General features: G+C 44.5%; 1 long non-coding RNA gene across 1 annotated transcript; it reads left to right on the forward strand.

The window, feature by feature from the left end:
- The first annotated feature begins 24,188 nt into the window (after window positions 1-24,188).
- LOC141074517 (uncharacterized) lies at window positions 24,189-33,539 on the forward strand. The gene is made up of 3 exons (XR_012227192.1): window positions 24,189-24,269; window positions 31,489-31,628; window positions 33,175-33,539. It is a non-coding gene; the product is annotated as an uncharacterized lncRNA (long non-coding RNA).
- Window positions 33,540-72,089: the final 38,550 nt, after the last annotated feature.

The following is a 72,089-nucleotide window of genomic DNA, read 5'->3' on the forward strand; positions in this document are numbered from 1 at the left end:
AAATTTCATAGCACTTGAACCAATGTTAATCTATGAGGCAGCTCCCATCACCCGTTTTTTCTCGCCCTTATTATACGTGAGAGAAAAATCACAGCATGCTGTGATTTCCACCGTATCTCGGCCTAGACTATACGGCGGACAGGTATGGGATATTGATGCTTTTTTATTTTGGATTTTTTTTTACAGGAGAACGATGTCTTCGAATGGATTGGGAGTGTAATAAAGATAGAAAAAATGTGTGTTTATTTCATTAAAAGTATTTTTTCTTAATGTGTGTGTGTTTTATAACCCCTTTCAGACTAGTGGATTAATAATGGATAGGTGTATTATTGACACCTCTCCACTATAAACCAGGGATTAATATCACTTTACAATGAACCAGGGATTGAAGTTTGAGGAAGATAATTTGCATATTCCAGGTGCCTTCTGGGAAAAGCGAAGAGTCTCCCTAAGCAAGAGGATCATTGGATACAGCCGGGACCAGCTGCTTGGAAAGCATCGCCGAACCAGGGATTGAGGAAGATAATTTGCATATTCCAGGTGCCTTCTGGGAAAAGCGAAGAGTCTCCCTAAGCAAGAGGATCGTTGGATATAGCTGGGAACAGCTGCTTGGAAAGCATCGCCGAACCAGGGATTGAGGAAGATAATTTGCATATTCCAGGTGCATTCTGGGAAAAGTAAAGAGTTTCCCTAAGCAAGAGGATCGTTAGATACAGCCGGTACCAGCTGCTTGGAAAGCATCGCCGAACCGCGCGCCGTAATTTTTGCCTCTAGGACATTGTTGCAAGAAAGCTTGCCTGATTGAGTAGATTACGCAAGAAGGAAGACATTCAGCAAGTCAGCAGGATCTAGGAGCAACATGGCAGATGTGACAACCTACATGGTGAGCTGCAACATGTGCTACATGTTCACAGATCGACCAGAAGAAGAATCCAACTTCACCTGCCAGAAGTGTAGATTAGTGGCCCTTTTAGAAGAAAAGGTGCGTGGTCTGGAAAAAAGAATTGCAACTTTGAAGCTCATCAAAGAAAATGAAGACTTCCTAGACAGAACAGAAGCATCTCTACTGAAGAAAGTGTCAAGAGAACCTCCAAAAGCAGACGAGTGGAAGCATGTGACCAAAAGAAGCAAGAAGACCATAGCGACATCACCAACCACACAACTGACAAACTGATACCAAGGCCTTGCTGAGGATGACGATGGTGCACCTAAGGATGAGGCACAACCAGCAAGCAAAGAAGAAAAGGGCACACAGCAACACCCAGAAGTGACAACAAAAAGTACAGCCAAGAAGGGAAGAAGAGTGGTAGTGGTGGGATACTCACTACTGAGAGGCACAGAAGCAGCCATCTGCAGACCGGATATAACCGCCAGAGAAGTATGCTGCCTCCCAGGTGCGAAGATCAAGGATGTGACCGAAGGGATATCAAAGCTCATCAGTTCCAAGGATGTCCATCCATTTCTTCTGATACATGTTGGCACCAATGACATGGCAAGGAAGGACCTACCGACAATCTGCAAGGACTTTGAAGAGTTGGGGAAGAAAGTAAAGGAACTGGATGCACAGGTAATTTTTTCTTCTATCCTTCCAGTAGACGGGCATGGCCCCAGGAGATGGAACAGGATCCTTGATGCGAACAACTGTCTAAGACGATAGTGCAGACAACAAGGATTTGGATTCCTGGACCACGGTGTGAATTACCTGTACGATGGACTCCTCGCCAGAGATGGACTACACCTCAACAAACCTGGGAAACACACATTAGCCAGAAGACTCGCTACACTCATCAGGAGAGCGTTAAACTAGAAGAAGAGGGGATGGGAAGAAAAACGTTAGACACGAACATGAAACCAGATATCATACTGATGAATGATATGAGGTGTGGCAAAGAAGATCCAAGACAACATACTCAGAAGGGAGGTAAGAAAATTTCTAAAACAATCAACAGGGAGGAGATTGGAACAAAGCAAAATTCTCTAAAATGCATGCTCACAAACGCCAGAAGCCTGACAAGCAAGATGGAAGAACTAGAAGCAGAAATATCTACAGGTAACTATGACATAGTGGGAATAACCGAGACATGGTTAGATGAAAGCTATGACTGGGCAGTTAACTTACAGGGTTACAGTCTGTTTAGAAAGGATCATAAAAATCGGAGTGGAGGAGGGGTTTATCTTTATGTAAAGTCTTGTCTAAAGTCCATTTTAAGAGAAGATATTAGCGAAGGGAATGAGGATGTCGAGTCCATATGGGTTGAAATACATGGAGGGAAAAATAGTAACAAAATTCTCTTTTGGGGTCTGTTGCAAACCCCCAAATATAACAGAAATCATGGAAAGTTTACTAATAAGGCAGATAGATGAAGCTGCAACCCATAATGAGGTCCTTGTTATGGGAGACTTTAACTACCCGGATATTAACTGGGAAACAGAGACCTGCGAAACCCATAAAGGCAACAGGTTTCTGCTAATAGCCAAGAATAATTATCTTTCACAATTGGTGCAGAATCCAAACAGAGGAGCAGCACTTTTAGACCTAATACTATCTAACAGACCTGACAGAATAACAAATCTGCAGGTTGTTGGGCATCTAGGAAATAGCGACCACAATATTGTACAGTTCCACTTGTCTTTCGCTAGGGGGACATGTCAGGGAGTCACAAAAACACTGAACTTTAGGAAGGCAAAGTTTGACCAGCTTAGAGATACCCTTAATCTGGTTGACTGGGACAATGTCCTCAGGAATAAGAGTACAGAAAATAAATGGGAAATGTTTAAGAACATCCTTAATAGGCACTGTAAGCGGTTTATACCTTGTGGGAATAAAAGGACAAGAAATAGGAAAAACCCAATGTGGCTAAACAAAAAAGTAAGAGGGGCAATTAACAGTAAAAAGAAAACATTTAAACTACTAAAGCAGGATGGCACCGTTGAAGCTCTAAAAAAATATAAGGAGAAAAATTCTTTATCTAAAAAAATAATTAAAGCTGCCAAAAAGGAAACAGAGAAGCACATTGCTAAGGAGAGTAAAACTAATCCCAAGCTGTTCTTCAACTATATCAATAGTAAAAGAATCAAAAGTGAAAGTGTAGGCCCATTAAAAAATTGTGAGGAAAGTATGGTTGTAGATGATGAGTAGAGATGAGCGACTTTGCCTTTTTTCGGGTCGAGTCGGGTTTCGCGAAACCCGACTTTCGCAAAAGTCGGGTCGAACGAAATCGGTCGACTATAGGGAAAAGTCGGGGGTCCGACTGAAACACGAAACCCAATGTAAGTCAATGGGGAATAAAAGTCGGCAGTGAGAGGAGGACAGGAAACACACCTACAGTGCCCATTTGAATGCCAAAAGCATAAATTCTTATTACTGAAGCTTGTCAACCTTAATTTACTTCATAATACTAGTTACGCACTGAAAACTGGGGGTTATTTGGCTAAAGTTGAGGGGGGGTAGGGCTGGCTCCAGGTTTTCGTGGGCCCTGGGCCAAAGAGCGCTCCTTTAACACATACGACAACTCATGATGCTCCGATACGGCAGAGAAAAAGCGGTATAGTACAATGAAAAATACTTCACTTTTTACATCTCATGACTGATATCCATTTTAAATTCTCCAATAGCTACAAAAACGGACAGTATGTTACTCCATACAGTATTATGGCCAGCGCATAGTGCGCTATACAGAGTAATGAGGCCCATATATTTCTCCATACAGAATCATTGGTCCTATATAATGTTTGAAACAGTATATGATGAGCTCCACATAATGCTATGTTGGTCCCCATGGATGAAGCTCCACTGTCTTATGGGCCTAAATAATGCTCCATATATAATGGACCCCAATTCTAATACTATAGTGTATAATGGGCCCTGTAAATGCTGCTCCAGTGTCTGATGTCCACCTTTGGAATGCTCCAGTGTATGGTGGGCCCCATATATCATTCTCCAGAGTATAGTGCTCCCTAAAAATTGCTGTCCCAACATTGAAAACAATTAAATAAGTCTCCTTGCTAGGGAATCCCTGTATTAGTCTGGACTCCTCGTCGTCCCCATCTTCCATCTCATTGCACTTGGCTGTTTAGGCAGAGGGCGCACTGACATGATGTCATTGTGCTCTCTGATCAGAATATCACTGTCAGGACACGCGGAAGACGTCATGGCGGTGGAGCAGGGAGTGGTAAGTATTTCAACTTTGCAAGTGTTGTGATCCTGAGCAAGCAGGGGGGGCCCGCTCGTTGGCAACAGCACTGGCACAGGGCCCCTCATAGTACGGCGGTGTGTGGCGGTGTGTCTGAAGGCGGGTGGGCCCCTCCCCTGGGCCCCTCCCCCTCCCACCGGCAAAGACACTTTTGCGTACTTGTGGGACAATGTTCCAGGTGTCAATGATACACTTAGAGTGTTGGTTGGAGGAGGACCAGATACCAGGTATATATAGCATAGTTTAAACATTAACAATGTACATCTATATATCAGGAGTAGTGTTGAGCCACCCCGCTAGTGTTTTGGTTCGTAGCACAGGAGGCAAGATCATAGAATGTTAGTCGAACGTTCGACGAACACCGTCGAACCCCATTGAAAACAATGGCAGGCAAACACAAACACATACAAACACATAGAAAACAATAACAAAACAACTTAAAAGGTGTCCCAAAGCACACAAAATGCTCAGAAGACAAAAATAACATATGGAAAAGGGCAACTACATTTTGAAAAGAGGTGGAGGAGTAAAAGGAGGAGGTGGAGGAGACACAGATATAGGCTTGTCATGTCCTTATGAAGTCAAGAAAGGCTGGAATAAAAATGTATAATACAAACACACAAAAAAAAAAATTCTGAAATCAAACACGATCAAATACCATCGTACTTCCCACCAATAAATTATGCCAACTGCTGATCGGGCGGCGTTATTTCCTCGAACCTCCAAACAGAGTCCATGAAGGCAAAGTGTTTGGTTTCCGGGGGCACTATGATTGCAAAGCAGAACCTTAAAGGAATGTCCAAAAGGGCACCACCAGGAGTGGAGCCTGTGGCTTAATTGGACTCCACCCGGGAAACCACAACCATGCCACCTAAAGAAAAGATGCACACATTGAAAGCTTTGTCGTTTCTGTGTGTGGGGTGGTATGTCCGTTTGCAGCTGTGCTAGCGATTTCTCAGATTTATTCCGTTAACGACCGAGACTCCGGCATGCCCCCGCGGTACGCGTCAAGCTTACTAGAGGGATACGCGAGGCTCTGGCACACGAGATCGAGCAATAACAGGTCTGTCATGCCCTTATATGTCCGGGGCTGCATGCGCGCTACACTGAAAGGACCAGCTTTTGTCGCTTACAGGTGCAGATAACCCGCTGAACACCGTTAGTGATGGGGATCTAGGATTCCAATTATTCCCCGCGAACGATGAATTCCCAGTAAGTGCAGGTCAACCGCAATTCTGGAATTAGGCCTAACCGTCATTCCTGAAAAAATGAAAAACTTACGCGTCCAAACCACAGGTGCTGTAGCTTGCTTAACAGCTCAGCAGCCGTTCTCAGGCCCAGTATGGATTCGACAACATTGTAGAAAGTTGATAAAGGGTACAGTTTCACCGGATAACATGTATATATGTAGCATAGTTTACACATTAAAAACCTATGTCTATATATCAGGAGGCAGGCTTAGATGGTCTCAGGCCCAGTATGGATTAGACGTGATTGGACAAAGGTGAGAAAGGGTAACGTATCACCGAATAACAGGTATGTATAGCATAGTTTACACATAAAAAATATATGTCTATTAGAGTTGAGCGACTTTTGGTTTTTTAGGGTCGCGTTTCGTTTCGTGAAACCCGACTTTTCCAAAAGTCGGGTCGAGCAAGATCGTCCGATTATAGGGAAAAGTCAGGGTCGTCCCGAAACACGAAACCCAATGTAAGTCAATGGGGAATAAAAGTCGGCAGTGAGAGGAGGACAGGAAACACACCAACAGTGCCCATTTGAATGCCAAAAGCATCAATTCTTCTTACTTAAGCTTGTCAACCTTAATTAACTTCATAATACAAGTAACGCACTGAAAAATGGGGGTTATTTGGCTACAGTTGTGGGGGGGGGAGGGCTGGCTCCAGGTTTTCATGTGCCCTGGGTGAAAGAGCGCCCCTTTAACACATACCACAACTCATCATGCTCCGATACGGCAGAGAAATAGCGGTATAGTACAATGAAAAATACTTCACTTTTTACAGCTCATGACAAGGCCCATCTATTTCTCCATACAGAATCATTGGTCCCATATAATGTTTGAAACAGTATATGATGAGCTCCACATAATGCTACAGTATATGTTGGTCCCCATGGATGAAGCTCCACTGTCTTATGGGCCCAAATAATGCTCCAAACATAATGGGCCCCATTTCTAATGCTCTAGTATATAATGGGCCCTGTAAATGCTGCTCCAGTGTCTGATGTTCACCTTTGGAATGTTCCAGTGTATGGTGGGCCCCATCTATCATTCTCCAGAGTATAGTGCTCCCCAAAAATTGCTGTCCCAACATTGAAAACAATCAAATAAGTCTCCTCGCTAGGGAATCCCTGTACTAGTCTGGACTCCTCGCCGTTCCCATCTTCCATCTCACTGCACAGTATTTCAACCTTGCAAGTGCTGTGATCCTGAGCAAGCAGGGGGGGCCCACTCGTTGGCGACGGCACTGGCACAGGGCCCCTGATAGTACGGTGGTGTGTCTGATGGCGGGTGGGCCGAACCTGCACTTTCATCTGCAGCTTCCTCTTTGTCACCGTGTAAGATGGAACTGTATATGGGAAGGGTAACCTGAGTTTCATCAGGGTCAGATTCAGGCCGTGTAGCGTGCGAGGGGAATGTAGTGGTCTGGGTCAATGTACCAGCAGATTCATCGAACAGTGGCTGGGCATCAGTGCACTTGTGTCGCCCCCAGGAGTACGGTCGCCACAGTGGCATTACCTTCCTCCTAGGGAGTGTGATGTCATGCTTGGGAGCAACGAAGGATCTCTCTAGCAGGTTAACTGATTGGGCGGCGTTATTCCCATGAGTCATGACCCTCCAAACAGCGTTCATGAAGGCAAAGTGTTTGTTTTACGTGGGCAGTATGGTTGCAAAGCTGAACCTTAAAGGAATGTCCAGAAGGGCACCACCAGGAGTGGAGCCTACGGTTTAATTCGACTCCACCTGGGAAACCTCAACCATGCAAGCTACAGAACAGATGCACACATTGCAAGCTTAATTCCGTTAACGAACGAGACTCCGTCATGCCCCGCGGTCCGAGTCCGGCTTACTAGAGGGACACGTGAGGCTCTGGCACATGAGATTGGCCAATAACTGGTGTGTCATGCCCTTACATGTCCGTGGCTGCATGTGCGCTACACTGAAAAGGCCAGCGTTTGTCGCTTACAGGTGCAGATAACCCGCTGAACAACGTTAGTGATGGGGATCTGTTATTACAATTATTACCCGCGAACGATGATTTCCCAGTAAGTGCAGGTCAACCACAGTTCCGGAATTAGGACTAACCGTCATTCCTGAAAAAATGAAAAACTTATGTGTGCAAACCACAGGTGCTGTAGCTTGCTTAACAGCTCGCCAGCCGTTCTCAGGCCCAGTATGGATTACACGTGATTGCACAAAGGTGAGAAAGGGTACCGTATCCCCGGATAACATGTATGGATAGCATAGTGTACACATTCAAAAGATATGTCTATACAACAGGAGGCAGGCTCAGACGGTGTTAGGCCCAGTATGGATTGCACGTGATTGCACAAAGGTGAGAAAGGGTTCTGTATCCCCAGATAACATGTATGGATAGCGTACACATTCAAAATATATGTCTATACATCAGGAGGCAGGCTCAGACGGTGTCAGGCCCAGTATGGATTGCACGTGATTGCACAAAGGTGAGAAAGGGTTCCGTATCCCCAGATAACATGTATGGATAGCGTACACATTCAAAATATATGTCTATACATCAGGAGGCAGGCTCAGACGGTGTCAGGCCCAGTATGGATTGCACGTGATTGCACAAAGGTGAGAAAGGGTTCCGTATCCCCAGATAACATGTATGGATAGCGTACACATTCAAAATATATGTCTATACATCAGGAGGCAGGCTCAGACGGTGTCAGGCCCAGTATGGATTGCACGTGATTGCACAAAGGTGAGAAAGGGTACCGTATCCCCAGATAACATGTATGGATAGCATACACATTCAAAATATATGTCTATACATCAGGAGGCAGGCTCAGACGGTGTTAGGCCCAGTATGGATTTGACGGCCCAGACTACACAGCGGAGGAGCAGGGAGAGGTAAAGATTGCAAATGCTGGGGCCCTGCCCAAGCAAGGGGGGCCCACTCGTGGGCGTCGGTACTGGCACTGGGCCCCTCATAGTACGGCGGTGTGTCTGACGGCGGGTGTGCACCACCACCGTCAGAGACACTTGATTGCACTATGAGGGACCCTGTGCCAGTACCCGCGCCCAAGAGTCGGCCTACCCACCTGTCCAGGGCAACGGCACTCGCACGGTGTCGTGCGCTAGGTGGTGACCCCGGCCATGGGGGGGGAGGCAGCACAGTTAGGGAGTTTTAGAAAGTGGCATATGTTGATGTTGGACATTCAGCTGATGCAAAAGGTGAAATAGGTCAAGTCCCAGGAAGATGTGGACCAAAGCAAGTGATTTTTCTGTCACCCTATGTGTCATCAGGGGAAGGTGGGACAAAATCCTTGGAAACCCATGCGTGGTTCATTTTAATGAAGGTTAGATCATCCACATTTTCGGTTGACAGACGGGTCCTTTTTCTGTCAGGATTGATCCATCTGCACTGAAGACTCTTTCCGATAGCACACTTGCAGCTGGGCAAGCGAGCTCCTGTAAGGCATATTGTGCCAATTCAGGCCAGGTGTCCAGTTTAGCGGCCCAATAGTCAAAGGGGAATGACCTGTGTGGGAGAACATCGATATGGGAGGAAAAGTAGTTTGTAACCATAGTTGACAACTGCTGTCTCCTGTCACTTTCCATCGATGCAGTATTACCAGTTGTGTGAGCGGTACTTGAAAAATCAGTCCACAACATTGTCATGAAACCCCTGTCTCCAACGCCACTTCTGCTGTGTGCACCACGAACACCTCTGCCAAGCTGACCCCGGCCCGTATGGCTCGTGTGAGAACCATCACCGCTGCTGTGTGCTGGGAATGCCTCAAGCAACCGATTTACCAGAGTTGCTTGTTTATTAGCTAATATTAGGTCAAGGTTCTCCTGTGGCATGATGTTTTGTAATTTGCCTTTATAGCATGGATCCAGGAGGCTGGCCAACCAGTAGTCGTCATCGTTCATCATTTTGGCAATGCGGGGGGTCCCTTTTTAGGATCTGCAAGGCATAATCTGACATGTGGGCCAATGTTCCCGGTGTCAATGATGCACTGCGAGTGCTGGTTGGAGGAGCACTTTCTGGCAAATCCACATCCCTCCAGTCACGCACAAACCCTGTACCAGACCTTGCCACGCCAACATTTTCACTTGCCCCACGAGATGCATCCTCCTCCCCTAAGTAATCATCCCCATCATCCTCCTCCTCCTCCTCCTTTTCTTCCTCCACCTCGTCCAGGAGAGGTCCCTGAGCAGACAATGGCTGAATGTCATCAAGGATTCCCTCCTCCTCTTCCTCCTCATCAACATTGGCTGCAGAAGCCTGCTCTTAAGGTGCGTCAAAGTTTGCATGAGCAGACGCATAAGTGGGATGCTCATGCTTAGGATGGCGTCGTCTGCGCTTACCAGCCGTGTGCATTCCTCAAAACCCTGAAGGACTTTACAGAGGTCTTTCAGCTTCGACCACTGCACACCTGTCAACTCCATGTCTGCTCTCAAAGTGCCTGGCCGTGTATCCTCCCACAAATGCATTATGGCCTGCCTCTGCTCGCACAGCCGCTCCACCATGTGCAGGGTGGAGTTCCACCTTGTTGCAATGTCGATAATAAGGCGGTGGTTGGGAAGGTGGAGCAATCGCAGCTTCTGCATACGAACGGAGTGTACAGGCGACCGGCGGATGTGCGCGCACAGTCTTCGCACCTTCTGGAGCAGGGCTGTTAACTCCGGATAATTTTTGAGGAAGCACTGCACCACCAGGTTCAAGGTGTGAGCCAAGCAAGGTATGTGGCTGAGTTTTAAAAGGGCTATGGCTGCCACAAAATTACGCCCGTTATCACTAACTACCTTGCCTGCCTCAAGATGTACACTGCCCAGCCATGACTCAGTTTGTCGCTGAAAGTACTCGGCCAGCACCTCGGCGGTGTGTCTGTCGCCCAAACACATCATCTGCAACACAGCCTGCTGATGCTTTCCACTAGCTGCTCGATAGGGGGACACCTCGTGTGCAACAGTGGCAGCTGCAGATGGAGTGCTCGTACGACTGCGCTCTGTGGACGAGCTTTCGCTTCTGGAGGAGGAGGAGGAGGGTCGAACGCCTACAGCCAACTGTTTCCTATACCGTGGGCTAGGCAGCACTGTCCCACCACCGCTGTCCCCTGTGGATCCTGCATCCACCACATTAACCCAGTGCGCAGTGATGGACACGTAACGGCCCTGGCTATGCCGACTGGACCATGCATCAGTTGTGAGGTGCACCTTTCCGCTCACTGACTGCTTGAGTGCATGGACAATGCGGTCTTTCACATGATGGTGGAGGGCTGGGATGGCTTTGCGAGAGAAGAAGTGGCGACTGGGTAGGTCATAGCGTGGTACTGCATAGGCCATGAGTTCGCGGAAAGCTGCGCTTTCCACCAACCGAAAGGGCATCATCTCAAACGAGATTAGTTTGGCAATGTGGGCGTTCAAACCCAGTGTACGCGGATGAGAGACTGAGTACTTTCTTGACCTACTCATAGTGTCTGGGAGGGTGAGCTGGACTTGAGAGCTGCATATGGTGGAAGTAGCGGTGGACAGGGCGGACTGAGAGAGGGTTGATGATGGTGATGGAGTTGGTGTTCTTTCTGATGGCCTAGAATCAGTCTTTCGTTGATATAACAGTGGGATTCCCTGACTGCTGTGGCCTTGCAACGACACCTCAACATTTGCTGCTGTGCTAATCGGTGGGCTTACAGTGGGGGAAACAATGTAGCGTTGCTGACTACCTTCGTTGTGATCAGTTGCACATGAGGTTTGGTGTTGTGTCCACGCTTGCAAGTGCATGGTGGTTAAATGTCTAAGCATGCAACTGGTATTCAAATTTTTCAGATTTTTCCCTCGGCTAAAGGTCTTTGCGCACTTCTTACAGATAACCTTGGCCTGATCATTAGGATTTTGTTCAAAAAAGTGCCACACTGCACTCTTTCTACTATGGAAGACATTTTGCGTCCTTGCACGCTGTGCAATTTTGACCGTCTGGCCAAGCAGTCCAGCAACTTTTCGGCTTTTTGTAACCCGTTTTTGGACTGCTCCGTGCCTGCCAGATAACAGCTGTTGCGATGTCGATGCCTGCGGCGGATGCTCCTCCTCTTCTTCTGAGCTATTGGCAGCGGCACCCTCTTCCCCCAATGGATGCCAATCTGGGTCAACACCTGGGTCATCCATCACCTCCTCTTCAATGTCATGTGCACCTTCCTCTGTGTCACCGTGTATGGTGGTATAGTGTGCGGGAAGGGGCACCTGAGTCTCATCAGGGTCAGAATCTGGCTCTGTACACTGCGAGGACAATGTAGTGCTCTGAGTGAATGTACCAGCAGAATCATCCATCAGCGGCTGTGCATCAGTGCACTCCATGTCAGATTCATCTTGGCCTGGGTAATTCACCATTTCACTTGATAATCCAGGCATGGTATGTGAAAACAGCTCCATGGAGTAATCAGTAGTATGGCCTGCGTCATCCTTCAATCTTGGTTGGGGTGAAGGACACAAGGAAAGGTGTGGTTCATGAACATGAGCCTCCAATGACGACTCAGTGCTTTTACTTTTTACAACTGAAGAAGAGGAGGCGATAGAGCTGGAGGCTGAGTCAGCAATGTAAGACAAAACTTTTTCCTGATGCTCTGGCTTTAAAAGCGGTTTGCCAACTCCTAGAAAACTAAGCCTTCGAAGCCTTATGGAGCCAGACGATGATGCAGGCTCAACACCTCCTGCATTTGGTCCTATTTTGCTCTTGCCACTACCATCAGATCCACCACCAACACCATCATTACCAGCTGCCAACCCCCGCCCAATTCCACGGCCTCTTCCACCAGCCTTCCTCATTTTTGGTAAAAATGTAGACAAAATCCAACAAACTATATAGTAATGTAAAACAAGGTACAATGTGTCTATAGGACAGGGGAGATTTTGAATTTCTGCTCACACTAGTGGACACTGGACACTTTTGGATTGTGTGAGGCCCAATGAATATCTGAGCGCTATGTGACAGGCTCGATGGCACAGCTGTGACCAAAGTGACTAGAGGATAAGTGAGATTTTGAATTTCAGCAGACACTTGTGGACACTGGACACTTTTGGATTGTGTGAGGCCCAATGAATATCTGAGCGCTATGTGACAGGCTCGATGGCACAGCTGTGACCAAAGTGACTAGAGGATAAGTGAGATTTTGAATTTCAGCAGACACTTGTGGACACTGGACACTTTTGGATTGTGTGAGACCCAATGAATATCTGAGCGCTATGTGACAGGCTCGATGGCACAGCTGTGACCAAAGTGACTAGAGGATAAGTGAGATTTTGAATTTCAGCAGACACTTGTGGACACTGGACACTTTTGGATTGTGTGAGGCCCAATGAATATCTGAGCACTATGTGACAGGCTCGATGGCACAGCTGTGACCAAAGTGACTAGAGGATAAGTGAGATTTTGAATTTCAGCAGACACTTGTGGACACTGGACACTTTTGGATTGTGTGAGGCCCAATGAATATCTGAGCGTTATGTGACAGGCTCGATGGCACAGCTGTGACCAAAGTGACTAGAGGATAAGTGAGATTTTGAATTTCAGCAGACACTTGTGGACACTGGACACTTTTGGATTGTGTGAGGCCCAATGAATATCTGAGCGCTATGTGACAGGCTCGATGGCACAGCTGTGACCAAAGTGACTAGAGGATAAGTGAGATTTTGAATTTCAGCAGACACTTGTGGACACTGGACACTTTTGGATTGTGTGAGGCCCAATGAATATCTGAGCGCTATGTCACAGGCTCGATCGCACAGCTGTGACAAAAGTGACGAGAGGATAAGGGAGATTTTGAATTTCTGCAGACACTTGTGGACACTGGACACTTTTGGATTGTGTGAGGCCCACTGATATCTGAGCGCTATGTCACAGGCTCGATGGCACAGCTGTGACAAAAGTGACGAGAGGATAAGGGAGATTTTGAATTTCTGCAGACACTTGTGGACACTGGACACTTTTGGATTGTGTGAGGCCCACTGATATCTGAGCGCTATGTCACAGGCTCGATGGCACAGCTGTGACAAAAGTGACGAGAGGATAAGGGAGATTTTGAATTTCTGCAGACACTTGTGGACACTGGACACTTTTGGATTGTGTGAGGCCCACTGAATATCTGAGCGCTATGTCACAGGCTCGATGGCACAGCTGTGACAAAAGTGACTAGAGGATAAGGGAGATTTTGAATTTCTGCAGACACTTGTGGACACTGGACACTTTTGGATTGTGTGAGGCCCACTGATATCTGAGCGCTATGTCACAGGCTCGATGGCACAGCTGTGACAAAAGTGACTATAGGATAAGGGAGATTGGATTGCTTTTAAAAAAGCAGTTTGCAGAGCAGTGGGTAAACAGCAATGCCAGCCTGTCAGGAAGCCTTAAAAGGCAGCCCAACAACCAACACCACTGGTACACCACAATATAGCCTCCCCTTGCACTGCACACACAGTGACTGGTGTGTTGTGCAGGCCAAATCGCTAGCAGCAGAAGCAGTTTTTTTGTCTTCTTCCCTGCCTAATGCTCTCCCTACAGAATCAGCAGCAACCTCTCCCTATACTGAGATCGGCAGAAGTAAGATGGCGGTCGGCGTGCACGCCCTTTTATACCCCCTGTGACGCCCACCAAAGCAAGCCAATCACTTGCATGCCCTTCTGAAAGATGGTGGTGACCCGTGCCTATGTCATCACGTTGCCCACAGTGTCCGTCGATCCTGATTGGCTGAAAAAGAGCGCAAAACAAACTTTGGCGTGGCCGACCTCATCCTAGGGTCGGGTTTCGTTTCATGAAACCCGACTTTGCCAAAAGTCGGCGACTTTTGAAATTTTTTGACCCGTTTCGCTCATCCCTAATGTCTATAGATCAGGAGGCAGACTCAGACGTTCTCAGGCCCATAATGGATTTGACCAGATGGTACAAAGTTGAGAAAGGGTACATTATCACTGGATAGCAGGAATATATAGCATAGTTTAAACATTTAAAATCTCTGTGTTCTCAGTATGGATTAGACTACAATCTAAATAGTAGAAAAAAGGAAATGTATTTGAAGCGTACACCAGTATTCACTTTTGGTGGCATTTTTAAATCTTCATATATATTTGTGTCTCAGTTACACAGTCCAGCCTCTCTGCAATAGGAAATGAAATGCATACAATTACTGATATAAAGTCGAGAGATTGCAGAAATCTAGGAATTACTAATAACGGGAAAAACTTCCGTCACAATTCTCATAGGCGCTGCTGACCCTCAATTAATTTGTGTGTTGAGACAGCAAAAACATTTATTTGTGAATAAAGTGTTGCTGTATCTCAGTACCGTTGATCCCATCACCGTTACTCATCTCCATCAAATTTTTATCACAGGGAACGATGTAAACATGGTTCTCACTGCCTATCATGATGTGTCACGTAACTTTGGAGTGCAAAAGACAGAAGCCACAGGCCGTAGGCGATTCTATCTGATTGGCATGATAGGGCACATTTAAAAATGTGCACTGGAATGTCACATGTCTGTGAGTAGGAAAGCTGTGAAAGCTGATATTAAACCACCACTGCATGTCATTGTGAGTCGACGTCCATAAGAAATGGAAGCCATTGATCATCTGAAGTTAGAGCCTGACCAGTGGGACAGGGCATAGCTACATCTTAACCATCATCTATCACTTCAACCAATTTGTAGTGGCAGTTCCAGTGAAGGATTTGACAGCCCAGACTACACAGCGGAAGAGCAGGGAGAGGTAAACATTGCAAATGCTGGGGCCCTGCCCAAGCAAGGGGGGCACACTCGTGGGCTTCGGTACTGGCACTGGGCCCCTCATAGTACGGCGGTGTGTCTGACGGCAGGTGTGCACCCCCACCATCAGAGACACTTGATTACACTATGAGGGACCCTGTGCCAGTGCCCGCGCCCAAGAGTCGGCCTACCCACCTGTCCAGGGCAACGGCACTCGCACAGTTGCGTGCGCTAGTTGGTGACCCCAGTCATGGGGGGGAGGCAGCCCAGTTAGGGAGGTTTACAAAATGGCATATGTTGAAGTGGGACATTCAGCTGATGCTAAAGGCGAAATTGGTCAAGTCCGAGGAAGAGGAGGACCAAAGCAAGCCATTTTTCTGGCAACATATGTGTCATCTGGGTAAGGTGGGACAAAATCCTTGGAAACCCATGCATGGTTCATTTTAATGAGGGTTAGATCATCCACATTTTGGGTCGACAGACGGGTCCTTTTTTCTGTCAGGATTGATCCAGCTGCACTGAAGACTCTTTCCGACAGCACACTTGCAGCTGGGCAAGAGAGCTCCTGTAAGGCATATTGTGCCAATTCAGGCCAGGTGTCCAGTTTAGCGGCCAAATAGTCAAAGGGGAATGACTTGTGAGGGAGAACATCAATATGGGAGGAAAAGTAGTTTGTAACCATAGTTGACAACGGCTGTCTCCTGTCACTTTCCATCGATGCAGTATTACCAGTCGTGTGAGATGGACTTGAAAAATCAGTCCACAACATTGTCATGAAACCCCTGTCTCCAACGCCACTTCTGATGTGTGCACCACGAACACCTCTTCCAAGCTGCCCCCGGCCCCTACGGCTCGTGTGAGAACCATCACTGCTGCTGTGTGCTGGGAATGCAATCAACAACCGGCGGTCTACCAGAGTTGCTTGTTTGTTAGCCAATATTAGGTCAAGGTTCTCCTGTGGCATGATATTTTGGAATTTGGCTTTACAGCGTGGATCCAGGATGCTTGCCAACCAGTAGTCGTCATCGTTCATCATTTTGGCAATGCGGGGGTCCCTTTTTAGGCTCTGCAAGGCATAATCTGACATGTGGGCCAATGTTCCCAGTGTCAATGATGCACTGCGAGTGCTGGGTGGAGGAGCACTTTCAGGCAAATCCACATCCCTCTAGTCACGAAGAAAGCCTGTACCAGACCTTGCCATGCCAACATTTTCTCTTGTCCCGCGAAAAGCATCCTCCTCCCCTAAATAATCATCCCCATCATCATCCTCTTCCTCTTCCTCTTCTTCCTCCACCTCATCCATGTGAGGTCCCGGAGCAGAAAATGACTGAATGTCATCAAGGCTTCCCTCCTCCTCATCCTCTGCTGCAGACGTCTGCTCCTTAATGTGCATCAAAGTTTGCATGAGCATACGCATAAGTGGGATGCTCATGCTTATGATGGCGTCGTCTGCGCTTACCCGCCATATGCATTCCTCAAAACGCTGAAGGACTTTACAAAGGTCTTTCAGCTTCGACCACTGCACACCTGTCAACTCCATGTCTGCCCTCAAAGTGCCTGCCCGTGTATCCTCCCACAAATGCATTACAGCTTGCCTCTGTTCGCACAGCCGCTCAACCATGTGCTGGATGCAGTTCCACCTTATTGCAATGTCGATAATTAGGCGGTGCTTGGGAAGGTTGAGCAATCGCTGCAGCTTCTGCATACGACTGAAATGTACAGGCGACTGGCGGATGTGCGAGCACAGTCTTCGCACCTTCTGGAGCATGGCTGTTAACTCCGGATAATTATTGGGGAAGCACTGCACCACCAGGTTCAAGGTGTGAGCCAAGCAAGGTATGTGTCTGAGTTTTGAAAGGGCTATGGCTGCCACAAAATTCCGGCCGTTATCACTAACTACCTTGCCTGCCTCAAGATGTAGACTGCCCAGCCATGACTCATTTTGTAGCTGAAAGTAGTCGGTCAGTACCTCCACGGAGTGTCTGTCGCCCAAACTCATCATCTTCAACACAGCCTGCTGACGCTTTCCACTAGCTGATCGATAGGGGGACACCTCGTGTGCAACACTGGCAGCTGCGGATGGAGTGCTCGTTCGACTGCGCTCTGTGGACGAGCTTTCGCTTCTGGAGGAGGAGGAGGAGGGTCGAACGCCTACAGCCAACTGTTTCCCAAACCGTGGGCTAGGCAGCACTGTCCCACCACCGCTGTCACCAGTGGACCCTGCATCCACCACATTAATCCAGTGCACAGTGATGGACACGTAACGGCCCTGGCCATGCTTACTGGACCATGCATCAGTTGTGAGGTGCACCTTTCCACTCACTGATTGTTTGAGTGCATGTACAATGCGGTCTTTCACATGAAGGTGGAGGGCTGGGATGGCTTTGCGAGAAAAGAAGTGGCGACTGCGTTGGTCATAGCGTGGTACTGCGTAGGCCATGAGTTCGCAGAAAGGTGCGCTTTCAACCAACCGATAGGGCATCATCTCTAATCAGATTACTTTGGCAATGTGGGCGTTCAAACCCAGTGTACGTGGATGAGAGGATGAGTACTTTCTTGTCCTACTCATAGTCTCTGGTAGAATAAGCTGGACTTGAGAGCTGCATATGGTCGAACTAGCGGTGGACATGGCGGACTGAGAGAGGGTTGATGATGGTGATGGAGTTGGTGTTCTTTCTGATGGCCTAGATTTAGCCTTTCGTTGCAATAACAGTGTGATTCACTGACTGATTTGCCCTTGCGACGACAACTCAACATATGCTGCTGGTGGTGTTCTAACCAGTGGGCTTACAGTGGGGGAAACAATGTAGTGTTCCTGACTACCTTCTTTGGGAGCAGTTGCACATGTGGTACATGAGTTTTGGTAGTCCGTCCACGCTTGAAAGTGCATGGTGGTTAAATGTCTTAGCATGCAACTGGTATTCAAATTTCTCAGATTTTTCCCTTGGCTAAAGGTCTTTGCGCACTTCTTACAGATAACCTTTGCTTGATCATTAGGATTTTGTTCAAAAAAGTGCCACACTGCACTCTTCCTACTATGGAAGACATTTTGAGGCCTTGCACGCTGTGATATTTTGACCGTCTGGCCAAGCTGTCCTGCAACTCTTTTGGACTGCTTCGGGCCTGCCAGATAACAGCTGTTGTGATGTCGATGCCCGCTGCGGATGCTCCTCCTCTTCTGAGCTATTAGCAGCGGCACCCTCTTCCCCCAATGGATGCCAATCTGGGTCAACAACTGGGTCATCCATCACCTCCTCTTCAATGTCATGTCCACCTTCCTCTGTGTCATCGTGTATGGTGGTATAGTATGCGGGAAGGGGCACCTGAGTTTCATCAGGGTCAGATTATGCCTCAGTACACTGCGAGGACAATGTAGTGCTCTGAGTGAATGTACCAGCAGAATCATCTATCAGTGGCTGTGCATCAGTGCACTACATGACAGATTCATCTTGGCCTGGGTAATTCACCTTTTGACTTGATAACCCAGGCATGGTATGTGAAAACAGCTCCATGGAGTAATCTGTAGTGTGGCCTGCCGCATCCTTCAATTTTGGTTGGGGTGAAGGACACAAGGAAAGGTGTGGTTCATGACCAGGAGCCTCCAATGAGGACTCAGTGCTTTTATTTTTTAAAACTTCAGAAGAGGAGGCGATAGAGCTGGAGGCTGAGTCAGCAATGTAAGCCAAAACTTGTTGCTGAAGCTCCGGCTTTAAAAGCGGTTTACCTACTCCCAGAAAAGGAAGCCTTCGAGGCCTTGTGGAGCCAGACGATGACGCAGGCTCAACACCTCCTGCATTAGGTGCTATTTTGCTTTTGCCACTACCAGCAGATCCACCACCAACACCATCATTACCAGCTGGCAACCCCCGCCCACTTCTATGGCCTTTTCCACCACACTTCCTCATTTTTTTGGAAAATGTACCCAAAATTCGACCAACTATATGGCACTGTAAAACAAGGTACAAGGTGTATATAGCAGTGGGGAGAATTTGAATCTCCTTACACACTTCTGGACACTGCTGTATTGTCTCAGGCCCAGTGTATATTACACCTCTATATAACAGGCTGATTTTGGATGGTGAAAAAAATGTGTATATAGGCCTGTGGAGAATTTGAATCTCCTTACACACTTCTAGACACTGTTGGATTGTCTCAGGCCCAGTGTATATTACACCTCTATATCACAGGCCGAATTTTGATGGTGTTAAGAATGTGTATATAAGCCTGGGGAGAATTGGAATCTCCTTACACACTTCTGAATACTTCTGTATTGTCTCAGGCCCACTGTACATTACACCTCTATATCACAGGCTGATTTTTGATGGTGTAAAAAATGTCTATATAGGACAGGGGAGAATTGGAATCTCCTTACACACTTCTGGACACTGTTGTGTTGTGTCAGGCCCAATGTATATTACACCACTATATCACAGAATGAATTTTACTGGAGTAAAAAATGTCTATAGAGGACTGGGGAGAATTGGAATCTCTGTACAGACTTGAGGACACTGAAGGATTCTCTCAGGCCCAGTGTATTTTACACCGCTATGTCACAGGCAGAAATTGGCTAGTGTATGACAAACTACAAGGTGTTTATAGAATTGGGCAGAATTGGAATCTCCCTAGAGTGTAGGTCTGTAAGAACGGACAAACTCCTTGGCTTTTCCTTAGAGTCACACACTTAGATAGCTTCCCTGTGGCCGTGGTAACAGCCGGTACACGGTAGTGTGTGATGAGCGTACACCGCTGTACGGTGTGTGAAAAAATGCACGCTCAGTACCTCACCAGGACAAAACAATTACATTTGGATTGGTTTTAAAAAGTTTGAGCACCAGTGTGCACACAGCAATGCAGCTATCAGGGAGCCTTATAAGGCAGCCTAATAACCAACAGAGCTGATGCACCAAAATATAGCCTCCCCTTGCACTGCACAATGACTGGTGTGTTGTGCAGGCAAAATCGCTAGCAGCAGAAGCAGTTTTTTTTTCTTCTTCCCTGCCTAACGCTCTTCCTACAGAATCAGCAGCAGCAGCTCTCCCTATTCTGAGATCAGCATAAGTAAGATGGCGGTCAGCATGCATGCCCTTTTATACCCCCTGTGATGCCCCCCAAAGCAAGCCAATCACTTGCATGCCCTTCTCAAAGATGGTGGGGACCGCTGCCTATGTCATCACGTTGCCCACAGTGTCCGTTGATCCTGATTGTCTGAAAAAGGGCTCTAAAGCATTTTTGAAACCCGACTTTGGCGCTAAAGTCGCCGACCTCGTGGTCGACCTCACCCTAGGGTCGGATTTCGTTTCATGATACCCGACTTTGGCAAAAGTCGGCGACTTTTGAATTTTTTCAACTGGTTTCGCTCATGTCTAATGATGAGGAAAAAGCTGATATATTAAACACATTCTTCTCCATGGTATTCACGATGGAAAATGAAATGCTAGGTGAAATGCCGAGAGACAAAGAAAACCCTATATTAAGGGTCACCAATCTAACCCAAGAAGAGGTGTAAAACCGGCTAAATAAGATTAAAATAGATAAATATCTGGGTCCAGATGGCATACACCCACGAGTACTTAGAGAACTAAGTAATGTAATAGACAAACCATTATTTCTTATATTTAGAGACTCTATAGTGACGGTGTCTGTTCCACAGGACTGGCGCATAGCAAATGTGGTACCAATATTCACAAAGGGCTCTAAATGTGAACCTTGAAATTATAGGCCAGTAAGTCTAACCTCTATTGTTGGTAAAATATTTGAAGGGTTTCTGAGGGATGTTATTCTGGATTATCTCAATGAGAATAACTTTTTAACCCCATATCAGCATGGGTTTATGAGGAGTTGCTCCTGTCAAACCAATCTAATCAGTTTTTAAGAAGGAGTAAGCTATAGACTGGACCAAGGTGAGTCATTGGATGTGGTACATCTTGATTTTTCCAAAGCGTTTGATACCGTGCCACACAAGAGGTTGGTACACAAAATGAGAATGCTGGGTCTGGGGGAAAATGTGTGTAAATGGGTAAGTAACTGGCTTAGTAATAGAAAGCAGAGTGTGGTTATAAATGGTATAATCTCCAACTGGGTTGCTGTGACCAGAGGGGTACCGCAGGGGTCGGTGTTGGGACCTATTCTCTTCAACATATTTATTAACGATCTGGTAGAAGGTTTGCACAGTAAAATATCGATATTTGCAGATAATACAAAACTATGTAAAGCAGTCAACACAAGAGAAGATAGTATTCTGCTACAGATGGATCTGGATAAGTTGGGAACTTGGGCCGAAAGGTGGCAGATGCAGTTTAACAATGATAAATGTAAGGTTATACACATGGGAGGAAGGAATCAATATCACCATTACACACTGAACGGTAAACCACTGGGTAAATCTGACATGGAGAAGGACTTGGGGATCCTAGATAATGATAAACTTACCTGGAGCAGCCAGTGCCAGGCAGCGGCTGCCAAGGCAAACAGGTTCATGGGGTGCATTAAAAGAGGTCTGGATACACATGATGAAAGCATTATACTGCCTCTGTACAAATCTCTGGTTAGACCGCACATGGAGTACTGTGTACAGCTTTGGGCATCGGTGCTCAGGAAGGATGTAATGGAACTAGAGCGGGTACAAAGGAGGGCAACAAAATTAATAAAGGGGATGGGTGAACTACAATACCCAGAGAGATTAGCAAAATTAGGATTATTTAGTCTAGAAAAAAGGCGACTGAGGGGTGATCTAATAACCATGTATAAGTATATAAGGGGACAATACAATTATCTCTCCGAGGATCTGTTTATACCAAGGAAGGTGATGGTCACAAGGGGGCATTCTCTGCGTCTGGAGGAGAAAAGGTTTCTCCACCAACATAGAAGAGGATTCTTTACTGTTAGGGCAGTGAGAATCTGGAATTCCCTGCCTGAGGAGGTGGTGATGGTGAACTCAGTCGAAGGGTTCAAGAGAGGCCTGGATGTCTTCCTGGAGCGAAACAATATTGTATCTTACAGTTAATGTTAGGTTCTTTAGAAGGACGTAGATCTGGGGATTTATTCTGACAGAATTTTACAGGCTGAACTGGATGGACTAATGTCTTTTTTCGGCCTTACTAACTATGTTACTATGTATGTTAAGAGCAAGGTGACATTCATCCACTCAATGCCGACTTTTATTCCCATTGATTTGCATTGGGGTCGGGTTTCGGACGAAACTCCGACTTTTTTTGCCCTAGTCGGACCAGTTTCATCTGAAACGAATTTTGTTTCATGAAACCCGATCCGACTAAAGTCGCTCAACTCTAATACGGATGTCACACGGATACTTTGATGTGAGGAAATCGCATCATCGCATTGCACACGGATGACATACGGATCATAGAATCATAGAATCATAGAATCGTAGAATTGTAGAGTTGGAAGGGACCTCCTGGGCCATCTGGTCCAACCCCCTGCTCAAAGCAGGATTCCCTAAATCATCCCAGTCAGATGTCTGTCCAGCCTCTGTTTGAAGACTTCCATTGAAGGACAACTCACCACTTCTCGTGGCAGCCTGTTCCACTCATTGATCACTCTAACCGTCAAAAAGTTTTTTCTAATATCTAATCTGTGTCTCCTCCCATTCAGTTTCATCCCATTGCTTCTAGTCTTTCCTTGTGCAAATGAGAATAAAGTTGATCCTTCTACAATGTGACAGCCCTTTAGATATTTGTAGACAGCTATTAAGTCTCCTCTCAGTCTTCTCTTTTGCAAACTAAACATTCCCAAATCCTGCAACCTTTCCTCATAAGACAGGGTTTGCAGACCGGTCACCATTCTGGTCGCTCTTTTCTGAACTTGCTCCAGTTTGTTGATGTCTTTTTTAAAATGTGGTGCCCAAAACTGGACACAATATTCCAGATGAGGTCTGACCAAAGAGGAGTAGAGGGAAATAATGACTTCACGTGATCTAGACTGTATGCTTCTGTTAATACATCCTAGAATTGCATTTGCTTTTTTTGCTGCTGCATCACACTGTTGATTCATATTCAGTCTGTGATCTATTAGTATACCCAAGTCTTTTTCACATGTGCTGTCACTTAACCCTATTCCTCCCATTCTGTATATGCTTTTTTCATTTTTATTGCCCAGATGTAGTACTTTGCATTTCTCCCTGTTAAAAACCATTCTGTTAGTTGCTGCCCACTTCTCCAGTTTATTTAAATCTTTTTGAATCCTCTCTCTCTCTTCTCTAGTATTAGCTATCCCTCCTAGCTTTGTGTCATCAGCAAATCACTCTTCATGAAACTTTTCTGCGAATCTCGTCCGGGAAAAACAAACCGATTTTTTTTTTTATACGTTGTGTGTGACACCAGCCTTTCACTGACACTTTGCCTGTTAGGCCATGCCATAAGCAGTGTCTAACAGGCCACCGTAGCTAGCACCCCACAATCAAGTGCCCATGGGGTTAAAGAGGGAGCTTCCTCTCACTGTTAACCATGTAGATGCTGCTGTTGCTAATGACATATGGCTGATGCATTTTCACCTTACATCGCGCACAAGAAAATTTTTCCTCAGTTGTGCTAAAACGAAAAAAGTTGCAATGGCGGTCATTAAAGGGGTAGTCCAGAACAAAAATAATATCTTGATTAAAATTGATTAAACTTATTAATGTACCTATATTATGATTTCAGGCCAGGTTTGTAGGTTTCACCACCGATCATACTTCACTTCTGGGTTAGTAGTAAGGGGGAGGTATGTTTCTTCAAAATACCGAAATAAATGCTGCAATACCATAATCCATCTTTCCTGATTCCAATCACTCTGTATCTCTCTATTACTGGTACAGTGTGTCCGCTGACTCCTTTCTCACCTTATTTCCTTGATTCTAAAACACAATTTGGCCTTATCTGTCCATGTGAATCAATCTCCTTTTGCATTTTCTCTTCTGACTTCTAATTAATCATCTCCTGTGTCTGTGTCCAGCCTTCCTGCTGCTCCTCCCTTGTGATCACACCTGGGCCTTTTCATGTGCTGTTAAGTTGTCATAAATTCAGAGGCACACGGCTGTCTAGACCTTGGGTTGTCTTTTGCAAGGATGACTTTTTTAAAGATAACAATAGAAATATGCCAGACATGAGCCAGAAGTGACCAGAAGGTATGCCTACCCTCTGTTAAAATATACAAAATTTATTTCTGCTAGCTCCACACTTACTCTTACCATGCCTAAATATGCTCTAATGGTTTTTCCTCCATTACTCCTGACTCTCCTTTGCTATCCACAGACCCCAGGACCTTCTAACCAAGTAATAATCTCTCCTTTCCTCTTGCCCCCCCCACCTGACCTCATCCACTGACCTGTTTCTCAACCTTAGGTCTCTCCTAATAACACACAAAACTAATCTCCCACTCTCCTCCTGCCACCTGATCTGCCTCTCTCTGCTTCTCCTAACTGCTGGCGACATATCTCCCAACCCTGGACCCCCACAGCTCATACCTCTCATTATTACCCTTTCTATAGTTCCCAAACCAACACAAACACCCGAAATCTTTCTCACCTCAAATCCATGCCCTTGACGCCCACCACCCTGCTCCCTCTCTCGGGATCACTCTGGAATGCCGACTCCATTTGCAATAAACAGCTGCTCCATTTGCAATAAACGCCATGTGATTCATGACCTCTTTACCACCCGCAATTTTTCCTTCCTTGGCCTCACTGAAACATGGCTGACACTCTACGACACCTCCTCCCCTGCTGCGCTATGCTATGGTGGCCTTCACTTCAACCACACTCCTCCTGACAACAGACATGGTGGAGGAGTGGGCCTTCTCCTTTCTTCCAATTGCACCTTCAACCCAATCCCACCTCTTCCCTCCCTTGCCCTCCCCTATTTTGAAGACTACTCTGTCCGCATTTACTTGCCCTACAACCTCCAAGTGGCTGTCATATACCAAACTCCAGGCCCAACCACTGCCTTCATTGACCAATTCTCTACCTGGCTCCTTCACTTTCTCTTTGTTGACATTCCCACCATCATCATGGGTGACTTCAACATCCCCATTGACATCCACCAGTCAGCAGCCGCAAAACTCCTGTCGCTCACTTCATTTTTTGGACTTACTCAGTGGTCCTCCTCAGCCACCCACACGGACGGACACACATTAGACCTGGTCTTCACCCGTCTCTGCTCTCTATCTAACTTCATGAAATAATCACTGACCTCAGGGAGTCCAGTTAAAGAAAACACTGCGGCAGCCGGTAAAGGCGCTCAATCAGTGAATTCCTAGGTGCATTGCTCCCTGGGAAATACAAAAATGCAAATAAAGTCTGTGGAGCCTCATTTAAGAGTCTTAACCACGGGACTAGCCAGATCTTCCTCCAGGGAAGGACCCAGCCAAGGAGTGGCTCCTTTCGGAAACCACCATTACCACCATATTAAGTGGCCCTTTAAGTCAATATCCAGCTCTTTACAAGTTTACAAATATGAGCTGGATATTGACTTAAAGGGTCACTTAATATGGTGGTAATGGTGGTTTCCGAAAGGAGCCACTCCTTGGCTGGGTCCTTCCCTGGAGGAAGATCTGGCTAGTCCCGTGTTTGAGACTCTTAAATGAGGCTCCATGGACTTTATTTGCATATTCACATTTCCCAGGGAGCAATGCACCTAGGAATTCACTGATTGAGCGCCTTTGCTGGCTGCCGCAGTGTTTTCTTTGACTGGTCTCCTTGAGGTCAGTGATTGTTTCATGATGTTGGTCTACTAGGCATTGCTCCCACCTAGCCAGAATCCTACTCCACACTGATGAGGGGCAACACCACGGAACAGCTGTCTGTCAATGGATACCTGTCCTTGGTATTTCCCTTGTCATATCTGTAAACTTGTAAAGAGCTGGATATTGACTTAAAGGGCCACTTAATATAGTGGTAATGGTGGTTTCCGAAAGGAGCCACTCCTTGGCTGGATCGTTCCCTGGAGGAAGATCTGGCTAGTCCCGTGTTTGAGACTCTTAAATGAGGCTCCATGGACTTTATTTGCATATTCGTATTTCCCAGGGAGCAATGCACCTAGGAATTCTCTGATTGAGTGACTTTGCTGGCTACCGCAGTGTTTTCTTTGACTGGTCTCCCTGAGGTCAGTGATTGTTTTGTGATGTTGGTCTACTAGGCATTGCTCCCACCTAGCCAGAATCCTACTCCACACTGATGAAGGGCAACACCCCGAAACAGCTGTCTGTGGATGGATAACTGCCCTTGGTATTTCCCTTGTCATATCTGTAAACTTGTAAAGAGCTGGATATTGACTTAAAGGGCCACTTAATATGGTGGTAATGATGGTTTCCGAAAGGAGCCAATCCTTGGCTGGGTCCTTCCCTGGATGAAGATCTTGCTAGTCCCGTTTTTGAGACTCTTAAATGAGGCTCCACGGACTTTATTTGCATATCCCTATCTAACTTCAAAACCTCCCCTCTACCTCTATCTGACCACCATCTACTCTCTTTCTCATCACTGTCCTCCTCACCTGTCACCCATGTCCAGCAACATGCGCACCCCTGCAGAAACCTTGCACATCTAGACACTGACATACTTTCTGACTCTATCCTACCACTGTCCTCCATATCTTCACTCCACGACGCAGACACTGCCTCTAGTTTCTACATTGCCACTCTCGCATCAGCCATTGACTCGGTCGCCCGTCATGCATAGCAGAATGCAAAGAATCAATAGACAACCCTGGCACAATAACACCACTAAAAATCTTCGGCAAGCATCCAGAATTGCTGAACGGCGCAGGAAGAAAACACATTCCCAAGATGACTTCACTGCACTCACACAAGCAACACACATTCAAATCTGCCCTCACCTCTGCTAAACAGGCCTACTTTACATCCCTTGTATCTACCTTATCCCACAACTCTAAACAGTTGTTCAATACTTTTAACTCTCTCCTCCACCCACCACAGCCCCCTCCAACTTCCCTAATCTCTGCTGAGGACTTCTTTGCACACTTCAAAAACAAGATAGACCAAACACAGCAAGTCTTTATTATTCAACCACCACAACCACTTTGTATAACAGACCAATGCCCAAACCCCATTACCTCCTTATCCGACATCACTGAAGGGGAGCTGGCTCATCTTCTCTCCAAATCACACCTAACAATTTGTGCACTCAACCCCATCTCATCCCACCTCCTCCCCAACCTCGCCACCACTCTTATCCCATCCCTAACCCACCTCTTCAACCTATCACTTACTTCCGGTACCTTCCCTTCTGCGTTCAAACATGCCACAATCACGCCTATCCTTAAAAAGCCAACTCTCGACCCAACAGCCATGTCCAGCTATCGCCCAATATCGCTGCTCCCTTTCGCTTCTAAATGCCTGGAACAGCATGTCCACGCTGACCTTTCCTCCCACCTCTCATCTAACTTTCTCTTTAACAATCCACAATCTGGTTTCCGTCCCCATCATTCCACTGAGACAGCCCTGACCAAAATTACCAGCAACCTACTTACAGCCAAAGCTAACGGACAATACTCTATACTCCTCCTTCTAGACCTGTCCTCTGCTTTTGACACAGATGACCACTGCCTCCTACTACAGATCCTCTCCTCCTTTGGCATCAAAGACCTCGTCCTATCCTGGATCTCCTCATACCTTTCCAACCGCACATTCTGTGCCTCCCATTCCCACACTACCTCCTCATCCCACCCTCTCTCTGTTGGAGTCCCCCAAGGCTCTGTTCCAGGACCCCTACTCTTCTCAATCTATACACTTGGCCTGGGGAAACTCATAAAGTCGCATGGATTCCAGAACCACCTTTACGCCGATGATACTCAGATCTACCTCTCTGGCCCAGACATCACCTCTCTGCTGTAAAGAATCCCGGAGTGTCTATCAGCCATATCCTCCTTCTTCTCCTCTCACTTCCTCAAACTCAATGTAGACAAATCTGAACTGATCATCTTTCCCCATCTCACAGATCTTCCTTACCCGACTTATCTATAACAATTGATGACATCATGCTTCCCCCCGTACCAGAGGTCAGCTGCTTCGGAGTAACCCTGGACTCTGCCCTGTCCTTCAAACCGCACATCAATGCTCTCTCCGCCTCCTGTCACTTCCAGCTCCAAAATAATTCCAGAATCCGTCCCTTCCTCAACCCTCATTCTACTAAAATGCTTGTACATGCTCTCATCATCTCCGGCCTCGACTATTGCAACATCTTTTTCTGTGGCCTCCCTGCTAACACCCTCGCACCTCTCCAGTCCATCTTTAACTCTGCCGCCAGACTAATTCATCTCTCTCCTTGCTACTCCTCCACTTCTCCCCTCTGCAAATCTCTTCAGTTGCTCCCATTCCCATAGCGTATCCAATTCAAATTACTAATACTGACCCACAAAGCCATCTATAGCCTGTCTCCCCCATATGTTTCTGAACTAATCTCCAGATACCTTCCCTCATGTAATCTCCGGTCATCCCAAGACCTCCTTCTCTCCTACACACTTATTCGCTCCTCACACAACCGCCTCCAAGACTTATTCCGAATAGCCCCCATCCTTTGGAATTCTTAGCCCCAACACGTCCGACTATCAACCACAATCCTTCAGACGTAACCTGAAAAACCATCTCTTCAGGAAGGCTTACAGCCTGCAATGATCCCCGCTGCCTCCTCACCACTACTGGAGCTACCACCTCACCATCACATCACTGGAGCTGTTGCAACCCCCCAACCTACTGTCTCCTTCCCCACCATGCTGTAGAATGTAATATATACTTATATGGAAAATAGTCGATTTTCGTGAACAATCACCTCACTGACTTCTCCTGTGTATTATAAATTTTAATAAATTTTATGCAAATCCTCACACCCCATGCCTATGGGTCATGTATTATAATGAATCTTACTCTGTATATTACCATATATATTTTAGTGACCCTATTTACGCCCTGATACGCTGCATGCCTATTGTATTGCCCCAAGGTTGTATTGTTTTTATAGTAACAACTTTTTCTACATGGTCATTTGTCCATTCTTGAGTTTTTTTCTTTGTATAATTTTGATTAAATATGTTGTGTAATTTTTGGCAAAAACAAGATCTAGAATCTACTTAATGTCACATCAATATATTGTATTTTAGGGATTTACGCTCCCAATGTCCTTCATTCTCTAATTGTATATTTTGGAGAGTATCCTAAATTTAGGAATATGGTTCTTTTGTTATTCCAAAATTTCAGCTATACATATTTAATTTGATCAAGTATACTGGGTGCTCAAGCGCCATGCTCAAGTCCCCACACCGCATGTTTTGTGGCTGAAAACGCACCTAAAAAATGCATCACAGACAAATATCATCAATATATATTTTTTAAAAGACGTGAGGTCTCCCTTTTTTTTTGGTAACCAGCCAATGTAAAGCAGACAGCTCGCAGGCTTATATTATCCGTAGCTGCCTCAGAATTGGTGCATCACATGAGATGCTCCAATTCTGTCACTTTACCCGACTCTTTCGGATTGCCCTGTTGTGGCAATTGGTATAATATTTTTGGGGGTTCATGTCAGCACAAGCCCATGGGTTAGTAATGGAGACAATTGGGGTAATTTTTTGGGTTGTTGATCTCAGCTGTGTAATGTCAGGTTAAGCCCAGGGGTTAGTAATGGAGAGGTGTTTATAAGACACCCCCATAGCTTTCCCCAATCCAGAAGAATATGGCAAAGCCCCAGAATTGGCACATTTACTGTGATATACCAATCCTGGAGAGGCTGCAGGGTTTTTTTAGGCTGGGAAGGGACAAATGATCATAGCCTTCCCATAATATGAGCCCTCAGCTGTCTGCGTTGCCTTGGCTGGTTTTTAAAACCAGCCAAGGCAATGCAGATAGCTGAGGGCTCGTGATAATATGAGCCCTCAGCTGTCTGCATTGCCTTGGCTTATTTTAAAAAATAATGAGGACCCCCACATAATTTAAAATTATTTACTTAGTTCCCAGTAGAGATCTTGGAGTTAGAGATGCATCCAGGCGTCTTCCACGTGGTGTTCCCATTCCATTTGAGCACAGATTTCATCCATTTTACAGTGATTTTCCTGCCCCACCAGCTCTCCTGTTAAGAACTTTCCGAAAAATGCTTGAGTTTCTTATTGACTTCCATTATACTCGATATTTGAGTCAAGCCCGCAATTATTTTCTATGACGATAATAATTTCCACTACTTCAGATATCTTGTCTATGGCTCTATTGTATGCATTATAAATGCAGACATTACATTAGGAGACACATAATTACCACCCTTGTATTTCTGTATACCTTCATAGTCATGAATCATAAATGAGAACTAACATACAAATACATGAGGATGAAATAAAGATAGAAGGAACAGATCATTGATTTTAAACATATTTTATTAATTACAATCTCTACCCCTACCTAAAGCCAATGATCCAGAAGAAGGCAAAAAACCTGCACGCATTCAGCCAATGTGTTACAGGGAAAAAATTCCTTCTTGACCCCGGGAAAAGGCGATCAGTTCGAGAACCCTGGACCAAGGCCATACAACAGCTAACTAAATGACATATATAGAGCAATGATACTCAATATGGAGACTCGTTTCCGGATTGCAGATTTTCTTTGTCCTGGTAACACGTCTCACCTTTCCTCGTCAGATCAGACCCTGGAACGCATAGCCTGACTACGTTCATCTCCCCTGTAAAAAAACAGAACACTACCCCCCTACAAACAGTACCCCTTAATATACAGACATATAACTGTCCTATCAGGACCCTATACAGTTGGAAAACAAATAAGTAGCACTCTATAGTGCTAAAGCATGTAAATATGTACAGTATGCACAGACATATTAAATGATTAATACTACACAATCTCATTGATCGCTTTAGATTCTTTAGTCTTCCTTCCGGGATCCAGATTCTCTCCCTAGAAAGAAAAAAACATATGAGTGGAAGTATCAGTACAAAACCTGTAGAAAAGTATAAAGTGCCAGGTATCCATGTTCCTTTTACTACGAATTTTAAGTTTTGATGAAGGCAATTAAAAATGGTGCAATAAATATGATTTAAAAAAAAAATTGCATCAAATGCCTTTATATATATAAGTAACATAAATAGTAGAATAAAATAGTAAAATAAATAAATAGAAAGTATATAAATAAATATATTTCCCCCAATGTATGTACACCAACCTCTCTCCCATGTAGGGGCATAATGGTAGACTTTTTGCCCCAATAATCTTAAATTAAAGTGACAGAACCACCACCAACAATCTGTACCAGCCACTGACTGAAGTAGCTACTGTAATGTCTCCATCCGAGGTGTCATCTTTCTGCTGACCTCTCTGATGTCCCCATGTTTGCTGCATAGAACTTTCAGTGTCCAACATTCCGCTGTGTGACCTCACAAAGAACCTTCATCACCCAAGTCTAGAGATTCTACCAGCAAGTACTGAAGAAATCCAGCACCTTACAGCCACAATCTGTAGACGCTGAGGGTCCATGTTGGGGGTAAGTTCACTAAGAAATCCCTGTAAGGTTTCTTATTTACCTGTATCACCAATCCTGCATCCTCCGCTCTCCTCGTCTTCATCTTCTGAAATGAGCCTTTTCCCCCTGAACACCCGTTTACATAGAACCACAGTCATTGTGACATCATGCTGTGAGGTAACAATGGCCTCCTGTATTTGATGATGTCACAAATGACCATGAGTGATATCTCCACAGGTGTTCATATTGATAACAAGTAGTAATAATATGGCAGATCACATTGGTCAGCATCAAGGCTGGAGGAATCGGGCGAGTAAGGGAAAGCTCCCAAAAGTAAAATGCATTTAAAACAAGAACATTGAGTGTTTCTTTGCTGGTGATAGATCTAACAATACACAAATGCCATGTAAGAGCAGGAGTCATTGTCTGGGAGAGAAACCATTCCTATTGCTTCACATTTTCACACATTTTGTAGTTGCAGGAACTGTGGACATTCCAGGTTTTGTGAAACTACAACTCACATCATTCTCAGCATAGAGCGCAGGATAACTATAAATATTGCTTTTTATTTATTTTTTTCATGATATTCACCGTGCGATATAAGTGATAAGACAGCTTTATTCTTCAGGTCAGAACAATTACAGCAATATCAGATAAATTCAAATTTTTTTTAATGCTTTCCTACTTTTGCACACTAAAATTGATTTTTTTTAAATTCTTTTGGGTGCCTAAGATTTTTTGAACATTTTTTATTCATATATTTTGGAATATGTACAGACATTTTAAATGATTAATACGAATCAATTGTATTGCTCGCTAAATTCCTCAGTCTTCCATCCAGGATCCAGATTCTCTCCCTGGTAAGAAAAAAAATAATATGAGGGGAAGTATCAGTATAGAATCTGTAGAAAAGCATAAAGTGCCAGGTATCCACGCTCCTTCTATTATGAATTTTTTGGTCCTCCATACATTATAATGCACCCCATAGTCCTCCACATATTAAAAACACTCCAAAAAACAGGCACAGAAGCTTACCTGTCTAGGCCTAAAGACAAATGCACTATAAGGGTGCAGCGGACCCAAATAAAGATGGCGGCTACACAGGTGCAGTAATACCGATGAGACAGCCAGCCTACAATCAGGGATTGGCCGTTTGGTACACCAGTGCAAACAAATACAGTCTGTATGCGGCACTGTTCACACACAAAGGATGCAGAGCATCTGGCTTACAGCCTATTAATAACGCAGCCCGCCATAGGTTCTCTAGTCCCAGTGGTGGGGCCTGTAGCCATCATACATTTATGGTTTATCCTTTTGATATGTCAGATGGAAAAACCCCTTTTACATTTATATTCATTTTAAAAGAAGGCATAACTATAAGGAAAACAGCTATAAATATAGTATAATATGGCAAGCTTAAAATTAAATATGGTACATCCTAAGGGACATCTGCTCACAGAATTAAATAAAGTCTATCATTATCTGATTTCAATGTAAGCGAGTAAAATATTTCATAGTGATGGTCATCCTGCTTTGATAACTTTCAGCTGAACCCTCATTCTTTCAGACAACTATTCCTGATGACCCACCGTCCACATGAACTCTTGTGTTGGCTTATCTTCCTTGAGAAAAAAAGATGGGGCATGCTGACATCCAACATGCCCAATACTTCTTTCTTATGACTTTTGATGTCATGCAAAGTTGGGCCACTACCATATACATAAACGGCTGGAGTGTATGTCCAAAATTAGCAGGTTCAGTCGACATTCATGTAATATGTCTGGCAGCCTTAAGATCAGAAACCCTGAGACATGGAAGTCATCATCACATTGAAATAAAGGTAAAAAAAATAAAATCCATGACGTCATAAACGGCACTGATGGTGAATTGGCACATTTAATTGAATCCTTCAGTTTCAAGAGTCGCCTCCCTCGCTTTATCCGCATTATTTTTCTATAAGAGTAAAACAAAAGCACCGTAATGTTGTTGTGTGGATGAACATTATATGGTTTACCTTGTATCATTAATGTACAGTTTCTACAGTATATGGATCCAATATATATAATGCTGAGTAACTTTGCGTTTTTATTTTTTTCCAAGAGCTGTACATTTTTAAAATTTTTCCCTGGAAATAGTGATATGCTTGGTTTCATGAGATGAGTTGTAGTTTTGAATAAAACCATTCATTTTACCGTATACTGCATTGAGAAACGCAAAGAAAAATTCCAAGTGCATTGAATGTTGAAAAAAACACAATTCCGCCATCATTTTTTGGGGAGTTTGCTTTCACAGCATTCATTGTAAAAATGACCTAATTCTCCAGGTCAGCACAATCACAAAAGCACCAAATTTGTAAAGTTTTTTATTATTTTTTATTTTAGAGGTTAACAAAAGTTCAGAACTTTGTAAAATAAAAAGAGTGTAAACTTAATGAAGGCTTGTTTTTTTTTATATGCCGAGTTGTTTTTATTGGCACCACTTTGGAGTACATAGGTTGCCTTGTAAATAATTTGATATTTATATAGATTGTACCAATAAAAACACAGCAATATTTATTCTTTTAGCTTTTTCATTTTTAAATTGGGAAAAAGGGGTGATTTGAATTTTAAGGTATATATATATTTTATTACTTTTTATTTTATTACTTTTTTTTTTTTACTTTATTTTTTAGTTTCCTTAGGGGACCAGAACCTGAGATCGCTTAATCTAATTATTGCAATATCATAGTATTTAGGGTCTTATTATGGCGTATACTTCACTTTATTAGACATTTTATGTTGTGGTAGACCATGCAGATTTTTGACAGCATGATTTACTGGAAAATTGTCCTTTGAACATTCTATTAAAAATATCATAGTATTGCAGCAAATAGGAAAATATTGGTCTCCTATGAATCCCAGTTTGTGATTGTGCTACACATGATTACCATGAAGGCTTTCAGTAGGCCACCTAGTTACCATCAGAACCCAAACAATTGCATTTGTAGGATCTTGAAAAGGCATTATTTAAATGTCACTTTTGGAGATTCAAAGCAGAATTCATGGGGTTAAACAGCAGTGATCAGAGCTACAGTGTTGTAGCTCTGGTTGCTGCTTTTAGAGGAGGATGTCCGATGTATAACACAAACCCTGTGTATCTATATCTTGTTGTCATACGTTTTTCCTGTCTGTCCTCAACCTTTTGTTTGTTTGCAGTTTCTAATCATCAAAACTCATAAATCTGAACGGAAGCTATAGAAACCCAAAAAAAATTGAAACTGTTTTTATTAGAAAGTTGTATTTTTTTTAATTTAGATGCCTTGAAGCATCTGAAAAGTGTTTTCAAAGGTGGTTTTAAAGGTTTTATACTTCATGTACTAATCCTCAGTTAGGGTAGGTTTCCGCGGGCAGAAACTGGCAGCACTGCGGACGCAGCACATGTTCGCTCCATCCAAAGCGCTGCCAGCTTTTTATTGCCGATAATTCCGCATGTCTTCATTAAATTGTCTAGAATCACAGCGTCCTATATATTGGACTGTGATATTTATCTTGCAGAGACTAAGCGTCTCCGCAAAATAAATAGACATGCTGCGATCTAGAAAGACGCACCGCTTGTGTGTCTCCGCAGGTATGCCGGAGGCGTCCCTGCACGCATAGTGGACATTGGATTTCATAAAATCCACTGCACCATGCAGTAACATCTGGACACTGCGGGTTGGACGCTGTAAATGTACGCAGCATCCAACCCGCAGCGTTTACTGACCAGGTAGTTTTGCAATCCAGAGAGTCCAATGAATAATCTTCTGTGTGATAATAGAATTATTAAACTGTATGATTTTTTATTGATAATTTATAAAGTTATGTTAATAAAGTTAAAGGGGTTTTCCAGTTTCAGAAAAGTCTACCCAATGGCTCTAAAATACCAAAAATAACAAAGAAAACCATCACTCCCCCCGTCCTCAGCACCAGAGCCTACTTCCCACCATTGTTCGAATCTCTGTGTTTTGGCTGTAGGGGTGATGTCACTTTAACAGCGCCCATCACTGCTGCAGGTAATCACTGAGCAGATCAGCGGCTTAAGCCATCTATCTCAGCACAGTCACTGAGCTCAGTGTTTGGCTTCAACGGTGTCGTTGACTTGATATCACCGCTACAGCCAAAACAAGGAGACCTGAGCAGTAGAGGGGAGAATGAGGGCAGAGGTAGTTTTGAGCTTGGGGTTCACTTTCCTTAAAGGGAATCTGTCACCCTTTTGTTGCCCTATGAGCTGCCGGCATTGACATCAGGGGCTTATCTACAGCATTCTGTAAAGCTATAGATAAGCCCCTGATGTAACCTGAAAGATAAGAAAAACATGTTAGATTACACTCACCGGATGGGGCGGTCCGGTCTGATGGGTGTCGCATTCCGGTCCAACGCCTCCCATCTTCATACGATGCCGTCCTCTTCTTCCCTTCCTTTAGTAGCTCTGGCGCAGGCGCACTGCTCTGCCCTGTTGCGGGCAGAGCAGAGTCCTGCAGTATGCAGGCGTCGGGAGAGGTTGTAGCAATATGTTATATGTTGATGTGGCCTCTAGGGGTCTCACTACTTTGATGTGTGTACTATAGATTTTAAGAACTTATTGGTTAGTGGGTCTCACTACTTTGATGTGTGTACTATAGAGTGTAAGAACTCGTTGGTTAGTTGTTGTTAGCAGACATCTTGTAATGGAGGAATGTATCACAAGTCTCATGTAATAAACAAGCCTGGAGATATCCAAGGAGTGTGATCCTTGACCGGAAATACAAAACAGAACAGAGGTCTGGTGCCTGTGCACTGCAGTATTCTGCTCTGCCATCAACAGGTCAGAGCAGTGCGCCTGCGCCGGAACTACTACAGCAAGGGAAGAAGAGGACGCCATCGTATGAAGATGGGAGGTGTTAGACCGGACCGTGACACCCTTCGGACCAGACCGCCCCTCCGGTGAGTATAATCTAAAGTGTTTTTCTTCTCTTTCAGGTTACATTGGGAGCTTATCTACAGTCGCCCATTTCAATAGCCAGTAAAGGCTAATTATACAGCTGTGAGCTGATATTAATAGCCTGGGAAGCTCCATTGGTATTACCCCCTTCCCAGGCTATAAACATCTACCCCCAGCCATCAGCTTTCACTCTGCTGGCTACAAAAATTACAAGGGAGCCCATGCCATGTTTTTCTGAAAAATAATCTTTTATTAATTAAATACATGTACAGTAAGCTGCACACACATTTTACCTAGTCTATTTGTATTTACTATATACCAAACCTACAAGAGACAAAATGAGCAAAAACCCTGCTGTCACTAAATAGGTAAAAAGCAAAACTGCACCCTGATTGGTGTCCACTGGTTGGGACCCATTCCTTTTTTCTGTCCTTATTCACACATTGAGGTCAACTTTGACACATGATAAGGTTTTTAATATTAGACAGTGTCTCTTGTTGGTTTTGTATGCTTTATGGCCAATGTTAACATGCGTTTATGTGCTGCATGCATACCAACTCAAATCAAGCTCAATTTTTGTGTTCTTTCTTTGTATTTACTGTATGTAATCCATCTCTTCTATCCTGTCGGCTTCTGCAATGATTTTACAGTACACGGCACATGAATTGACGGCTTTTTGTGTGTCTATCAATGCAATATATATATGCATATGGGTCGCCCTCCCAGGGCTGTGGGGTACTCGGTGCCGGGCCGGTGTCAGGGGGATGTGTCACAGCAGCGGTGGTGTTTGCCAAGTATGGTGTTAGGCCAACGCTGCATACAGATACGCTGGGACTAATGGTAGGGTGCAGCAAAGATGTAAAAGCTCCCCACAGGTGGAGCTGTAGTCCCAGGGAGTGTAGATGTAACCGGCATGGGGATGTAGCAGTGCTGGAAGCGTAGGGAACAGACAAGACACAGCGGTTGCAGTTTCTGTACCTTTACTTAGTATATGCAGTCCAGGGTCCTGATTACAGATGGTGTTGGAGCAGGTTAGCCTGGAAGCAGATCAAGATTCTCTTTCAGCAGAAGGGCTGTGCAGTCTCCTTCCTAGCGCCTTGTGGTGTGAAGCACCACAGTACTTAGTTACTCTGGAATGCCTCTCTTCAGATGTTTCTAGAACTATACTTGTATGACAGACAGCTGTAGCCTCTCTCGGGGACTCCTCTCTTGAGTCCTGGCTCTCTATTCAATTACTGTTGTGTCCCAAGCCTTTGACGGGAGCAGGGCATTTACAGCCTCCTACTTCTCTGGTATCTGTGGCATGACCGCTATTATCCGTACCACCATGGAGACCAGGCTCCAGTTCGTGCGCTCTCAAGCTGGGGAGCTCGCCTTCTGCAGCTCAACCTCCAGCTTCTCTCCACACGTCTGCACACTTCACCCTCCGCAGACTCTCTGACTCCTACTTCCTCCTGTCCCTCAGAGAGCACTCCTCACCTTAATCTTGGTTCACAGCTCCCCGTGCTGGCCAGGAGTGGAACTGTGTTGCATGCATTAGGTTATCTGCTGGAGAGACCCGTCACTGCTTCCAAGCCTGGCATTACCCTCCCCTGGAGGAAGGCAAAGCCAGTGTGGCGACCGTACTCCTGGGGGCGCCACACATATACTGTATATATGTGTGTGTGGCACTGACATCTTTATATCTATGTATTTTATGTGAGGGATATTGTTGTGTTGCAGTTTTTTTTCTCGCACCTATAGGCTTGCACTGACGAGTATTGGCTGAGTCTCGGTGACAATCGCAGCATGCTGTGATTTTACACGTATGCTTAATACGCCCAAGAAAATAAATGGTGATGTGAGCTGCCCCATAGATTACCATTGGGCCAAGTGCTATGCGATGATTTCTCGCATAGTACTCACCTGTATTCTGTGGTAGTATGACACCGGCCTTCATCAGCCGCTCATGTGCTGTAAATAAATTTAGAAAACCTGCGTGTGTTCCCTGGCATTTTTGATAACCAGACAGGCAGAACTCATAGCTGGGGGCTTTAACCCTCAGCTGTCAGCTTCAGCAAGGTTGGTTATCAAAAATAGAGGGGTATCTATGCCTTATTTTTTTAATTATTTGAATAAATAATTAATAAACAGCATGAGATCCCCCCATTTTTGACAGCCAGCCTTGCTAATGCAGACAACTGGGGGGGGGGCTAGTATTCTCAGGCTGGTAAGAGGCCATGGATATTGACCCCCCCAGCCTTAAAAATAGCAGCCTGCAGCCTCCCAGAAAAAGTACATCTATTAGATGTGCCAGTTCTGGCGCTTTGCCCAGTTCTTCCCACTTGACCTGTAGCGGTGGCAAGTGGGATTCATATTTGTGTGGTTGATGTCACCTATGTATTGTCAGGTGCCTTCAAGCCCACGGATTAGTAATCTAAAGGCGTCTATAAGACACCTATCCATTACTAATCCTATAGTTACATGGTAAATAAAGACACAGCCAGAATAAAGTCCTTTATTAAAAATAAGATTGAACACAGTTTTCCTTTTAGATTTAAATTTAACAAACACAGCTATACTCACCTAACGCCTAATTCCACCGAAACCCTGGTTTTCCTGTAATGAAACTAAAATAAAAAAACCTAACAATATCCCTCACCTGTCAGTCATTCTGTCCAACGCTGTAATCTACGTCTGGGGGATAAAAAGTTTTTCAACCTGGACGGTGCCAAGATGTGACCGTCTAGGCTGAGAACCCCCTGATGTGCGTTGGGGTGATCGCATCCAAGGGACTTCTTGCACATCTTAAGGTAACAGCTCATCTTGCAATTTATTTATTTTTCATCATGATCTGAGTACATAGTGTTGATTATATATAAACTCTTTGCACTTTCACATTACTTATATATATATATATATATATCTAATCTTGACTTCTCACATGTCTGTATGTATTTTTGGCCATTCTTAATATTTGCACAAGCCATGCACCTTACATTTGCCATTTTGCATACTGGCACTATTGTAGGCCATTAAACACAACCTCTTTGCATGGTTTATTACTATTATTATTATAATTTTTTCAATTTTTCATTTACATTCCAGTTCCTTGAGCTGCTTGTTGATATATATTTTTTCATTAATTGATCATGTAATATCTTTTTTTTATTTTTTATTAGTTTTTCATCTCATCAATTATGCATTTATTTTTGTCCCTTGTGTTGTGCCCCATATTTTCCTCTGTTGTTTCCCACTTTTATCTTACTTGTTCATTTCTAAATAAAGTTTATAATTTACCTTAATGATTGGACTTTTCTTTTTTCATTTTATTTTTTGTTTTTTATTGAGAACCACTGGTGGCTGATTTGTTGTGAGCGCTGCATCAGTGACTGGTGGTGACCAGTAACTAATTTGCATAGCAAATGTATTGTAATTTATAATGTATTTCATGTAAACATTTAGGCTATGTGCACACGTATGCAGAAAATTTATGCTTAAAAACAGGACTCCTTCCCAAAAAAGGCACGGGTTTTCCTTAGCGTCCCCAGGCTCATAGAAAATAGCTAGAAATGTGGAATTTTCCACGAAATTAATGAGCATGCTGCGTTTTTTTCCGCGATGAGTTTTTTTTTGCGGAAAAAGATGCATCAATATGCACAAAAAGTGCGGAATTCATTAAAATGAATGGGATGCTTCTTTTAAGCATTTTCTAAGCATTTTATTTGGTAAAACCGCGAAAAAAATGCTTACGTGTGCACATACCCTTAATATTTAAGGTAGAGAGGTAAAAGTGTATTTGTGAGCACATTAGATATAGGAAGCAGGAAGTAAGTTGCACAGGTTTAGGAACAGTTAATGGTTGAGAATAGCCCAGCCAACGGAGGAGGCAGTGTAGGATAAAAAGGGGAGCACGTCGTGATTATAGACATCCTTATCCAACATCACTGAAGGGGAGCTTGCTCATCTCATCAAACTCAATGTAGACAAATCTGAACTGATCATCTTTACCCCATCTCACAGATCTTCCTTTCCCGACTTATCTATAACAATTGACGACATCACTCTTTCCCCCGTACCAGAGGTCAGCTGCCACGGAGTAACCCTGGACTCTGCCCTGTCCTTCAAATTGCACATCCAAGCTCTCTCCACCTCCTGTCGCCTCCAGCTCAAAAATATTTTCAGAATCCGTCCCTTCCTCAACCCTCATTCTACTAAAATGCTTGTACATGCCCTCATCATCTCCCGCCTCGACTATTGCAACATTCTTTTCTGTGGCCTCCCTGCTAACACCCTCACACTTCTCCAGTCCATCTTTAACTCTGCCGCCCGACTAATTCATCTCTCTCCTTGCTACTCCTCCGCTTCTCCCCTCTGCAAGTCCCTCAGCGTATCCAATTCAAATTACTAATACTGACCCACAAGGCCATCTAAAACCCCCATATGTTTTTGAGCTAATCTCCCGATACCTTCCCTCATGTAATCTCCGGTTATCCCAAGACCTCCTTCTCTCCTCCACACTTATTCGCTCCTCACCCAGCCGCCTCCAAGACTTCTCCCGAATAGCCCCCATCCTTTGGAATTCTTTGCCCCAACACGTCTGACTATCAACCACAATTGGATCCTTCAGATGTAACCTGAAAAACCATCTCTTCAGGAAAGCTTACAGCCTGCAATGATCCCCGCTGCCTCCTCACCACTACTGGAGCTACCGCCTCACCATCACTGGAGCTGCTGCAACCCCCCAACCTACTGTCTCCTTCCCCACCATGCTGCAGAATGGAATATATACTTATATGGAAAAAAGTCGATTTTCATGAACAATCACCTCATTGACTTCTTCTGTGTATTATAAATTTAAATAAATTTTATGCAAATCCTCACACCCCATGCCTATGGGTCATGTATTGTAATGAATCTTACTCTGTATATTACCTTATATGTTGTAGTGACCCTATTTAATCCCTTATACGCTGCATGCCTATAGTATTGCCCCATGGTTGTATTGTTTTTATAGTCACAACTTTTTTTATATGGAGATTTCTCCATTCTTGAGTTTTCTTCTTTGTATAGTTTTGATTAAATATGTTGTGTAATTTTTGGCAAAAACAAGGTCTACAATCTACTTGATGTCACATCCATATATATTGTATTTTAGTGATTTACGCTCCCAATGTCCTTCATTCTCTAATTGTATATTTTGGAGAGTATCCCAAATTTAGGAAAATGGTTCTTTTGTTATTCCAAATTTCCAGCTATATATATTTAATTTGATCAAGTATAGTGGGTGCTCAAGCGCCATGCTCAAGTCCCCACACCGCATGTTTTGCGGCTGAAAATGCACCTAAAAAATGCATCACAGACAAACATCATAAATATATATGTTTTTAAAAGAAGTGAGGTCTCCCCTATTTTTGGTAACCAGCCAATGTAAAGCAGACAGCTCGCAGGCTTATATTATCAGATTGGGAAGGTCTATCGATATCAGGCCCTTTCCAGCTTAGAAATACCAGTCCGCAGCTTCCTCAGAATTGGTGCATCACTTGAGATGCTGCAATTCTTTTGCTTTACCCGACTCTTTCGGATTGCCTTGTTGTGGCATATGGTGTAATAATTTTGGGGGTTCATGTCAGCACAAGCCCAGGGGTTAGTAATGGAGACAATTTGGGTAATTTTTTGGGTTGTTGATCCTAGCTGTGTAATATCAGGTTAAGCCCAGGGGTTAGTAATGGAGAGGTGTTCATAAGACACCCCCATAACTTCCACCAATCCGGAAGAAAAGGGCAAAGCCCCAGAAATGGCACATTTACTGTGATGTACCAATCCTGGAGAGGCTGCAGGGTTTTTTTAGGCTGGGAAGGGACAAGTGATCATAGCCTTCCCATCGTAATAATTTGAGCCCTCAGCTGTCTGCGTTGCCTTGGCTGGTTTTAAAAAATAATGAGGACCCCCACATCATTTAAAATTATTTACTTAGTTCCCAGCAGAGATCTTGGAGTTAAGAGATGCATCTATGCTTTTTTCATGTGGTGTTCCCATTCCATTTGAGCACAGTTTTCATCCATTTTTCAGTGATTTTCCTTCCCCACCAGCTCTCCTGTTAGGAACTTTCCGAAAAATGATGGAGTTTCTTATTGACTTCCATTATACTCGATATTTGAGTCAAGCCGCGATTATTTTCTATGAAGATAATGGTTCGCCCTTCCAGGGACGCGTGGGAACTCGGTGCTGGGCTGGTATCAGTGGGACGTGTAACAGCAGCGGTGACCCGGACCGTGGCCCTGGGTGCCCAAATCAATGGGGGAGATGTGAATGGTGGAATGTAGTTAGATGAATAGTTTGTGACGCCACCTGTGGTGTTCGGCAAGGGAGGTGGTAAGCCGACGCTGCAGACAGATCCTCTGGGACAGATGGTGTGGTGCAGCATTGGTGGTATAGCCCTCCACAGGCAGGGCTGTTGTCCCAGGGCAGTGTAGGTGTGGGGACACTTAGATGGTGTAGTGTCCGGCGCAGGTGGATGTAGCAGTGCCAGGCGGACGTACGCAGGAAGGAATGGAAGACACCAGGGCATATAGTTCCAACGCTTTACTCACAGTCTGTAGTGCCCGCTTCAGTGCCGTGTCCTCCAGGTCAGGGACTCAGTCAACCTCCAGGCAAGATGGCATGCTCCCTTCCATGCTCCGCCAACTTATGTGCCTTTTCTGAACGTCTCCTTAAAGTGTGAAGATCTCCTAGTACTGAGTTACACTGGAGTTCCTCCTAACAGATGTTCCCAAGAACTCTACTTGCTCGGCAGACAGCTGTAGCCTGCTTCGGGGACTCTCTACTCCTAAGTCCCGGCTCTCTATCCGTATTGCTGTTGTGCCCTCAAGTCTTAGATGGGAGTAGTGTCTTTACAGCCTACTACTCCACCGGTGTCTGCTGCAGAACCATTAGTGTCCATACAACCTCGGGGACCGGGCCCCGACCTTGCACTTAGAACTTCTAGGCAGGGTTCTTCCTCTAACCCACTACTTCTGTGTTCCCTTTCTCCTACGTTCCGTATTTGTCTTTCTCTCTTATGGAAGGTTAGGCTTAAGTTCAACGTCTTTCTCCTTCTTTCCTTTCCCGTGCATGCTGGCTCAGGTCACTGAGGCAGCTGCAGCACTCCTTCCTCCATTCCTTAGTCCAGGGATCCCCTCTCCTCTCCGAGTGGCTTTCTATCTCCCTCTCCTCTCACTCACTGACTGACTGACTCAGACTGACCTCAAATCCTAAACCATCCCGCTCTCTTATTTGTACTCAACTCCACCCACCTCCCAGCACGTCTAGTGTTCCAAGCATGGAACCGCCAAAAGTGCTCTGCCTCTCACTATGCAAAAGAGCCGCAATGTGGTTATGCTGAACTACTCTATTGTGTGGGGTGTGAGTGTTGGAACGTGGTCAGGAGCTCCCAACTTACCTGGATGGTGGGGCACCACACCTTAGGAGAAGGTGCAGTACCTCTGTGGCAACTGAGCCTCAGGGGCGCCACATACCCCCGTTAAACACAGCATGTCTGCTGGCTGCAAGGCAAACAAAGTTGACAGTACAGGAACATACAAATTTTTATAATGCTGAATAAACATTTCTTATACTAAACTTCCCAATATGAGAGATACTCATTCTTGAATGTTGCAAACAATTCTTAGTTAATATCTAAAATCCTAAGTCAAAAGTGCAATTTTTCCATACAATACTTAATTCAAAGTGCTATCATCTGTTACTCTCTATCACTTCAGTATTCTTCATCTTTCCATCTCTAGTACACTTCTCTTTTCTCTCTCTAGTGCACATTTTCTACTTTCTTTCAACTCTGAGTGACAACTGTGATGCCTGGTTCACCATATACATTTTCAATTCTTTATTCAAATCTCTCATCTCTGTATCAAAACATTCCTAATTCTCTATAAAAAGTAATTTCCTAGTTACCAATACTCTTATAAAACACATCATTAAATACTTCACATTAAAACTTTTCAACAATTCTTGTAAGTGCTGGACACCGCTCCCAGCCGGGATCTCTTGCAGTGTCCTTTGATTGGAGTCATGCTCCAAATGAGGTAGACGTAATCTTCGCAAAGTGTCTATATGTAAAACCAAGAGAGGCCACCTAAAGAGTTGCAACTATTTACAAGCACAGTTTTTGGATCACTCCAAGTTCATGACCGCTCAGTTCAAATGTAAAGGCTGCCAAGAAACAGGGAAACTCTAGAAAAACAAAACTACACCATGATGGGCAAAGATAGAAAAAAATAGAACAAAAGGCACAACTAGTGCAAATAAACCCTCCTGGGTTACGAGAGTTAGTGGTTGTTGTCCCTTCCTGGGGTTCTGGAAGCTGCTGATTGGGAACTGCTACCAGATGTGGTACTTTGGGCGTCTTCATCCTGTCGCTGGTTGCTCGCTAATTCCAGTGCACTGGTGCGTGGCCTAGAACCGAGGGATGCCGCAGCTTGTTGGCGCTGATGGGCAACTACATGGGGGCTCGGCAGCCAAGGGATCCCGAGGTCACTATCCCAAAGCGACCTAGACTCATCCAATCCCCGAAGATGACGAATCATGCGCACCTGTTCCAGCCGTCCCCTTCTCAGTAGGGACCTCCTCCACCTCCCCATTTACGACAGTCCAGCACCCCCAGTCGACTCTTCCAACTGCCCCATTTCGAGTTCCTGTAAGTCTGCCTCTGACAACATGAAGTCGGGGGACAACCCATTAGGAGGGCCGGGGTATATACCTGTTGCCTCCCAGTGGTGTGGTCTCTGCTCCGGTACTGGCGTAGTGGCATTGGGCGCTGCCCGGCAGAACACCGGGGAGGGCGGTGGAGCTAACGGTGGTTCCGGGTCCGCGGGGGCCTCCAGTGGGACCTGCGCAGCCGCGTCAGGTCCAGGCGGGGGTTTCTCCTCCGCTTCAGCTTCCTGTGCTGGATACAACTCCTCCGGTAGTAGCAGCAAGGAGGGAGCAAGGTATGCTGCTGGTGGCATGGCAGCGGTTGCAGGCTCTACAGGGTCTGCCTGGAAGAAGTCCGGTGTAGCAGCGGCAGGTACCGATGTCGCGGGTACCGCAGGTGTAGGCCCCTCCTGGGCGTGCTGCAGATTCAATGTCCATAGCGCTTCCTGCCTCAGTTGCAGGAGGCTCGTCAGCTGGGCAATTTCGTCCTCCAGCTGCTGACGGTTCATTTCTGCCACGGGGTTGGAGCCTTCAACCATGGCTCCAGGGAGATCCACTTCCCTGTGCTCTGCAGGCCTCCTTCCCTTTCTCTCCAAAATGGCATTCTGGTGTTCTTCTCCCTCCTCTCTCGGCCCCTTTCCCACCACTGGCTTCTGCCCCTCCTTCTTGGGGCGGCGTCTTCTTACAGCGCCTCCATACCAAGCCAGTTTACGAACCCCTTGGGGGGTGGGCCATGTCGCTGTCACATAGTAATTCAGGCAGGGGAGGCCCAAGACTGTTCGCGGTCCTTTACTAGGACCTCCCATCTCGTCACACCCTTCTTCTCAACGCCAACGGCCATTTTTAATGTTCATTTCACAGTCTATTAAATTGGGTCTTCTGCACATCCTCAAAACTCTAAGTCCAACAAAACTTAGGCACACAGAACCTGATGGCATCGGGTCTCGTCATCCTGTCCGTGACGCCAAGTTGGGTCACCCTCCCAGGGCCGCGGGGTACTCAGTGCCGGGCCGGTATCAGTGGGATGTGTCACAGCAGCGGTGACCCTGACCATGGCCCTGGGCGCCCAAATCAATGGGGGAGATGTGAATGGTGGAATGTAGTTAGATGAATAGTTCATGACACCACCTGTGGTGTTCGGCAAGGGAGGTGTTAAGCCGACGCTGCAGACAGATCCTCTGGGACAAATGGTGTGGTGCAGCAATGATGGTATAGCCCTCCACAGGCAGGGCTGTTGTCCCAGGGCAATGTAGGTGTGGGGACACTTAGATGGTGTAGTGTCCGGCGCAGGGGGATATAGCAGTGCCAGGCGGACGGATGCAGGAAGGAATGGAGGACACCAGGGCATGTATGTCATGGGAAGCCTAGGTAACTTTTGGCTGAAACCCTGGGGCCCCTGCGGTGTCCCTCAGACTAGGGGAAACCCTGTCTGTCCCTCAACCCAGGGTTTACACTGAAGGTGTGCCTGCCTGGGCCTCCACCCTGTCCTTGTCTCCTGTCCAGCCCTAAGCTGAACCCACCACCTCCACCCAGTGAGGAGACCAAACACCAGACCCCACAAATAAGTATGGACAGGGATAAAGGAAACGAACCACACCGCATACACACAGGAGAATACAATAATGTGCAAGGGCAATCAAAAAATACAACACAGGGAGGCAAAATGGCAACAACGGAATATACTACACCAGAAACCATATGCTCCTTAGACCACCACTCCAGACCGGTATCGCTAGCACAAGGCAAGAGCTTTAGTCGGCGATGCCCATAGTCACGCAGGACAATTTAAAGACAGAGGGCGTGGCTAAGCCCTCAGCCAGAATGACAACCTGGTTAACGCAATCCAAGCCGGATCAGAAGACCAAGTGGAAGGATGGGGTATTACCGTGTTTATCGGTGGCAGTTCAATCCTAACCCCCGTCCCTTTCGTAACGGGTTTACATTTAGGTCTTCCACGGATCAATCTTCATCTGGCTCAGAGAGCGAACAACGATAACACTTTGGCAATCAGAATCGTTTTTTAGGACAAAGACGACGGAGACCACGAGGAAGAGGATCCGCAGGGGCAGAGGAAAGAAGAGATTCCGATTCCAACAGAGTAACGTGATCCCAGGTACTAACCAGCTGATGATAAACATTTCTTCCAGTGTTTTGAGTATAGCAGAACATTGTCTATTACAGAAGGGCTTATCATTTTGCCCCTCATATAAACTTGATACGTTCAAAATGGATATGGAGTTGCAAAGGTTCTACCGTTCGCTTAGATTGAAGGTCCATTTTGCTAAGAAGGATACACCCGGTACCTCATGTTCCTTACCTACCATAGATTCATGTCTTGTGTCTGCTGCCAGTTTAGGCTTATGGTCAAAGAGCTCTTTCATTCCTCCACAGGGGTCACACGCCTTAGAGACGTTTATTGATTTTGTCAACAAATCGTTTAGTAAGTTACGACAGGATATTAACAACAATACACTCCATTATCCCTCCAATTTAGACTCCACTGACTTTCAGGCCCTACAAAGCTTACATTCCGATATGGATATAATTATCAAACCAGCCGATAAGGGTGGAGCTATCGTTGTCATGAACAAATCCGATTATATGAGGGAAGTCTATCGTCAGCTTAATGACTCTACTGTATACAAGAAATTGGAAAAAGACCCCCTATACGACACTAGGGAATTGATCAAGGAAGTGTTAACAGAATTTTGCCAACGCAAAATTATAGACACGAAAACAGTGGAATTTCTTACTAATTCCCATCCCATCACCCCTGTTTTTTACATTCTACCTAAAGTGCATAAGAACCTGGAAAATCCCCCTGGACGCCCCATTGTGGCATCCACAGAGTCGATTTTATCTCCTCTATTGGTCTTCATTGAGAAAGTTCTAACACCCTTGATTAAAGATACACCTTCTTTTCTTCTAGATACGAGTGATTTTCTTAGGAAAATTAATGAATTAGGTCCAATACCAACGAGAGCGATACTAGTTTCCTTTGATGTCAGGGACCAGTACACCTCTATCCCACATGATAAAGGCTTAGATTGTGTCCATAGTATACTTACTCGAGCTAACATACACAGGGACATAATTGACCTAATATTACGTCTCCTGAGGATAGTACTGACACGAAATTACTTCATGTTTGAGGAAAACTTCTACCTTCAAACTAGGGGTACTGCCATGGGATCTAACATGGCACCCCCCTATGCAAATAGCTACATGGCAACTTTTGAGGAAGAAATAGTTTATACCAACACATTATTTCAATTGCATTGCTTGGTGTGGAAACGTTACATCGATGACATATTCTGCATCTGGACTGGGACCTCTGAGTCATTAGACATATTCTTTAATGTTCTTAATACATCCTGGCCCGGCCTCTCATTTACCGTCACAAGCAGTGTGTCACAGGTTAGTTTTTTAGACACAATGATCATTAAAGATGAGCAGGGTAATCTGAGTTCTGACCTATACACCAAGACCACGGACCGGAATAGCCTTCTCTTTTACTCGAGTTTACACCCGCCAGCTGTTAAAAAGGCTATCCCTAAATCTCAGTTCTCGAGGGTCCGTAGGATCGTCTCAGATCCGGAGAAACAAAAGATACGATTACAGCAGATGAATTCCAAGTTCAGGGAATGCGGTTATCCACAAGAATTACTAGCTGAGGCTCTGGGGCTACAAGTGACCACCCATAGAAAGATAACTTCACGGATACCATTTGTTCATACTTATCATCCCTATGTTAACATTTTGCACAAAACTATCAGGAAACATTGGAGCTTATTATCTACCGCATACCCTGAGGTTCCAGAATTCCAAAACCCGTTTCTCCCATGTTATAAAAGGCCCAACAACATACGTGACTCTCTCATTAGAGCTGACATTGGCCCTAGACATAGAAAATCCACACAGAGATTTTTGAAGAATCCCCGCATGGGTACATATCCTTGCCTACATTGTCATCAATGCAATAATGTACAAAAAGGAGACGCTTTCTTCCACCCATATTCCGGGAAAAAATATTCCATTAAAGACTACTCCACTTGCGACACAAATTATGTAGTTTATCTCATAAAATGCCCGTGTGGGCTCCTCTACGTAGGGGAAACAACTCAGGCCATAAGGGACAGGATTAGTAAACATAAATCGACCATTAAATGTAAGAATTTACTTCTCCCTTTGCCCCACCATTTTCACACACACGGACATAATGTCACACAGCTTAAATTCCAAGTGATCGAACATGTCCCAATGCCCAGACGAGGGGGTGATCGGATCAGGTTATTAAAACGGAGAGAATCCTATTGGATTCATGAGTTGCAAACACTTGCCCCTCGGGGACTAAATAGAGATTATCATTTATTATCCATCATATGATTTCAGGATAATTCTCTTTAAGTTAGTAATACTACTTGTGGAATTATGACCATGATGTCCGATTCGCTATATTTGTGTGCTCGTTTCCTGTGGGCGACAAGGGAATTGAATATCAAGTTGTATGATTGAATATTTACCTGTCAATCATTGGCCGATATTATGAAAATTAATTTTGTCTTTTTCTTTATTCTAGAGTCGCCTCTACTGATCTCAATCTCACGTATCACGTCCATCTGGACTTCACTTTATCACCCTTTCACCTGACCGCAAAATATTGATACTGGTAACCGTAACTCCTCATCTTTCCTTTCACTATACTGTACTATAGCATTACGGGTATAGTAATTGTAGCGCTTTCATTAAAGGAAATCTTGCACAGCCACAAGTCATGACCTACACCTTCAATCAGCCTTATTTTAAGTCCCCCTTTTTTTTTTTTTTCCAATTTTTTCTCCCATTTATTTGGCCACTAAATTCTTTCATCATTTTTTCACTACTGTAACACTACAGTTTTCCCTTCTGATCGTAAGGGACGTTACTGTTTAAGAACGCTAGGGCTTCCCTTTTTTACATAAATTTTTTTTTTTTTTTCTCTCTCCCTATGCAAAGGTTCAGATTAATCCCATTCACTCAGCTCCTCCCAGTCCTCCCATATGACACACTCTCCTCCGTTGTCATTGGAGCGCGGCAGCTCCTATACACAAGACACGGGGCTCTGCATGATTGACACAGTGAGCCGAACACTTCCTGTTCACCACTTCCTGTGAGTGCGGACACTGTCCCGCCTCCACATTATTTAGGATTGCTGGCATGGGCACACGTGGCCAGCTGACGAGCGGGGTAATACCGCGTCCCACCTGTGTATGCCACCTCCATATCTAAACCAGGTATGCTTTTACAGCAGAGTCCCTTTTCTACTTAATTACAGGGCTTGGTAGAGGCTTTTTTATTGCTGAGCATACATGTTTTTTTTCCTTTTTTTTCCTTTTGTGCCTCAGCTTCATATGGACCCATTTACCTCCTGGACTATACAGCACTAGTTTCAAACAGATTAAGCGTCCATGATACCTCCAAGGAGATTTATACATTTCTCTATGTATGGTTATATATTCCTTTTTGCAAGGTATAAAATCTGACTATTTCCACTCACTTTTACTCATCCTTGTAAGATAAAAATAAATTTTTGCACAATTTTTTCATTTTTTTTTTTTTTTTCATTCTGTTTTTTATTTTTCATTACCCAGGCATTCAAATCAGTATATCCACTCTTATAATAATAGGAGCTACCATTTAGATCAACATGACATTCTGAAGTAGGTATGACCACAACATTCACCTATTGATATCACCATCAGTAGATATTTCACCACCATAACCATTCACCTGATTCACCGTAGATCTCCATAGGAATCCTTACTTGGGTACCGGATTAGTATTTCGCGATAGCAGTCGGGTATGTCCCCTCTCTCTTATATTTCAATTTTATTTCAACTTTATTTTTCCTTTTCACCTGGTTCTCCTCTCTCAATATTGTGATATATATTGTGATATATATTTCTCTGTATACAATGCGGATACCACTATATGATTATATCACCTGTGATTTACATCAAGATTATTAATCAATATGTTTGTACAACATTGTATATTATTTTTATGAGGACCCATTATGATTTTCTTCTGTATATATTTTGTACCTTTATATAGCAGACTGAGGAAGGCCGATAATAGGCCGAAACGTTTCCAGGACTGCAATAAATTATAAAATAAATCTAATTTGCAAAGGATTATTCAGTTGAGTGCCAAGTTACTTTATTATTCACTTTGGTCAGGGTATTACCGCTGTCTGCCGGACACCCTGGTGCGAACAGTGTCCGACATGACAGTACCCCGCCTTCTACGAGGGACCCCAGGAACCTCACAATATCGAGGACCCGGCTTGTCCGGATGGCGGCGATAAACCCTGTAATCAGTCGGTCCGCATGTATGTCCGAAGCCGGCACCCAAGTCCTCTCCTCAGGACCATAGCCACGCCAGTGGACCAGGTACTGTAGAGTGCGACGCACTACCCGAGAGTCAACCACCTTGGACACCTCAAACTCCAACGTGCCATCCACCAAGACGGGAGGTGGTGGCACGGGAGAGACATCAACAGCACCCACGACTTTCTTAAGTAACGCCTTGTGAAACACATTATGTATCTTGTATATGGCAGGTAACTCCAAACGAAATGCCACAGGGTTGATAATTGCGGAGATCCTAAACGGACCAATGAACCTGGGACCCAACTTAAGTGATGGTATTTTGAGTTTGATGTTCCTTGTAGACAACCACACCCAATCACCCACACACAGGTCCGGACCTGGCACACGTCTACTGTCAGCCACACGTTTGTACCTAGAACCTACATTCAGCAAGCGCTGCTTTACTCTCCTCCAAACGGATGACAATTGTGCTCCCAACTGGTCCTCCTCAGGGACACCCGCAGAGCACCCTTGGCGCAAGGTACAGAATTGGGGATGTTGACCATAAACACAAAATAAAGGAGATTCCCCAGATGATTCCTGACAATGATTGTTTATCGCGAATTCAGCCAGAGGAAGAAACGCCGACCACTCTTCCTGATTGTCAGACACAAAACAGCGTAAGTATTGTTCCAGGTTTTGGTTCATACGCTCAGTCTGCCCATTCGACTGCGGATGGAAAGCCGATGAATGAGACAATTTAATCCCTAGGCGTGAACAAAAAGCTCCCCAAAATTTTGCCACAAATTGTGTACCTCTATCAGATACAATGTCAGACGGGACACCATGAAGTCTGACCACCTCGTGAATAAATACCTGAGCAAGGGTCTTCGCATTGGGCAAAGATGATAAAGCAACGAAATGCGACATTTTAGAGAACCGATCAACTATTACCAGAATGACCGTGTTCCCAGCCGAGGAGGGCAAATCAGTAATGAAATCCATGGAAATCTCAGTCCATGGCTTACTGGGCACACAGAGAGGATGCAACGTGCCAGCAGGACGGGAGTGTGGTGTCTTGGCCCGTGCGCACGTGGTACAGGCTGACATATATGAGGCCACGTCCTGCCGGATTTTGGACCACCAAAAATGACGTGATACAAGTTCCAGAGTGCCCTTAACCCCTGGGTGGCCCGCCAGGACAGTATCGTGATGTTCCCCTAACACCTTTAAGCGTAGGTGTAGTGGCACAAGCGATTTATTAGGAGGCAGATCCGACGGTACCTCCTCCTGAGCCTCAGCAATCTCTGCCTCAACTTCTGTCGTGAGAGCCGAGACCACAACTCCCTTTTGGAGGAAAGGCACCGGATCTGCCCGTGGCTCTCCACCCGGAAAACATCTGGACAAGGCGTCCGCCTTAGTATTCTTAGAACCAGGTCGGCATGTTACAAAAAAATTGAACCGGGTGAAGAATAACGCCCAGCAAGCCTGTCTGGGGGACAGGCGTTTAGCAGACTCTAAATAAAGCAGATTTTTATGGTCTGTTATAACAGTAATCTGATGGACAGCCCCCTCCAAGAAGTGTCGCCATTCCTCAAATGCCAACTTGATGGCCAACAATTCCCTGTTACCAATATCGTAATTACGCTCAGCAGGCGACAGCTTCTTGGAGAAGTAGGCACACGGATGCAATTTGCCCAAGGATGGACCCTGAGACAGTACCGCCCCCACTCCAACCTCAGATGCATCCACCTCCACGGTAAATGGTAGGGAGACATCAGGCTGAACCAGGATGGGAGCTGAAGCAAAACTGTTTTTGAGGAATTCAAACGCGCGCACAGCAGCCTCAGACCAGTCAGAAAAATTGGCACCTTTTTTAGTCATGTCAGTGAGCAGTTTAGCAATCATAGAAAAATTCTTAATAAATTTCCTATAATAATTGGAAAAGCCCAGGAATCGCTGAAGCGCCTTGAGATTATCAGGCCGATCCCACTGCAGCACCGCTTGCACCTTAGCGGTGTTCATTTTAAACCCTGAGGCGGAAATTACATAACCCAAAAAAGGTAATTCTTGGACGACAAATACACATTTCTCAAGCTTGGCATAGAGCTTGTTCTCCCTGAGCAACTGCAATACCTGCCTAACATGCTCTATGTGTGCATCACGGTCGCGTGAGTAAATAAGAATGTCATCAAGGTATATAATAACAAATTTCCCCAAGAGATGAGGAAAGACATCATTTATGAAATGTTGAAATACTGCTGGTGCGCTCGTCAACCCAAATGGCATCACCAAATTCACAAAATGACCCTCAGGGGTATTAAATGCCATCTTCCATTCATCCCCTTGATGGACTCATGAGATTGTACGCCCCCCCGAGGTCAAGCTTGGAAAGCCATTTGGCACCAGACACCTGGCTGAACAAATCAGGTATCAGTGGCATTGGGTATGGGTCCCGAACCGTAATCTGGTTGAGTTCCCTGAAATTCAGACATGGGCGTAAACCGCCATCTTTCTTCTTGACAAAGAAGATGATGGAGATGATGAAGGCCTGATGTGCCCTTTGCTTAGACTTTCTGCAATGTATTCTTTGAGAGCTTGCCTCTCAGGACCTGAGATATTAAACATCCTGGCTTTCGGTAACTTGGCCCCCGGTTTTAACCTAATAGCACAGTCATAGGGTCGGTCCGGTGGCAGCTCTGAACAACCTCTTTCAGAAAATACATCAGCAAAGTCCAGCAGTGGCTCCGGGATGCTGGGAGTCACAGCGGAGATACATGTGGCCAGACAACTCTTCTGGCAATATCTGCTCCACTGGATTATGTCCTGGGTCTTCCAATCAATCACCGGATTGTGCATAGACAACCATGGAAACCCCAGAACTACCTGAGCAGGTAAATTACTGAGCACCTTACATGTTACCCGCTCAGAATGTAGGACCCCAATGTGGAGTTTTACATCAGCCACAAACTCTTTAATCTCCCCTTGTGAGAGAGGGGAAGCATTGATGGTAACCACCCGGTTGGATTAGGCAGTGTCTCCACCTTAAATCCCGCTGTACGCGCAAACTTTTCATCAATGAGATTAGCGGCTGAACCACTATCTACAAATACAGTAATTGACAGTTCTTGGCCCCCGATTACTACCTTGGCAGGGAGCATACACTGGGAGACCACAACGGAGGATATGCAAAAGCTCAGACTAGACTCCTCCAAACCCTCTGAGCCTAGCAGTTTTCCGCTGGCACGTCTTTCTTAGGTACCAGGGGGCAAGCATTAATAAAATGTCCTTTTTTGCCACAAAAAAAACAGACCCCTTGCTTTCTGGGCAAGGGACATTTATGCTTGTTATTATGTGTATGTGATATACCAGCGATCTGCATAGGTTCCACGGATTCACACGAGGCAACCTCACCAGAGACTGCCCCCCCACAGGCAATGTCTCCTGCGACCTCTGACGAAAGCGGAGATCAATGCGTACTACAAGCACCATAGCAGCCTTCAGAGAGGCAGGAGTCTCATACATTAGCAGAGCTTGTTTAACCCTTCCAGAAACCCCATACAAAAATTGACTCCTTAGTGCAGGGTCATTCCATTGAGTGTCCACAGCCCAGCGACGAAATTCCGTACAATAATCCTCCGCCAGTGGCTCACCCTGGAGTAGAGAGCGTATTTTAGACTCTGCTAACGCCAGTCTGTCAGGATCGTCATAGATTAAACCAAGAGCAGAAAAAAAAATGTCTACGGACTCAAATGCTGGTGAATCAGACGGTAGTGAAAAAGCCCATGCTCGTGGATCACCACTCAGCAAGGAAATTACCAAGCCCACACGCTGAGCCTCATTTCCTGAGGAGAGTGGACGCATGCGAAAATACAATTTGCAGGATTCACGAAATACAACGAACTTACAGCGATCACCAGAAAATCGTTCAGGAAGAGGTAACTTGGGTTCAGCTGCCCTGACTGCTGCCTCAGTTTGCACAGCAGGAACTGACAGGCCTTGTTGCTCGACCGCCCCCCTCAGTTCAGTGACCTGTATGGACAGAGCCTCCAGCTGCTTGGTTATGGAGACTATAGGATCCATGGTAAATAATCCTTTTTTTTTTTTCCTTTTTTTTTGTTTTTTTTTGGGCCGAATATAATGTCATGGGAAGCCTAGGTAACTTTAGGCTGAAACCCTGGGGCCCCTGCGGTGTCCCTCAGACTAGGGGAAACCCTGTCTGTCCCTCAACCCAGGGTTTACACTGAAGGTGTGCCTGCCTGGGCCTCCACCCTGTTCTTGTCTCCTGTCCAGCCCTAAGCTGAACCCACCACCCTCCACCCAGTGAGGAGACCAAACACCAGACCCCACAAATAAGTGTGGACAGGGATAAAGGAAACGCACCACACCACGTACACACAGGAGAATATAATAATGTGCAAGGGCAACCAAAAAATACAACACAGGGAGGCAAAATGGCAACAACGGAATATACTACACCAGAAACCATATGCTCCTTGGACCACCACTCCAGACCGGTATCGCTAGCACAAGGCAAGTGCTATAGTCTGCGACGCCCATAGTAACGCAGGACAATTTAAAGACAGAGGGCTTGGCTAAGCCCTCAGCCAGAATGACAACCTGGTTAATGCAATCCAAGCTGGATCAGAAGACCAAGTGGTAGGATGGGGTATTACCGCTGTCTGCCGGACACCCTGGTGCGAACAGTGTCCGACATGACAATGTAGTTCCAACGCTTTACTCACAGTCTGTAGTGCCCACTTCTGTGCCTTTCCTCCAGGTCAGGGACTCAGTCAGCCTCCAGGCAAGATGGAATGCTCCCTTCCACGCTCCGCCAACTTATGTGCCTTTTCTGAACGTCTCCTGTTGTGAGCTCATTTTCTCGTTCACCTTTGATGTTCGAAGAACTCCCTCTGCTGGTGAAAAGAGGTGGTGAAACTTATTTGGATGGGAGAGACCTGTCACCTGAACAGGTGTATTGTGATTGGACATCCGGAGTCTCTGAGTGGATATAAGGCAGCCGAAGCCCTGTAGGGTTGCTGGTGATTTCTCTGCTCTGAGCTCTGGCCTAGAGTTCAGTTCCTGTCTTCTAAAGCTAAGTTTTGCTCTGTTATTGTTCCATGAGATTTTGTCTGATTTGCTTAGTTTTGCGTTCAGCCAGCCCCGGCTGGGGCTTTGCTGAATTTCCATTTTTGTCCCTGATCGGTTAAATCTCTTTTGCTCTGTCTTCAGAATATATCGGAGTGCTGATATAGGGATTTTGAAGTCTAGTGACTTCAGCGCCGTTTTTCCTATCAGTCATGTTGGGCCTTTTTTGGCAGGGTTTTTGCGGATTGCAGCCAGCATCTTTTCTGTCCTGTCCTATCTAGTTAGTTGGGCCCCATCATTTGCTCTGCCTGTCTTTCTGTCTGTGTTTGTGTTTTCATCTGTTTTTACCGACAATACATGTTGGGGGCTGTCTATTGCTTTGGGGTCTGCTCTGGGGCAGTTTAGATTTCCCCTTTCTTTCTTTAGGCTTATTTAGATCTTTGGATGTGAAGAGGCGTCTAGGACCACCGTAGGAACGCTCCAATGCTACTGTTAGTTGTTGTAAATAGGATCAGGGGTCTGCAATCCGCTAGCTACCAACCTCTCCGGTTTTCTGGACTTAGCTTGCATTTTTGTTTTTTCCTCCTCGGTGACTCATTCATAACAGTCTCCTCTACAGCGCCTTAAAGTGTGAAGATCTCCTAGTACTGAGATACACTGGAGTTCCTCCTAACAGATGTTCCCAAGAACTCTACTTGCTCGTCAGACAGCTGTAGCCTGCTTCGGCAGCTCTCTACTCCTAAGTCCCGGCTCTCTATCCGTATTGCTGTTGTGCCCTCAAGTCTTAGATGGGAATACTGCATTTACAGACTACTTCTCCTCCGGTGTCTGATGCAGAACCATTAGTGTCCATACAACCTCGGGGACCGAGCCCCGGCCTTGCGCTTAGAACTTCTAGGCAGGGTTCTTCCTCTAACCCACGTCCTCTGTGTTCCCTTTCTCCTACGTTCCGTAATTGTCTTTCTCTCTTATGGAAGCTCAGGCTTAAGTTCAACGTCTTTCTCCTTCATTCCTTTCCCGTGCATGCTGGCTCAGGTCACTGAGGCAGCTTCAGCACTCCTTCCTCCATCCTTTCTTCCAGGGATCCCCACTCCTCTCCGAATGGCTTCCTCTCTCCCTCTCCTCTCACTCACTGACTGACTGACTCACACTGACCTCAAATCCTAAACCATCCCACTCTCTTATGTGTTCTCAACTCCACCCACCTCCCAGCACGTCTAGTGTTCCAAGCGGGGAACCACCAAAGGTGCTCTGCCTCTCACTAGGCAAAAGAGCCGCAATGTGGTTATGCTGAACTACTCTATTGTGTGGGGTGCGAGTGTTGGAATGTGGTCAGGAGCTCCCAACTTACCTGGATGGTGGGGCACCACACCTTAGGAGAAGGTGCAGTACCTCTGTGGCAACTGAGCCTCAGGGGCACCACAGTAATAATTTCCACTATTTTAGATATGTTGTCTATGGCTCTATTGTATGCCTTATAAATGCAGACATTACATTAGGAGACACATAATTACCACCCTTGTATTTCTGTATACCTTTGTAGTCATGAATCATAACTGAGAACTAACATATACAAATACCTGAGTCTGAAATAAAGATATAAGGACACAGATCATTGATTTTAAACATATTTTATTAATTACAATCTCAACCCCTACCTAAAGCCAATGATCCAGAAGAAGGCAAAAAACCTGCACACATTCAGCCAATGTATTACAGGGAAAAAATTCCTTCTTGACCCCGGGAAAAGGCGATCAGTTCGAGAACCCTGGACCAAGGCCATACAACAACTAACTAAATGACATATATAGAGCAATGATACTCAATATGGAGACTCGTTTCCGGATTGCAGATTTTCTTTGTCCTGGTAACACGTCTCACCTTTCCTTGTCAGATCAGACCCTGGAGCGCATAGCCTGACTGCGTTCATCTCCCCTGTAAAAAAAAACAAAACACTACCCCCCTACAAACACTACCCCTTAATATACAGACATATAACTGTCCTATCAGGACCCTATACAGTTGGAAAACAAATAAAGTAGCACTCTATAGTGCTAAAGCATGTAAATATGTACAGTATGCACAGACATATTAAATGATTAATACTACACAATCTCATTGATCGTTTTAGATTCTTTAGTCTTCCTTCCGGGATCCAGATTCTCTCCCTAGAAAGAAAAAACATATGAGTGGAAGTATCAGTATAAAACCTGTAGAAAAGCATAAAGTGCCAGGTATCCATGTTCCTTTTACTACGAATTTTAAGTTTTGATGAAGGCAATTAAAAATGGTGTAATAAATATGATTTGAAAAAAAAATTGCTTCAAATGCCTTTATATATATGTAACATAAATAGTAGAATAAAATAGTAAAATCAATAAATAGAAAGTATATAAATAAATATATTTTCCCCAATGTATGTACACCAACCTCTCTCCCATGTAGGGGCATAATGGTAGACTTTTTGCCCCAATAATCTTAAATTAAAGTGACAGAACCACCACCAACAATCTGTACCAGCCACTGACTGAAGTAGCTACTGTAATGTCTCCATCCGAGGTGCCATCTTTGTGCTGACCTCTCTGATGTCTCCATGTTTGCTGCATAGAACTTTCAGTGTCCAACATTCCGCTGTGTGACCTCACAAAGAACCTTCATCACCCAAGTCTAGAGATTCTACCAGCAAGTACTGAAGAAATCCAGCACCTTACAGCCACAATCTGTAGACGCTGAGGGTCCATCTTGGGGGTAAGTTCACTAAGAAATCCCTGTAAGGTTTCTTATTTACCTGTATCACCAATCCTGGATCCTCCGCTCTCCTCGTCTTCATCTTCTGAAATGAGCCTTTTCCCCCTGAACACCCGTTTACATAGAACCACAGTCATTGTGACATCATGCTGTGAGGTAACAATGGCCTCCTGTATTTGATGGTGTCACAAATGACCATGAGTGATATCTCCACAGGTGTTCATATTGATAACAAGTAGTAATAATATGGCAGATCACATTGGTCAGCATCAAGGCTGGAGGAATCGGGCGAGTAAAGGTACTGTCACACTTAGCGATGTACCAGCGATCCCGACCAGCGATATGACGCGGTCAGGATCGCTGGTACATCGCTAAGTGGTCGCTAGTGAGCTGCCACACAGGCAGATCTCACCAGCGACATCGCTGGGGACGGGGATCGCTACTTACCTGTCACACCAGGCGATCCTGCGTCCTCCCGCCCGGCTCCACGCGTCGCTCGTCCTCACAGCAGGAAGCGCCACAGGAAGCTGACGACGAGAAACAGTCCTGAACGTTCTCGCGCGATCAGCGATAACCAGCGGGGGGAGCCGGTCGCTGGTAAGTATCAGACACAGAGATATCGCTAGCAATATCGCTATAACGTCACTAGTTATAGCGATATTGCTAGCGATATCTCTTAGTGTGACAGGCCCTTAAGGGAAAGCTCCCAAAAGTAAAATGCATTTAAAACAAGAACATTGAGTGTTTCTTTGCTGGTGATAGATCTAACAATACATAAATGCCATGTAAGAGCAGGAGTCATTGTCTGGGAGAGAAACCATTCCTATTGCTTCACATTTTCACACATTTTGTAGTTGCAGGAACTGTGGACATTCCAGGTTTTGTGAAACTACAACTCACATCATTCTCAGCATAGAGCGCAGGATAAATATAAAAATTGTTTTTTATTTATTTTTTTCATGATATTCACCGTGCGATATAAGTGATAAGACAGCTTTATTCTTCAGGTCAGAACAATTACAGCAATATCAGATTAATACAAATTTTTTTTAATGCTTTCCTACTTTTGCACACTAAAATCGATCTTTTTTAAATTCTTTTGGGTGCCTAATATTTTTGAACTTTTTTGATTCATATATTTTGGAATATGTACAGACATGTTACATGATTAAAACAAAACAATTGTATTGCTCGCTAAATTCCTCAGTCTTCCATCCAAGACCCAGATTCTCTCCCTAGTAAGAAAAATAATATGAGGGGAAGTATCAGTATAGAATCTGTAGAAAAGCATAAAGTGCCAGGTATCCACGCTCCTTCTATTACGAATTTTTTGGTCCTCCATACATTATAATGCACCCCATAGTCCTCCATATGGTAAAAACACTCCAAAAAACAGGCACAGAAGCTTACCTGTCTAGGACTAAAGACAAATGCACTATAAGGGTGCAGCGGACCCAAATAAAGATGGCGGCTACACAGGTGCAGTAATACCGATGAGACAGCCAGCCTACAATCAGGGATTGGCCGTTTGGTACACCAGTGCAAACAAATACAGTCTGTATGCGGCACTGTTCACACACAAAGGATGCAGAGCATCTGGCTTACAGCCTATTAATAACGCAGATTATGTACAAAAGAGAAAAAAAGTGATGGCACTCACCATTCTGTCGTGAAAATTCTTGATTGATTAAAATGCATTGGCACGGGAGGAACGACCAGAGAGTGGACGACGCCCGTTTAAGGCACTTGCGCTTCAATGGGTCCTTAGATCCACTCTCTGTATGTTCCTCCCGTGCCAATGCCTTTTAATCAACAATGAATTTTCACAACAGAACGGTGAGTTCCATCACTTTTTCTCTGTTGTACATAATCAGATTACATGTTTGCGTTTCTGGATTGAGCACCTGTTCGGACTGTAGTTTGGCGGTCGGTCCAGGTGTGTGATTTTGGACTTGAATAGCAGTCATGGAACTGCTTAGGGGTTAAGGAGCAGTGCCGAATCTTCTGTCTCTTCTATTTCTTTTGTTTGCCTATTAATAACGCAGCCCGCCATAGGGCGTTATTAATAGGCTTTAAGTCAGATGCTCTTCATCCTTTGTGTGTGAACAGTGCCGCATACAGATTGTATTTGCTTGCACTGGTGTACCAAACGGCCAATCCCTGATTGTAGGCTGGCTGTCTCATCAGTATTACTGCACCTGTGTAGTTGTCATCTTTATTTGGGTCCACTGCACCCTGATAGTGTATTTGTCTTGAGGCCTAGATAGGTTAGCATCTTTGCCTGTTTTTTGGTGTGTTTTTTCTAGATTATTGGAGGATTTTCAAGTCTTCCTTTTGTGGTTTTGTCCTCCATATAGCATAATACGCTCACCATAGTGGTCTATATAGTATAATGCACCTCTCTTAGTCATTCTTATAGTATAATGCACCCCCATAGTTCTCCATATAGTATAATGCACACCCATAGTTCTCCATATACAATAATGATCCCTCATAGTCCACTATATAGTATAATGCACCCCTCATAGTCATTCTTATAGTATAATGCACTCCCATAGTTCTCCATAAAGTTTAATGCACTCCGATAGTTCTCCGTATACAATAATGCTCCGCCATAGTCCACTATATAGTATAATGCACCCCTCATATTCCTCCATACAGTCTAATGCACCCCCATAGTACTCCATATAGTATAATAAAAGCCCATAGCCCCCCATATAGTATAATGTACCCACCATAGTCCTTCTTATAGTATAATGCATTCTATAGTTTTCCATATGGTATAATCTACCCCCATAGTCCTCCATATGGTATAATTCACCCCCATAGTGCTACAAATAGTATAATGCAACCACCATAGTCCTTCTTATAATGTAATGCACCCCCATAGTTTTCCATATATTATATTCTACTCTCCATTGTCCTCCATATAGTATAATTCTCCCCCCATAGTCCTCCATATAGTATAATGCGCTCCATAGTCAGCTGACGCTCCTTCCTTAATGATTTCTTTTAACTGTAAGGGCATTCAGGATGACAATACAGTTGAACTTGAGATGACGGGCGGGCCGGTGTCGACACTGGCAAATTCCCTCCGGCTCACGGACCCATAGCAGTAGCGTCGCTTGCCACTGCTCCACAGGTATTAATTAAAGATGGCTGCAATATCTGAGCACAGGGGCATATATGTGTCTGATGGGAAGTGTAAATTTGTAGAAGAATGGTGAGAGCTTGCTCACTCCACAAATCTCAACCCATATTTATATTGATTCTCATAATTTGTATTCAGAAAGCAATGGAGCAATGATGATAATTACCAACTGAGTAAATAGTTACTGTATATTGTTTAACATTCAAAAAAAACCACACAGATTTGTTTTTATTAATTTATAATTTTAGTGGACTTAAAGAGTGGCACAAAACAAAAACAGAACACCTCTACTCTGTAAGAAGCTGTGATATGTGCAACTATCAGAAGGTTACATTCATGTGTACGGCAGTGGGGATGCCTGTGGGACAGTCCTATGGGATATGGACAGGGCTCAGTTTTACATAAGAGTAATTACAGTAATTAAGCCCCCCTCCCCCAACTGTGGGTCTAATGACACAAGCTGACATCACCAAAGATATCTATGATGTCATTTTGTGTCATTCCACCCATGGTTCACCTGGACTTGCAACCATAACATGGGCTTTTTTGCACTAATGTAAAACTGTCCTAAGAGACATTATAAAAATAACTTATAATTAGAAGTATAAAACATATTCGGTGCATTTCAATCAGCCAAGTAGAACTACTATTTGTTACTACATTGTATTGCTACAGTAATAGTGTACAGTTCATTTGATGAATAATATACATAATTAATTCAACACCAAAGAAAAAACATAAATTCACAAGACGTCTTTAAAGGGAACCTGTCATGTTGTACATGAGGTGCGATCTGTGGATATAGAGGAGGAAAAGCTGAGCAGAATGATATATAGGTTTGTTGGAAAAGATCCAGTATAAAATTTGTATTTTAATCATAGAAATCCATGGAGTCCAGTGGGCGGTCCTGCTCAGTGATTGACAGTCATCTCTACATGCACAGTGGTAGAGGGGAAGACTGTCAATCACTGCGTAGCACCTCCCACTGGACTCTTCTCCTGCAGATCAGACATTTTCAGCATAACAGTTTCCCTTTAAAGTAGACATAAATTGCAACTCCAAAATATTTAAACCTACACGTACTAATGAACGTTCATTAGCATTTGACTTCTTAGGGCAGCAGTTGGGCTTCAGAGCTGTTCTTGCTACTGTAAATGGAGACTGGAAGTTTGAATGAAATGTAGCCAATATAGTTGCTAGGTTATCCAATCACCCATTTACATGCAGGTATGCAGAAAATCCTTCACTCCTCCTCCTCTCTCCACACCTCTCAATTTGGGTTTGCCGTAGTCTTGCCCCTGTGTCTCCTTGGCTTTGGTAAACATGGAGAAGGTAATTTGGCGCTCTATGGGAGGTATGAAAAGTTGCCGAACAAGCGTTCACAGCAATTCTCGGAACTCTTGTATAAAAATGAATGAAGAAAACCATGCATGATCGGCCACCTCTCCTCTGACAGCAGAGCAGCAACATAGTTATAGATTTTTATTTTTAAAGGGATTATTTGAGATGTTAACATTGATGGCCTATCCTTATAATAGGTCATCAATGTCAGGTTGAGGGATAACGACACCCGGCACCCCCGCCGATCAACTGTCCCTCATGTTGGTGGTGGCTGGAACTGCTCAGTTGCGAGACTGCACAGCACTGCCCCACTGACGGAATGGTGGCTCTTGATTTGAATAAGGGGCGGATGTGCAGTACCTGGCCGCGGCCACTATACAGTCCGCGAAGTTGTGCTGTGCAGTTCTGGCTGACACTGGGAACAACTGATTGGTCAGGTGTTCGGGTGTCACATCCCCACCGATCAGACATAGATGACCTATCCTAAGGATAGATGATCAATGATAAAGTTCATGGCAACCCCTTTAACTGAGTACCTCCTCCAACTGGCGCTACTCCACTGGATCAGGAACAGTTTTTCTTTTTCTTAGGTGTCTCACTCTTCCAAACTTATGATCCCCCAGAGATGCAAATTTCTCTTTCAACCAATGGGCTGTATATCATGTAACCTCTCTGTGGTTTGATTGGTTGGCATCAGAAAAGAAAAAGCAAAAGCCTACAGAGACATTCTGTGGTACACGCCCACTTGGTTGATGGCAAAAATGTGCACAATTATTACCACAAGGTATAACCCTGGAATTGAGGGGCACAAAAGACAAAGAAAAACTGTTCCAGAAACAGTTGAGAAGCAGCAATTGGAGGGGGTGCTCCATTTAATTAGTGAAAGATTCAGCTGCGGATTTTTCCGCTCGGATTTGCAGGTAAAACTGCAGGTGAAGTGACCTGCGGTTTATCTGCAGATTTGCCTGCGGTTTTCCCCTGTGGTTTGACACCTGGACAATGGAACAAGTGTCAAACCGCTGAGGAATCTGCAGAAAGAAATGACATGTTGCGGATTTAAAACTGTAGCAAATCCGCTCGGAGAAATCTGCAGCATGTGCACTGCGGTTTTGAAATCCCATTGCTTTGCATTGTACTGTACAAGGCCTGCGGAACTGCGGCGGATCTGCAGGGCCAAATCCCCTGCACATGTGCACATACCCTAAGACCCAGTGGTGGGCCTGTAGCCATCATACATTTATGGTTTATCCGTTTGATATGTCAGATGGAAAAACCCCTCTTACATTTATATTCATTTTAAAAGAAGGCATAACTATAAGGAAAACAGCTATAAATATGGTATAATATGACAGGTTTAAAATTAAATATGGTACATCCTAAGGGACATCTGCTCACAGAATTAAAAAAAATCTATTATCTTCTGTCAATTTAAGCGAGTAAAATATTTCATAGTGTTGGTCATCCTGCTTTGATAACTTTCAGCTGAACCCTCATTCTTTCAGCCAACTATTCCTGATGACCCACCGTCCACATGAACTCTTGTGTTGGCTTATCTTCCTTGAGAAAAAAAAATGGGGCATGCTGACATCCAACATGCCCAATACTTCTTTCTTATGACTTTTGATGTCAAGCAAAGTTGGGCCACTACCATATACATAAACGGCTGGAGTGTATGTCCAAAATTAGCTGGTTCAGTCGACATTTATCTAATATGTCTGGCAGCCTTAAGATCTGAAACCCTGAGACATGGAAGTCGTCATCATCACATTGAAATGAAGGTAAAAAAATAAAATCCATGACGTCATAAACGGCACTGATGGTGAATTGGCACATTTAAGCAAATGTATTGAGAAACGCAAAGAAAAATTCCAAGTGGATTGAATGTTGAAAAAAACTCCGCCATCGTTTTTTGGGGAGTTTGCTTTCACAGCATTCATTGTAAAAATGACCTGATTCTCCAGGTCAGCACAATCACAAAAATACCAAATTTGTAAATTTTAAAAAAAAATTTTAATAGTTTTTAGATAGGTAGCGCCCGTGTATACTCCATCCTATTGATTTTTTTTCATTTTTATTTTAGTGGTTAACAAAAGTTCAGAACTTTGTAAAATAAAAAGAGCTATAACTTAATGAAGGCATGATTTTTTTTTTATATGCCGAGTTGTTGTTTTTATTGGCACTACTTTGGGGTCCATAGGTTGCCTTCTAAATAATTTGATATGTATATAGATTGCACCAATAAAAACACAGCAATATTTATTCTTTTAGCTTTTTTATTTTTAAATTAGGAAAAAGGGGTGATTTGAATTTTAAGGTATATATATATTTTATTGCTTTTTATTTTATTACTTTTATTTACTTTATTTTTTAGTTTCCTTAGGGGACCAGAACATGGGTGGAATCAATGTCGGAACTTGTTGTTGTAATGGCACATGCTGGTGGTTCAGTGTTGAAGGAGGTAATGAGGCGTGCTGTGACAGCACCAAGGGGGCATCCCCCTATGAGGTGCACTGCAACTTCCACAGGAGCTGAGAGCTGGTGAGAGTAGGCGGCAGCGTGTTTAAGCGTACACGTGCGCACCAGCGCCAAAACAGTGGCAGGGTGAGGGGGCGGGTGACATCACCGCAAGTGGAGATGGGAGTGCAGGAGGACCAAACCAGTGCCAACGCGTTTCCAAGGTTCACATACCTTCTTCGGCATGGCTGGTGAGCACGTGAACGCTGGAACATGCTGGCGCCGCCTGCTCTCCCCAGCTCCCAACTCCTGTGGAAGTTGCAGTGCACCTCATAGGGGGATGCCCCCTTGGTGCTGTCACAGTATGCCTCATTATCTCCTTCAACACTGAACCACCAGCATGTGCCATTACAATCACAAGTTCCGGCATTGATTCCATCAAGAGATGAGCGAAACCGGTTGAAAAAATTCAAAAGTCGCCGACTTTTGCCAAAGTCGGGTTTCATGAAACGAAACCCGACCCTAGGGTGAGGTAGGCCACGAGGTTGGCGACTTTAGCGCCAAAGTCGCGTTTCAAAAATGCTTTACTGCTGTTTTCAGCCAATCAGGAACAATGGACACTGTGGGCAACGTGATGACATAGGCAGCGGTCCCCACCATCTTTGAGAAGGGCATGCAAGTGATTGGCTTGCTTTGGGGGCGTCACAGGGGGTATAAAAGGGCGTGCACGCCAACTGCCATCTTACTTATGCTGATCTCAGATAGGGAGAGATGCTGCTGATTCTGTAGGGAGAGCGTTAGGCAGGGAAGAAGAAAAAAAAGCTGCTTCTGCTGCTAGCGATTTTGCCTGTACAACACTCCAGTCATTGTGCAGTGCAAGGGGAGGCTATATTTTGGTGCATCAGCTCTCTTGGTTATTAGGCTGCCTTATAAAGCTTCCTGATAGCTGCATTGCTATGTGCACACTGGTGTTCAAACTGCTTTTTTAAAAGCACTCCAAATTTAATTGTTTTGTCCTGGTGAGGTATTGAGCGTGCATTTTTTCACACACCGTACAGCGGTGTACGCTCCTCACACAGTACCGTGTACCGGCTGTTACCACGGCCACAGGGAAACTATCTGTGTGTGACTCTGTAAGGAAAAGCCGAGGAGTTTGTCCGTTGTTACAGACCTACACTCTAGGGAGATTCCAATTCTGCCCAATTCTATAAACACCTTGTAGTTTGTCATACACTAGCCAATTTCTGTCTGTGACATAGCGGTGTAAAATACACTGGGCCTGAGAGTATCCTTCAGTGTCCTCAAGTCTGTACAGAGATTCCAATTCTCCCCAGTCCTCTATAGACATTTTTTACACCCGCAAAATACAGCCTGTGATATACCAGTGTAATATACACTGGGCCTGACACAATACAATAGTGTCCAGAAGTGTGTAAGGAGATTCCAATTCTCCCCTGTCCTATATAGACATTTTTTACACCAGCAAAATTCAGCCTGTGATATAGCGGTGTATTATACACTGGGCCTGACACAATACAACAGTGTCCAGGAGTGTGGAAGTAGATTCCAATTCTCTCCAGGCCTATATACACATTCTTTACACCATCAAAATTCGGCCTGTGATATAGAGGTGTAATATACACTGGGCCTGAGACAATCCAACAGTGTCCAGAAGTGTGTAAGGAGATTCAAATTCTCCACAGGCCTATATACATATTTTTTACACCATCCAAAATCAGCCTGTTATATAGAGGTGTAATATACACTGGGCCTGAGACAATACAGCAGTGTCCAGAAGTGTGTAAGGAGATTCAAATTCTCCCCACTACTATATACACCTTGTACCTTGTTTTACAGTACCATATCGAATTTTGGGTACATTTTCCAAAAAAATGAGGAAGTGTGGTGGAAGAGGCCGTGGAAGTGGGCGGGGGTTGCCAGCTGGTAATGATGGCGTTGGTGGTGGTGGTGGATCTGCTGGTAGTGGCAAAATCAAAATAGCACCTAATGCAGGAGATGTTGAGCCTGCGTCATTCTCTGGCTCCACAAGGCCTCGAAGGCTTCCTTTTCTGGGAGTAGGTAAACCGCTTTTAAAGCCGGAGCTTCAGCAGCAAGTTTTGGCTTACATTGCTGACTCAGCCTCCAGCTCTATCGCCTCCTCTTCTGAAGTTTTAAAAAATAAAAGCACTGAGTCATCATTGGAGGCTTATGGTCATGAACCACACCTTTCCTTGTGTCCTTCACCCCAACCAAAATTGAAGGATACACACAGAGAAAAACACGGAGCAGAGAACAACATCCAATAAAAAACAATAATTTATTGATTCAAGTAAATGACAATACAAAAGTATAATATTGTTTATTTTCTATGTATATATAAATTATATGTGTATTTTTTTTTTTTTTGTGTTTGTATCATCCTTATTATTTTGTCACTATTTTTTGTATATATTAGTATCATAATATTTTATGATGTAAATATGGATTTGCACTTTGTCATTCTGAAGATGCACATTTGCACTTTATATTATTCTCTTGAATACCACTAATGTCGCGCCGATACGTGCACTACCCCCTTGCGGCCTATTTCAGTATTGGATCATTTTAATTTTCTTTCTTTTTTCCTGTGTATTTGTGCTGATTCTTACCCTCTCCAATATGGCTGCCGCCTTGGTCTTCAGCAAAATGGCGGCTAATGGTGCGCACGCGCGCTTTGCCTCATGCCCCTCCCACCTTCCCCCGTGGCTATCTGTATTAGCTTGGTGCGCATGTGTATGACGTCAGCAGGTGGAGTTCCACCTACATGCGCGCCGTCTAGTGACGGCCACGGGGGTGGGAGGTAACGTTCTTGGTGGGTGACGTCATTGGCGCGTGCGCCCAAATACTCCGGCACTGATTGATGACACTATATAAGCATTAAGGATATGGCATTTATATGTACCCCTTTTGAGAAAGCATTCATCGCGAAACGCGCGTCAGGGGGTCACAGAGGTGCACTTTGGCATACTGGCGATCATGAGTAAGTGACACTATTTAAATACTGAGGGGCATTTGACTTGTTTAAATGCTCTGGACAATATTAAGTATACTCTGCATGGGTTTTTGCCCGGGATTTATTATACTATATTGTCGCTTCATACATCTTATAACTCTTGGTCACAGGACCACCACGTGTACCTTTGTTTTTTGGCCTTTGTATCCCTCCTTTTCCTTTTTTATTATTAAGCCATTATCGATATGTATACTTTTGTATTGTCATTTACTTGAATCAATAAATTATTGTTTTTTATTGGATGTTGTTCTCTGCTCCGTGTTTTTCTCTGTGTGTACTCTCAATGGGAGCATTTCCTTTTCTGATTACTTCTAGGCTTTGGCCTTATATTTTTTTGGATTGAAGTTATTTTCTTCAGTATTTATTATAATTTATATATGCTTATTTTTGACTATTTCTTGTTTTCAAAATTGAAGGATGTGGCAGGCCACACTACAGATTACTCCATGGAGCTGTTTTCACATACCATGCCTGGGTTATCAAGTCAAATGGTGAATTACCCAGGCCAAGATGAATCTGACATGGAGTGCAATGATGCACAGCCACTGACAGATGATTCTGCTGGTACATTCACTCAGAGCACTATATTGTCCTCGCAGTGTACTGAGGCAGAATCTGACCCTGATGAAACTCAGGTATCCCTTCCCGCATACTATGCCACCATACACGGTGACACAGAGGAAGGTGCACATGACATTGAAGAGGAGGTGTTGGATGACCCAGTTGTTGACCCAGATTGGCATCCATTGGGGGAAGAGGGTGCCGCTGCCAATAGCTCAGAAGAGGAGGAGCAGCATCCACAGCGGGCATCGACATCACAACAGCTATTAAGTCTCCTCTCCGTCTTCTCTTTTGCAAACTAAACAATCCCAAATCCTGCAACCTTTCCTCATAAGACAGGGTTTGCAGACCGGTCACCATTCTGGTTGCTCTTTTCTGAACTTGCTCCAGTTTGTTGATGTCTTTTTTAAAATGTGGTGCCCAAAACTGGACACAATATTCCAGATGAGGTCTGACCAAAGAGTAGTAGAGGGAAATAATGACTTCACGTGATCTAGACTGTATGCTTCTGTTAATACATCCTAGAATTGCATTTGCCTTTTTTGCTGCTGCATCACACTGTTGACTCATATTCAGTCTGTGATCTATTAGTATACCCAAGTCTTTTTCACATGTGCTGTTGCTTAGGCCTATCCCTCCCATTCTGTGTATGCTTTTTTCATTTTTATTGCCCAGATGTAGTACTTTGCATTTTTCCCTGTTAAAATCCATTTTGTTAGTTGCTGCCCAGTTCTCCAGTTTATTTATATTTTTTTGAATCCTCTCTCTCTTCTCTAGTATTAGCTATCCCTCCTAGCTTTGTGTCATCAGCAAATTTAATCAGTTTACCCTCAATTCCTTCATCTAAATCACTGATAAAGATGTTGAACAATACAGGGCCCAGGACAGAGCCCTGTGGTACCCCGCTTGAGACATTCTTCCAACTCTATGTGCAGCCATTTACGACCACTCTTTGGGTCCGATCACTAAGCCAGTTTTGAATCCACCTAACAGTTGCCTTGTCCATTCCATACTTAGTCATTTTTTCAATAAGGATTGTATGAGATTCTTTGTCAAATGCTTTGCTGAAGTCAAGATATACTATATCTACAGCATTTCCTTGATCCACCCAATCAGTGATTCCGTCATAGAAGGAAATTAAGTTAGTCTGATATGACTTATTAGTTACAAACCCATGCTGACTCTGTTTAATCACTTCATTCTTATCCAGGTACTGACATACATGTTGTTTAATAATTTGTTCAAAGATCTTTCCTGGTATAGAAGTCAGACTTACCGGCCTATAGTTGCCTGGGTCCATCTTCTACCCCTTTTTGAAGATAGGAATAACATTTGCTCTTCTCCAGTCTTCTGGGACTTCTCCTGTTCTCCAAGAATTTTCAAAGATTATGAAGAGGGGTTCAAAAATTTCTTCTGCTATCTCCTTCAGTACTCTGGGGTGTAATTCATCTGGACCTGGAGACTTGAATTCATTTAGGTTAGCTAAGTGTTTCCTCACTATCTTTCTGTTTATAGATATCCTGGATTCTTCTATTCCCTTAATAGGACAGTGAAGAACAGTTGATGTTACATTTCCTTTCTGAGAGAAAACAGATGCAAAATAGGAATTTAAAAGTTCGGCCTTCTAAACATCCTGTCTTACCATTTCATCATTTTCATCCTGTAAAATTCCTATAGCATCTTTGACTTTTCTGTTACTTTTGACATATCCCCAAAATCCTTTATTATTGCTTTTGACATCTCTTGCAAGCCTCAATTCATTGTCAGCTTTAAATAATCTGATTTGTGCCCTGCAGGTTCTGCAGACAGCATTATATTATTCTTTAGATATGCCTCCCTCTTTCCATTTTATAAACATTTTTTTCTTCCTTTTTAGCATGTGCTTAAGTTCTGTGTTCATCCATCCTGGCTTCCTTAAATGCTTCCTATTCTTCCCTCTTTTCGGAATTGTTAACAATTGTGCTTTAAGAATTTCATTTTTCAAGATTTCCTATCCTTCCTGGACATTTTTGTCTTTAAGGATATCCAGCCATTGGATCCCTCCAATTCTCTTTCTGAATCCCTTAAAATCTGCCTTTCTGAAATCTATCCTTGACGTCTGAGTCTTCACAGGTCTTCCTCCTCTAGTTATC

Source organism: Dendrobates tinctorius, unplaced genomic scaffold (assembly GCF_039654945.1).
Source record: "Dendrobates tinctorius isolate UK_male_01 unplaced genomic scaffold, ASM3965494v1 ptg000015l, whole genome shotgun sequence".
Lineage (NCBI taxonomy): Eukaryota > Metazoa > Chordata > Amphibia > Anura > Dendrobatidae > Dendrobates > Dendrobates tinctorius.